Source organism: Abrus precatorius, unplaced genomic scaffold (genome assembly GCF_003935025.1).
Source record: "Abrus precatorius isolate BTA unplaced genomic scaffold, Abrus_2018 Scaffold3, whole genome shotgun sequence".
NCBI classification, from domain to species: Eukaryota; Viridiplantae; Streptophyta; class Magnoliopsida; order Fabales; family Fabaceae; genus Abrus; species Abrus precatorius.
The window spans coordinates 24,969,475-25,041,563 of record NW_020874373.1 but is presented as its reverse complement, the minus strand read 5'-3'; the positions used below and the strand labels follow the sequence as shown (position 1 = coordinate 25,041,563).

The 72,089-nt window shown below is 30.5% G+C and overlaps 5 protein-coding genes and 1 non-coding gene across 6 annotated transcripts in view; 4 read left to right on the top strand and 2 right to left on the bottom strand.

The window, feature by feature from the left end:
* Positions 1-2,017, bottom strand: part of LOC113862375 — a 5,733-nt gene extending 3,716 nt beyond the window's left edge. The window contains exons 1-2 of the mRNA XM_027495463.1: positions 1,949-2,017; positions 1,677-1,866 (exon numbers count right to left, since the gene is read on the bottom strand). Of these exons, the coding sequence (XP_027351264.1) occupies positions 1,677-1,866; positions 1,949-2,017 (259 nt within the window). The remainder of the gene's footprint in view (positions 1-1,676; positions 1,867-1,948) is intronic.
* Positions 2,018-7,755: 5,738 nt separating this feature from the next.
* LOC113863392 (protein PYRICULARIA ORYZAE RESISTANCE 21-like) lies at positions 7,756-9,065 on the bottom strand. The gene is made up of 3 exons (XM_027496958.1): positions 8,907-9,065; positions 8,614-8,695; positions 7,756-8,366 (listed from the first exon to the last, which is right to left on the bottom strand). The coding sequence occupies exons 1-3, from the start codon at positions 8,916-8,918 to the stop codon at positions 7,906-7,908; spliced, it is 555 nt and encodes a 184-aa protein (XP_027352759.1). The 5' UTR covers positions 8,919-9,065; the 3' UTR covers positions 7,756-7,905.
* Positions 9,066-27,601: 18,536 nt separating this feature from the next.
* On the top strand, positions 27,602-29,875 carry LOC113861838 (1-aminocyclopropane-1-carboxylate oxidase homolog 1-like). The gene is made up of 3 exons (XM_027494900.1): positions 27,602-28,142; positions 28,704-29,025; positions 29,557-29,875. Exons 1-3 carry the CDS (start codon positions 27,607-27,609, stop codon positions 29,809-29,811), a joined length of 1,113 nt encoding a protein of 370 aa, XP_027350701.1. The 5' UTR covers positions 27,602-27,606; the 3' UTR covers positions 29,812-29,875.
* Positions 29,876-37,267: 7,392 nt separating this feature from the next.
* On the top strand, positions 37,268-37,374 carry LOC113864034. The gene has a single exon (XR_003504642.1). It is a non-coding gene; the product is annotated as a small nucleolar RNA R71 (small nucleolar RNA).
* A 5,972-nt stretch (positions 37,375-43,346) lies between these two features.
* Positions 43,347-45,964, top strand: LOC113861837 (1-aminocyclopropane-1-carboxylate oxidase homolog 1-like). Its single transcript, XM_027494899.1, has 3 exons — positions 43,347-44,048; positions 44,626-44,947; positions 45,475-45,964. The coding sequence occupies exons 1-3, from the start codon at positions 43,513-43,515 to the stop codon at positions 45,727-45,729; spliced, it is 1,113 nt and encodes a 370-aa protein (XP_027350700.1). The 5' UTR covers positions 43,347-43,512; the 3' UTR covers positions 45,730-45,964.
* A 1,318-nt stretch (positions 45,965-47,282) lies between these two features.
* On the top strand, positions 47,283-50,096 carry LOC113862739 (1-aminocyclopropane-1-carboxylate oxidase homolog 1-like). Its single transcript, XM_027495899.1, has 3 exons — positions 47,283-47,985; positions 48,237-48,558; positions 49,735-50,096. Exons 1-3 carry the CDS (start codon positions 47,447-47,449, stop codon positions 49,993-49,995), a joined length of 1,122 nt encoding a protein of 373 aa, XP_027351700.1. The 5' UTR covers positions 47,283-47,446; the 3' UTR covers positions 49,996-50,096.
* The last annotated feature ends 21,993 nt before the right edge of the window (positions 50,097-72,089 follow it).

The window sequence follows — 72,089 nt, the reverse complement described above, 5'->3', positions numbered from 1 at the left end:
AAACAACAACCACAATAATAAAGAAGAAGAAGAAAAAAGAGGGAGTTTGCATACAAGAGTTCAAAAACCTTCAAATTTGTATATAATGCATGACAACTAAGACCATTATTATCTTAAGCTTTAAACTCTGTTTGTTTGATAAATTAATTTGTTATAAATAACTATTTAAATAATGAATGATTGTTACTTAATATTAATTTTTTTTTTTTTTATGAATAAAGATGTTATATCATAATGTAACACATTATTATTATTTAATACTTTTTATATTCATCTATTTTTATAAAGATGTTTATCCTAAAAAAATTTATATTTTTCATTTAATTTAATATTTTAATAAAATAAAAAATAAGTAAAAAACATCTAAATTAAAAGATAGGTATATGTGAAACAATACTTGGTAGTGACGATAGAGTTGAAGTGTCAAAATTATTTGATTTGTTGATATGTTAATTGTTTTCTTTCTTTATTCTTTATTTTATTGTCACTTCTCATAATTTTTGTCTTTTTTCTTTTTCAATAATCAAACTTAAAATTTTGTTATAAAAGAGATATTTTTCTCTTAAAAAAAAAAAAAAAAAAAAAACATGTTAAAGCTCATCTATCATTAGTCATTTAATGTCAAAATTTTGATATTTTTAAAACTTGGAAAAGATATATTTAATGTTTTAGTAAAAATAATTAATAACATTGAAATACCCCATTTTATTAAATTGGAGGAAAAAATAATTAAAAAGCAAAAGTAAAAAAGAAAAAGTAGAATATTTTACTAAAATTGGGAAAACAACAACAACATCATCGATACTAATAATAATAATAATAAAGAAGAAAAAAAAAAGAGGTTTGCCAAAAAGAAGTGAAATACCTTTAAATTTGTATATGATGCATGACAAATATGACTATCATTGTTATAGGCTTCAAACTGTGTTTATTTTATAATTTAATTTGTTATAAATGACTATTTGAATAATAAAAAATCGTTACTTAATAGTAATTATTGTTTTATGAATAAAGATGTTATAAATTCAATCATAGTGTTAAACATTATTGTTATTATTATTTAATACTTTTTATGTTTAATTATTTTTATAAAAAAAATTATCTTACAAAATTTTTATATTTTTCCTTTAATTTAATATTTTAATAAAATAGAAAAAAGTAAAACGCAACTAAATTAAAAGATAGGTATATGTGAAACAATATTTGGTGGTAAAGAGGAGTTAAAGTGTCAAAATTATTTGATTTGTTGGTATCATCTTTCTGACACCCTTACTACTTATTATGTCATCAATATAAATATAATATTAAAATAATCCAAACAGTAAGAAAGCCACATGTATGAGTTTACATCTGTTCACATTAATAGAAACTAAATACACCATCTGCACCAGTTACCCAAATACATATATACATATCATCTGTCAAAATATACAGTCATCCAATCATATAAACATATGCACATAACTGAATTACATACAAAATTAAGTGGGGTCACGATATCAGAGACAACAAAAAAAATGACCTCACAGGCTTTTCCCCTAGACCCATGATCATCAAAAATACCATTTCTTCAAAAGTTAACAACGGTTATGAATTTCCATTTACCTATTCTCTCAATCACTAGAAATTATACCTACATATATGTACAAGTTATACTTTACTCGGCCCTAGCCTACCTCCTTCCCCACTAGGTTTCTGCTCAGAGAAGTCAAAACTAGGAGGAAGTTTGGTATGAGAAGCAGTCATCTTCCTTCCAGTAGCAGAAAGGGTGTTTGAGTAGTGAAAGGAATCTGCAGAGTCAGAAGAACTAGAGGAAATCGAATGAGAAGTAGATGAGATGGATGTGTCTGGGTAGAGATATGTTCGCTATATTGGGTCGTACAACATGTGGTACATAAGATCCTAAAGATCTAAGAAAATTCGAGGGGAATATTGGGGGCGATAATACAGGGACAAGGGGTGGGACATGGGGTCTCATAAACTGTACTCCAGGAGGAAATGGAAAAGCAAGTCTCATGGGTACCCTGATGGGGATGGGCTATGCTCGTGGGCCTAGCCTGTTTCTATCTAACAAAAAGGTAATAGTACTAGTATGGATGAACTATTGTTGCTCCTAATCGTGTGTCCATCTTCCTTCAGGATCATATCTGACTGTGACGTTGAACTGGTACGATGGTCGAGTCATTTGTGTCCTCACCTACTAAACATATTCACATATAACACATATAGCAACTAAAAGGGTAAGACAAACTCATTTCAACCAAAGTATAGTAGAAAATACGTCAAGATATTTACAATTGTCATAGCAAATAGCAAACAACTCAACACACAATGTACATGTCATGTATGATTCTGTGCATCACCTAGTTAATTGCTATACTAACATATGCATGTGGGCCCAAACCATTTTTCTTTCTTTCTTTCTTTCTGGGAAGGATTAGGAGTTCACTACCACCAACCATTCTTGGTCATAACCATCTCATCAGATATTTTCAAAGGTATAGCTCAACTGATTCTGAGAATCCATAAAGTTTTGTCAGGATAGTTTGATTTTACAGTGATAACCGACAGCACAGGGTTGCGAGCCCTGACCTTTGCCCAGCTCAATCACACCCGACTATCCCCAAGACTAACATGGAATCTCCCCTAGATTTTGAATACTTCCCATCCAACACCACCATCATCACATGCTTATGATGCATGAACCTAATTCCAGTCTTTTAAGTAGGTATAAAACATTTCATTTCAATCATCAACAATATATGTTTCAAAATTCCACTGACAATCCAGCAGAGTTTTTTCTACAATTCAGATATTTCCAAATTTTTTTTCTCTCTGCAAAATAGCTAAAAAATTCCAATACACTTCTAATTTTAAGCAGAAAGTCACTACCACCACATTTTACAACTTTCCAGCCATTTCAATGGCTCTCAAATACATTTTTCCTATTATCACCACATTTCAAAATACTCATTTAAAATAATACTTTAAAATGAATTAAAATCCTTTAAATCATTTAAATATGTATATAGGTATACTTTAAATATATAAAAACTATTAAATAAATTTTGATTAAATCACTTGAAATTAAAAAAGATTTTTAAAAAATAATTTTCTTAAGAAGAAAATTAACCATAATTCCATTTCTCAATTTCTAAAACACTTTTAAAAACCCATCAAATTTTATCTCAAATCTTCCCATTTTTTTTTAAACATATTTATTTCACAAGTCTCCAATTCTTTTCAACTTTCTACATACCTTCTATACGCTCACTCCACATGAATGATAGTTCATTCCTCAAGTATTTTAGGCAATCAATTATTTATACTGAATTCAACAAAACAATTATCATAGAAGCATCATCACACATAAAATCAATCTCAAAAAGGATTATCAAAGAATTGTACACTAAGTATGGAAAAAATTATAAATTTTTTCAAATAATTTATATATATATAGCAAGGAATAAAACACCCTATCTCCCAACATTTTTCTACTATACCCTTGAAAATAAATATGTCTCCCCTTACCTTGAAGTGTATACCGATTTTTTCCACCAACGTCTTCTTTCCACCACTTCTCAAATCACAATCCTAACCAAATAATCACACATAATCATGATCAATCTTAAGAGGCATTAATCATCCAACCTTCTGCTAGTGAGTTGAAACTATCATTTTCTAATCTTCGCAAAGATGACTTACGGGTCTTACAATTGTTTTCTATAATGTAAATGAAATACTATAAGCCTAAAGGTGATTAAAAATAATTATTTTCTCCTCATAACACTCTTGAAACAGCACCTCTAGACCAAGGGTTTTGAACCTCGAAATGCATTTTTAACAAAACAAAAAGTACCAAAATTATTTATTATAAAACATAGAAGAATTAAACTAACTAAAACATAATTTAGAAACAAAAATTTTGGACAAAATCTCAGCCTCATGCCACTGTTCCAACATCCAAAAAGAGGAAGAAAATAAAAAGTTTAATCAGTTCAAAGTGTTCATAATGATGAAAATAGGCAGAATATTAAAAAAAATTAATGAACTTACTTGGAAATTTAAGGGATTAAGACCAAAGATTATCAAAGTTCCTTGGAAGAAAGAAAATGGGGCTTACGGAAGTGAAGGGAGGAAGTGGGAAGCTTAAGAGACTAATTCTTATCTTAAATAGTAAAAATAATAATATAATATTAGAATTTTCACTAATTTTTTGTAATTAATTGAAATAATTAGATAAAAATCCCAAAATTTAAAAATAATCATGAAATATATTAAACATAATTATAAAATAATTTTTGACACTATTGATTCTTTAGTTGGTGTCTAAAATTTTTACACGCAATTTCTGCTTAAGCATATAACTAATTTACTTAAAATTAACCAGAAAATCTAAAAATGCTCAATAATTACAAAAAAAAATATTTTTATATTCCAAATAATAGTTATAAGTAAAATATAAATTTTTTATATTTTTTATTATTTTTTTAAAATAAAATGTTATTTTTAGCTTTATATAGCAATTTTAACCAATATAAATGGACACTTTTTGAAATTTAAAAATTTAAAAATTAAAAATTAACAAATTTTTTTGAAAAATATACTTAACAATTTTATCTAAAACATCTCATATTAATTCTATTCTAATTTTAAAAAAAAATCAAGAACTATACTTTAACTTAGAACTATATTAATAAATTAATTGTTTAGAAAAAACAATGATGTTATAATCTTTATCATTTTTTTCTTCATTTTTTATTTTACTATCACTTGTCGTGATCTCTGTCATTTTTCTGTGTCAATAATTAAGCTTAAAACTTTGTTATAAAGATGACATATTTTTCCTTAAAAAATATACAAAAAACGCGTCAAAACTCATACATCATAAGTCACTTAATGTCAAAATTTTGATATTTCTAAAACTTAGAAAGGATAAATTTAATGTTTTAGTAAAAGTAATAATAACATTGAAATACCCCATTTTATTAAATTGGAGGACAAAATAATAAAAAAAAAGAGAAAAGAAAAAATGGAATATTTTACTAAAATTGGCAAAAAAAAAATAACAACAACATCAACAACAACAAAAAAATAATATTTATAATAAAGAAGAAAAAGAAAAAAGAAAAAGGTTTGCAAGGAAGAAGTGAAAAGTCTCTAAGTTTGTATATAATGCATGACAACTAAAATTATTATTGTCTTAGGTTTCAAACTATGTTTATTTTATAAATTAATTTATTATAAATGACTATTTAAATAATAAAAGATTCAGTTTTACAACTGCATCTAGTTGTTTTCAAATGAGATTACAGATAAAATAAAATAAAATAAAAACTCTAATTTGATCGAAATGGCTAGTTTAACAACACTTTTAATTAAAGAACTAAATTAATTTTTTAAAACTTAAATTGGTAAAGCTTGTACTTTTGATGGAAGAGAAGGGATTTATTCAAATTCTAAATAAATATTTAGTTAGTTCAATAATTTTAATTCAAGCCCTTACTAATTTCTTTATCTAAGAAAAAATCAATTTAAGATACAACGTGGACCTTGAAAATTTATATTTTCAAATTAATAAGTAAATTAATTTTCTCTAACTCAAACCAAGTAAAAGATGAAAACGTAGAATATTTGAAATATCTAAAAAGAAAAAAGAAAGGGTAAGTATTACAATAAAGATAAAGTTACTATCTTTAAATCTATCAATCATAGTTTTAGTTACAAAAATGACCTCATACTCCTACACTAGTATACATGACAATATTTTTTATCAAATGAAAAAAATCTCAAGATTCATAATGAAATAAAATATCATGCTTAGGGATGAACAAGCTTTATTTTTTATTTTTTTTATAAATAACAACATAAAAAGAAATTAAACTAAAAAATAAGTGTATGTGAAACAATACTGGGTGGTGATGATAGAATTGAAGTGTCAAAACAATTTAATTTTTTTTTTTGTTATCTTTATTCTTTATTTTATTGTCACTTGCTGTAATTTTTACATTTTTTTCTGTTTTAATAATTGAGCTTAAAACTTTGTCATAAAAAAGACATATTTTTGCTCTTAAAAAATAAAATAAAAACACGTCAAAACTTATCTATCATTAGTCACATAATGTCAAAATACTAATATTTTCAAAACTTGTAAAAAAATTATATTTGATGTTTTAATAAAAGCAATTAATGATACTGAAACACCCTATTTTATTAAATTGGAGGATAAAATAATAATAAAAACAAAGTAAAAAGGAAAAAGAAGAATATTTTACTAAAATTAGGAGGAAACAACAATAACAACAACAATAATAATAATAAAGAAGAAAAAAAAAGGAGAGAGCTTACCTAAAAGATGTCAAAGACCTCCAAGTTTGTATATAATGTATGATAATTAAGACTATTATTATTTTAAGCTTCAAATTTTGTTTATTTTTTAAATTAGTTTGTTATAAATGACTATTGAAATAATGAATAATCGTTACTTAATATTAATTATTATTTTTTATGAATATAAATATTATATCATAATGTTACACATTATTATTATTTAATACCTTTTATGTTTAGTTATTTTTATAAAATTGTTTATCCTATAAAATTTTTATATTTTTCCTTTAATTTAATGTTTTAATAAAATAGAAAATAAGTAAAAAGTAATTAAGTTTAAAGATGGATATATGTGAAACAATACTTAGTAGTGATAATGGATTTGAAATATTAAAACTATTTGATTTATTAATATCATATTCATCGTTTTCTTTTTCATTATTTATTTTGTTGTTACTTCTCATAATTTTTGTCTTTTTTTCTACTCAACAATCAAGCTTAAAACTTTGTTATAAAGAAAACATATTTTTTTTTCTTAAAAAAATTCAAAAAAAAGAATGTATCAAAACTCATTCATCATTAGTCATTTAATATGAAAATTTTGTTTTTAAAACTTAAAAATGATATATTTAATGTCTTAGAAAAAAGTAATTAATGACATTAAAATACTCTATTTTATTAAATTGAAAGATAAAATAAAAAAAAGTGAAATATTTTATTAAAATTGAAAAAACAACAATTATAATAATAAAGAAAAAAAAATTTGCAAAGAAAAAGTGAAAGACTTCTAAATTTGTATATAATGCTTGACAACTAAAACTATTATTGTCGTAAACTTTAAATTATGTTTATTTTATAATTTAATTCATTATAAATAATTATTTAAATAATAAATTATCATTATTTAATATTAATTATTTTTTATGAATGAAGGTCTTTTAAATACAATGATAATGTTACACATTACTATTATTTGATTATTTTTATATTTATCTATTTTTATAAAATTGTTTATCTTATAAAAATTTTATATCTGTTAATGCAATATTTTAATAAAATAGAAAATAAGTTGAAAAAAAAGAAGAAAAATAATAATAAATAAATTAAAAAATGATAAAAAAGAGAGTTAAAAAATATAGTTAATGTGAAAATAAAAAGTTTACTTTACTTATTTGGATAAATGATAAAAAAGAAAAATATGCGTTGTGTGAATGGATAAAAATAAAAATAAAATAAGAAAAGTTTACTTTACTTATTTGGATAAATAAAAATGAGAGTTAAAAAATATAGTTAATGTGAAAATAAAAATATTTTTTTTATAATAACAATAAAAATATATATGCCGTAATAATTTGTCTTCTGCATTAATCCTTTTGCGTTTGTCCTCTTTTACCTTCAATGCATACTAAGGAAGTAAATATGCGAAAAAATAGTAAGTTAAGAAAAGAAGCTTCATCAAATTCATACACAATGAAAGAGCTTTTACGATTATTTCATCAAATTTATTAAATAAAATTACAGTATTTTAGTCAGTCCTGATGACCTTTACAATTATTCTTGTCTGCCTTGTGCTCCTCAATTTATAGTGCACACTGAAGCCTCTTCTTCAAAGCAGCATTCATGGTGAGGGCCCACGTAACAAGGGCCACTCCAACCATAGCTATCGTATATGGGCCTAGCATAAAAGCCCGGGGGCCCACCAGGACCACCCCCATAGAAGGGCCCAACCGGAGCAGACGGTGGTGGGAATGCAAGAACGGAGAACGGCGGTGGCTCAGAAAACTTTGCGGCCGATGGGGGAGGAGGAGGAGGAACACGATCTTGTTTTGGTGGCTCAGGAGGCCCAGGTGGCGGTGGTTTGGGCTCTTCGGGCTTCTTGGGCGGTGGTTTGGGCTTGGGTGGTTCAACAATTTCAATACTCTTAATGGAGCCACCACCTTCGCAACAAATACTATTCCTCAGCCTCTCTGGGTTGCAACATATCACTCTGATGGTCACTACGCCGTTCTTCTCGTCATAAACCTGATCTCGAATTTCTTTGTTCACAAAAATTGGAAAACACCCACTCGCAAATTATTAATTAAATTTCTGGAACATAAACCACTTTAATTTTTGAATTGGAATAAAAAGATGGGATTAGTAAAAATGGGTAGCGGTTAACAAACAATTTTCTTTATCAAATTATATTTTATTTTGGGCCTTAGACCAAAATTAACTAAAAGCATGCTCAATTAAGCGTAAGTTAAAAAGGTATGAGAAAACGAGCTAACGTAAAAGACTCACGAGGGAATTTGCTTAGGACTTTCTTGAGTTTCATAATGCACTTTCTACACTGAAGGTCAACCTTCAGCTTCATTATCGCAACCTACACGATTTCAAGAAAGTTGGTGGTTAAAATGTAAGCACTTAATAGCCATCAATTGAACTAAATTAAGAAGGATAAGAAGAACATTATTAGGGTGTCGATGTGTATGATAATTCATCGTAAGAACGAAATTAACGTTATTCAAACTAGGACAGAAAGTTGAATGTTTGTGATGGTTAAATTAAAGATTTAAGGAAATATTGTTGGGTACCTTTTCCTCCATGACTGGGGCAAGAGAGCTCAGATCTGAGATGCTCGGATAAGAATGAAAGAAATATTACGCGGACAAAATGGTGACGTTAATGGGAAATGTTATGCACGAGAGAAAAACTGATGGTTTAGGATGGATATTGTTGCCTTGCCACACAGAAATCCCTGTCACCAATCATATGCAATCTCGTAATGTGAGGATGATGAATTTCATCAAAAGTTGCCAAATTGATTAAATTAATTGTCTATTTTTTAAAATATTTTTATTTATTTTTTAAATATTTTTACATGATAGTTATAACTGGAAATGAATAGTGAATATCATAATATAATTTTAATATAAATGAAGATATTAATTATATATTTTAATTTCTAAAAAAAATAGTTAAATCTAACGGGTTATAAGAATTTTTAGACTTATACTGGTATAAGAAAATTCTTTCCCTTATTTAATATATTATTATTATTATTTTCTTGAATATGAACTTAATTAAGAAATGATGGCAACAATGTAAGATACTGCAACAAAGAATGAGAAAAGATAGTGTGTTATTGATAAGGAAGTTAAGGTCGAGAAGAATGGAAATTGTGAACAAGTTACAGAGACAATGGTAAACGTCTAAGTTTCAAACAATAGTAATATAGAAGGATGATGAGATGTTATTAGTTTTTGTTAGTATAAATATGCAAGCTAACAGACTTAATTTAGGAGTGAATCAAGCTAATAAATCCCTATTGATTCTCCTTTAATCAACTAGACTTTTGCATAAAAAATGGGTCAACAACAAATTTACAAATCTGAATAATTAAAAATAATTTGAAAACTAATTATTATTATTATTGATATCCTCCCGCAAGTTGTATAATCTGGAAGAGAGATGCAACTTGGACAGTAAGGACTCAAACCGGGGGTGAAGCAAAAGCTTTGTGAGAATATCAGCAAGCTGATCGATCATCTATAGACACAAAAGACACTCGAAATTTGTCATGTTGAACATTTTCTCGGACAGGATTAGCACTTAGATTTGTGGCATGGAGATTGTCACAATATATAACCGAATTGGCTGTTGGTGTGTGACCAAGTTCTGTGAACAAGGAAAGGACCCATAGTAGCTCACTAGCCGTGTCAGCCAAGGCTTTATACTCTGCCTCTGTTGATGATCGAGCAACAAAACGTTGTTTTCGGGAGCTCCAAGAGATAGGAGTGTTGCCGAGATACAAGTAACCAGTGGTGGAAACGTAATCATCCCTGTCACCTACCCAATCTGCATCCGAGTAGGCATGAAAGGTCAGAGGGGCAGTCGCCGAGATGAAGACTCCTTTATCACAAGAGCCTGCCAAATATCGGAGCACTCTTTTGAGGGCAGACCAATGTGTCGTTCTTGGGTGCTGCATGACCTGTGAAATTTTATTGGTGCTGAAGGCGATGTCTGGGCGTGTAAGACTCAAGTATTGAAAGCTTCCAATGAGTGGATACTGGTTTCGTATCTGCCATGCCTAATTTATGTAGAAGATTAGTGATATATTTCCTTTGTGAAAGAAACAGACCTGCAGCGGAAGGAATCACCTCGACACCTAAGAAATAGTTGAGATAGCCAAGATCTTTCAACGAAAAATAAGCAGCAAGTGTGGCAATGAGTTTGGACAACTTTGCAGAAGAACTTTCTGTGACGATGATATCATCAACATATACTAACAAGTACAGTGTAACGCCCGATTTTTGGTATATGAATAGAGATGCATCTGCAGTTGAGTTAACGAAGCCAAGGGAGAGCAGGAATACTCAAAGCTCCGTGTACTAGGCACGAGGTGCCTGTTTTAGCCCATAGAGTGCCTTTTTGAGGCGACAGACATGATCAGGGAAGTTTTTGTTGACAAAACTAGGTGGCTGTATCATGAAGACCTCCTCCTTAAGCGTCCCCTAAAGGAACGCATTGTTGACATTAAGTTGACGTATGGACCAACCTTGACGAACTGCAAGTGTTAGGACAATACGAATGGTCATCGGTTTAACGACTGGGCTGAATGTTTCTGTATAGTCCCAACCAAGGCGTTGGTGAAACCCTTTGGCAACTAATCAGGCCTTGTAACGATCAATCGATCCATCTGGATTCTGTTTGATTCGAAATACCCCTTTACAGCCAACCAAATTTTGAGCAGAGGACCGACTAACAAGATCCCAAGTGTTGTTGTGGTGTAAGGCATCAAATTCGGCTTGCATGGCGAAGCGCTAATCAGGGTCACAAAGAGCTTGGGTGATGGTGCTGGGTTCAATGGAAAAGGACGATCAGGCATGAAGGTTGAGCCTTTTGAGGGGCTTGACGATGTTGTTTTTAGACCGGGTGATGATCCTGCCGCCATTGGGATTGGCAACAGGATGGGATGGTGGGACAAAAAGTTGTGGTGATGGTTGTGGGGTTGGAAGGGAAGATTGAGTGGTGTTGGTGGGTTCATTTGAGGGTAAGGATTGGGGCGGATCCAGTGATTGAGGGATGGATGGAGAGGAAGGGGTAGAGGAGAAATCTTCCGATGGGTTTAGAGTTGGACTTTCCGCAGGTTGGTTTATGGGCTGTAAAATGGAGATTTAAAGTGGGCTTGTTTGTTGCTCTGCACCTAGACTGGATTGAGTTACGAGGGAGCTAAACAAAAACTCTGATTCAACGAACTTCACATGGCAAGAGGTGTAAATCTTGCCTATTTTGGGATCGAGACACAAGTATGCATGTTGATCAGCTGAGTAACCTATAAAAACACACATAGTAGACTTTGGCGCAAGTTTATGGTTAGTATATGGTTTAATCCAGGAAAAACACAAACATCCAAAACATTTTAACTTATGATAATCCGAGCTAATGTGGAACAGTTTGGAATAGGGTGAATTGTACCCAAGAATTGGAGTTGGGAGGTGATTTATGAGGTAGGCTGTGGTGGTCATGGCGTGAGGCCAATAGGTGAGGGGCAATCCCGAGTGATGGAGAAGAGAGAGACCGATTTCGGCGTTCTGAGATTCCATTGTGTTCAGGTGTATGAGGTGGGGGTGGTGTGATGACTTATACCATGATTGCTTAAAAAAGGACAAAAACCAATATATTTGCCACCATTATCTGTGTATAAGATTTTTATTGTGTGGTGGTAGAAATTTTCAATGAGGGATTTAAATTTGGGAAATATAGTTTGCACATTATATTTGCGTTTCATTGGATAGAGCCAGATATAGCGAGTAAAATGATCAACAAACATGCAATAGTAACGAAAATCATCAATTGATAAAATAGGTGAAGTCTATACATCTGAAAAAATTATTTCCAATGGATAAGAAGATTTAAGAGTGGATTCATGAAAAGGAAGCTTGTGACTTTTGCTAATCTGGCATGAGTTGCAATCTGATTGTTAGAATTTATTTGAGCCCAAAGAAAAATGTTGTTGAATAAATTTGAAGATAGAAGATGAAGGATGCTTAAGCCTATGGTGCCATTATGCAGAGGAATGTGTGCGGACGGATGGTGAGGAGGCGGGCCAGAGATAAAGTCCATCCACACATGAGCCTTTATGGGTTGTTTGGCCTGTTTGTAAACCCTTCACATAGAAAGAGTGTGGCAGGAAAACAATAGTAGAGTTAGTTTGTTGGGCAAGTTTAGAGACAGAAATGATTTTTTGTTTCATGGAAGGAACACAAAACATTAGACAGGGATAAATCATTAAGTGAAAGTGTTCTAGAGTAAGAGATGTTTAAACCTGAACAGTTACCCATAAACAGGGAGTCAGGACCAGTGTATGGATGATGGAGTGCCAAATTTTCAAGATCATTGGTTACGTGATGCATGACTTCGCTGTCAACCAAAAAATCAGTCTGAGATGAGCCAGCAGCTGCAGCATTGATATGAGGCTATCTAGTGTAAAGCGGAGAGTCCCGAGGGGGCAGCGGGACACTGAGAGGTTACTGCTTGAAGGTGTGGCACTGAGATAGAACATGTCCTTTGACGTTGCACCACTGATATCGGCCTAGAAACGGTTTGCGATTGCCAGTGCGTTGATGTGACTGTGCAAAGAATTGCCCAGATCAATACTTGTTGTTTGAGTTGGGCAGAGCCTGAGCATTCAAGGCTGTAAGAGGAGCAGGAGTTTGTCTCTGAGCAACAACAATGGACAGTTCCTGGATAAGAAGCTTTTCCAGGAGGTCATCAAAGGAAATAGGGGTGTCCCTTGCATTCACGCCGTCAATAATCAGCCATGTCTTCAACAGAGACAAGAGATCCAAGTGATGCAAGGAGATCTGTTGTTTGCTTCAGAGAATGCATATAGGTTGTGGTGGATTAGGTACCTTTGGAAGCCGTACGGAAACGCTCCTTTAGTTGCTTGAGATGACTGCGGATGCATTGGCATAGGTGCTCTTGAGGAGGGTCCAAAGATCATGCGAGGTCTTTGTCTGAGACACTAGGAAGGCCACTTCGTTGGAGAGAGTGGTGAGAAGGGCACCATAGATGAGGCGGTCCTGTCGACGCCATGTTTGATAAGCAAGATTTGGAGACATCGTTAGAGGTGTTGTAGTGATGGAGATGGATTACGGCGGCGCGGGAAAAGATCCATTTGGATATTTGAAAAGATCATAGCCATCAAAGAATGCTTCAACTTGGAGTTTTCAATTAAAATAAGTGGTGGGAAGAAGCTTGGTGACACTGATAAGAGTGATACAGGCAAAGGGTTTGGATGGCTCATGAGGGTTGGAGATGAAGGAGGTGTTGTCGCTGGCCATTGGAGACAGAGGTGGTAACTAGGGTGAGGAACGACGGCCTTAGAGAGAGGGGGTTGGATCGTTTCTGACTGATACCATATAGAAGGATGATGAGATGTTATTAGTTTTTGTCAGTATAAATATACAAGCTAACAAACTTAATTTAGGAGTGAATCAAGCTAACAAATCCCTATTAATTTTCCTTTAATTAAGCGCTAGACTTTTGCCTAAAGAATGGGTCAACAACAAATTTACAAATCTGAATAATTAAAAATAATTTGAAAACTAATTATTATTATTGACAGGTGATTTATGATATTACCACACAAACGGTGATTTTTGATTGATTTTTGAGAAAGGTAGTGTACCACATAAGACACTACTCGGTCTTACTGATAGAAAAAGAAAACTGAGTATCCCTTCAGCCTGAGAAGTACGAGTACCTTTCAGGACATATCAATTATAAATTAAAGAATAATTAAGCTTATTTGGATAAATAATTAAAAATATTATCAGATTAATTAGAAGGCTAAAAACAGGGCTGACTCACAAAGCCCATTAGCTCATAATAATGTCTGTAAAAAGAAAGTAGAAGATATAGGTAAAAGGTTGACTTTTGAATATTGAATAACATTTATTATCTAAACCGATACTTGACTTCATCATCGGAGTGCCTTTTGTAAGTATACTCCCCTACGTCAAATGGAGTTAGCAGTAGAAGGAAGGACGTCATCTTGAATCAGAGGAAACAAGACTAGTGGTTCCCTAACAGGAACAAGTAGTATTAAGAAAGAAGGAAAATTAAGTAAAATAAATAGATAATGATTAAAATGTTTAACATTAATAATAAAAATAAAATAAAAATATATATGCATCACATTATCCACAATGATAATTATCGTCACACAATTATTTATATGTTACTCAATATAACGTATCAACATTTTATTATTATATTTTAACAGTATATAACTTTAAATATTAAATTAATTAAAAGAGAAAAATATTAAAAATTATGAAAAATATTTTAAAATTTCATACACTAAAATATTTTATCTATATACTAAATTAGAAGTTTAAACGTAGAGTAGGTTTGAGAAAGAAGTTTTAAAATGAAAAAAGAATAGAAATATTTTTAAAAATTTAAAATTATATATAATTTACAATAATAAATAATGATTAATATATTAAATTTATGTTAATATATTAATTTATATTTTTTATAATAAAAATATTAATTTTAAATAAATTTATTTAATATATATATATATATATATTTAATTTTTCTTCTCAAACAATACTTTAAAAAAATGTAATATTGAAAAGTTAAACATAATTTAAATATAAACAGAGTTATTAAATCTATTTTAAATTTTTCAAAATAAACAAATAAATAATCGTTGTATATGATATTGTTAATGGCACTCTAACGAGGATTCTTACAGTGATGTCAAGTCACTTCAAATTTCAAAAAGGAAATGATAGTGACAAAGTTTCCTCTGCAGTTATATGCTGTTCAGTCTTGTGAGTGATTCTTCTGTTACATCTGACATGGAACGAAAGAAGCCTCTAATACTTGAAATCTTTGCATCTGAATGTGCGATTGCAGTCTTGAGTTTGATTTTGAAGGTTCAGTTCAAAACTTGCTCTCCCATTCGTTACCTGTTCCTCAATCTTCTAGGTTAGTTTTGTGGCTTTTTTATTTAAATAATTTTTTAAAACAATTTATCAAAATAATTTTTTTTTATGATAGTAATTTTTTATTATTATTTTAATAAATTATCATTTTTAAAATAATTTAACTAAATATATAACAGATAGTATATTTTTATTATTATTTAAATAGCCGATATTGCTACCCTCTAACTTTTCTGATACTCGTTCCATCTTTTTCGACAGCCTGTGACGTAAAAAACTGGAATACACTAATATTACACCATGTAAATATCATGTTAATTTCTGATGTCTATTGCTCACAAACGGAATTGGTGAGCAATAGACATTTAATTTAATCATTTACTTGTTGAATTTAAGCTATCACCAACACAGTAGAGTTACAGGGTTTTAAATCTCGGTTCAATTTTTGACTTGGAGGAGGATATGATATTTTTCTTGCTGATTAAATTGCAAACAATGGTTTTTATGTCTTTTTTCTAGGGACCATATATTATTTACTTGGAGGAGGACAAGCTTTCTGTCCAGGTGGGCTTCTTATGCACCGTCATCTAATGCGCTTAATCCCAATAGGACGCAGATTATCCGAACCAAATGCTTAGTAACCTGCAAACCATTCGTATTCCGATTTTCTAAATTACAGGCTATTAGAAACTATGGAATGATAGGGAATTTTTAAACAAACTAATATATAAAAAAAATAAAAATACTGAAATAGATCTGTCTCAAAAATATTTACCAAAGTAGACCGAATTACTGTTTACGTACAGAATTCGACTCCCCGAAAGCTAAATTCTGATCTTCAAAATCGTGGCGAGAAAAGCGACTTCTGAGAGCAGTTAAATACGAACCGCTCTCCAAATTCGACTTCTGAGAGCGGTTAAATAAGAACCGCTCTCCAAAAATGACTTCTAAGAGCGGTTATATATGAACCGCTCTCCAAAATCATTTTAATATGATTTATGAATATTAATATGATAATATTATTTTGAATAATTTTTTTTATTTATCTCAATCACCCATTTTAATATTTATTTATCTAACTAATAATATTTATCTCAACATGTTTTTATTTATTTTAATAATATTTATTTAATTAATATATATTAATATAAAAGTTATTAATAAATTAAATAATAAAATTATATTTAATGAAAATAAAATATTAAATTTTTTAAAAATTAATAAATTAGTTTGTAAAATGATATTAATAAAAATAAAATAATTTGATTTATGATAATATCTTTGTTTTTTAATTTATTGTATGCAAAATTAATTAAATGAAATCATTAAGATTATTTTTGTTAGATAATATGAAATGAATTTATAGATAAAAAATTAAATAAAAGAAGATAAACAACAACTAAATGAAACTTTCATAATTAAAATAAAATGAAACAGACATGGAAATAGAAAAGAAAATACAAAATACACATTTAATTGGTTAAAAATTAAAAAAGATCTTCTATTGCATATTTTTTCTCTCCATGATGGTCAATATACTTACTGTCATGCCAATCACGAAGTCTTTCTTCAAGTGTTGGGGGTCGTAGGTCTTTTGTTTCTACAAACAATTCAATCTTTGACCAGTTATGTGTACGTTGAATGCTTGAATGAAGTTCAAATATTTTTTTTCATCGTGCGATCATCTGTTGCACATCAGAATCATTTTTTATTTCTATGCAATCATAGACGAGTTTTTGGTTGATGACCCGGATCGGTCGTCTATAATTGATTATTGTAATTTGTTTCCTGTCTCCATAATCCAGTACCTCACTTACCTCTTGAAACAATTGATTGAAAGTCCAGCTGTGTTGGATGATCATTCTTATTGGGTGAAGACATTTAAACATAAGGCCATAACCATGTGGACAGTTCATGATGGTGGCATGCTGGATAGGTCCCCCAAAATATATTATAGCTTTGCTAGAAGTGATGAATTGAGGGTTTGATGAAGAGCTTGGGGCTGGAGGGTTTAGAAGCGTCATAATTTGTTCTGTTGATCTTTTATAGATGACATAAATTTCAATGATCAAAGAGACTGGAAAATTGGATTTCCAGGAAAGCATCTGCGCCACATGAACATCAGTTAAAATAGAAAAAGCTTCAAATATAACTAAACCATCACCACTGTGATTTGGTTTCCGATAGTACAAGTTAGTGAACTGGGTGTTATGATCAATGCCTAAAGCATTACAAATTCTTTGTTTCAGCTCCACGAATGTGCACTCATGTGGGATCGTAAATAATTTTGGAGATGAACACTGAAAGCTCACACCTTCATGATTATGGGTAATCTGGCCATTTGCAAACGTAACAGCTAGATGAGAATTTGTGAAATTGTCGATGTTTGTTGTACCGAAGTCCTCCATCTAAAGTTTTGGATGTTAATGTTATATTTTGTAATGAATGTGTGGTGTTTGTTAACTACATGATATGTCTTTTATAGACAATTTGTAAAGTAGGTGCTTGAAAAAAAAAGGATGGTCAGGATCGTTTATAATGTGTTCAATGGTTGAGATTAACTTTGGTAACGTAAAGTCAATGACAATTTGACACACTGACGCGGTGTCATTGATTCCTGAAGTAAAGTTAATGACACTCTGACGCACTGACATAAAGCAATTGATTCCTAACACCCTGACGTAAAGTTAATGACAATTTGACGCACTGACGCGATGTCATAGATTCCTGATGTAAAGTTAATGACACTTTGACGCATGGTCCATCATAATAAACAGTATCCCGAACAGTATCCCGAATGAAGAACATGAACACGAATATGACTATTTATAATGGCACATTGGATTCCTCGTCATTTAATGCCATATCACATCTTACGAGTGATTTTGACCTCTCTATGACACAATTCTCTCCTCCCAACCAATAGATAGTGACTAGTCAGTCACGCTCAACATTAGATTCTCTTCTCATTCAAGCCATCTCACATACTTCCAAACGAGCTTTGTCTCCTCCCAACCAATAAAGATGCCTTCTGACATTCACGTAAATTAAATTAGTTTTTTTTAAAAATGACATTATTTAATATTATAATTTTTAATATCCTAAACTCTAAAACTTTATGATTATAATTTTAAATAAATTTTATTTGAGAAAAAAAATTTATTTTTAAAAAGTAAATAAAATATTAAATTATAAGTTAATTATTTATACTTGAGACAAATATTTTAATATTAACAGTTTCACTATCTCTTGGTCTGCGTGACATAAGAAGTCACTATCTCTTGGTCTGCGTGACTCAGAAGTCACTATCTATTGATCTGTGTGACCTGAGAAGTCACTATCTCTTGGTCTGCGTGACCTGAGAAGTCACTATCTCTTGGTCTGCGTGACTCAGAAGTCACTATCTATTGGTCTGCGTGACCTGAGAAGTCACTATCTATTGATCTGCGTGACCTGAGAAGTCACTATCTCTTAGTCTGCGTGACCTGAGAAGTCACTATCTCTTGGTTTGCGTGACTCAGAAGTCACTATCTATTGGTCTGCGTGACCTGAGAAGTCACTATCCCTTGGTCTGCGTGACCTGAGAAGTCACTATCCCTTGGTCTGCGTGACTCAGAAGTTACTATCTATTAGTCTGCGTGACCTGAGAAGTCACTATCTCTTGGTCTGCGTGACTGAGAAGTCACTATGTCTTGGTCTGCGTGACCTGATAAGTCACTCTCACTCGTAAAACGTGGTGAAGCATTGAATGACTGAGAATCCAATGTTACCATTATAAATAGATATATTCATGTTCATTTTATTCATTCAACCTTCTCAGCTTGTTCCTTGTTCTTGTGAACCTTCTCCTTCTAAAAATGTCTTCAATATATGTCATTGTTCACTCTGATTGGTGCCATTAACCAATGTCCTGGCAACATACATCCGTTGCAATAAGTTCTTCATTGACAGAGGCAGAGAAGTAAATGCAATGATTAATGCTGGACATATGTACTCGGAGGTTGCAACTAAAGCAATTCAAGATGCACAGTCAAACGCAAACACTCATAGAGTCATCACCTTTGACAGAACAAGCACTAGATTTTTAGTCGAAGAAATGCAACATCCGACAGAAATTCGACCCGTAGGAAGATTTACAGTACGGTTAGATGAAATGTGGTGTGATTGTGGCAAGTTTCAAAAAGTTCACATCCCATGCTCGCATGTACTTGCTTCATGCTTATACGCACACCACAACTTTGACATACACATATCTCCCGTGTATACCTTACAACAAGTTTCTAAGGTATACGAAGGTCAGTTTGGAGAACTCAGACATGAAGACTATTGGCCAACTTACACGGGCCCAACTTTGTGTCTAAATCCAGAACTGAAAAGAACTTCAAAAGGTTGACCCAAGTCTAGTAGGATAAGGACAGAGATGGACATTAGAAAACAACAAAGTCGGCAAAAAAATTGTTCTTATTGTCACACCCCTGGTCACACAAGGAAGACATGTCCAAACATTACTCAAGCTTCTACTTCCCGTCATTGATTTATGTTGTTGTTATTACTTTAAAATTTTCTTCATGTAATTTTTAATTTTATGAATGTCATTGCAACTTCTAAATTTTAGTATTAGTAATTTATATTAAATATATTATTATTATATATATATATCTACATAATATTATTTAATAATGTTTATTAATATTAATAAAATATTTTTTAAATAAATAATTATGTATAAATTTTAATAAAGATTAATATCTCAAATTAAATAAATAATCTTATTATTATTTAATACTTTTATTTATTTTATAAAAATATAAAATTAAATAAATTATTATTGTAATTTTTATCAAATACAAATTTAAAATTATTCAATTATTATTATAATTTTTATTTTTTTAATATTATTTATGTAAAAATCTCACCAAATTCTATACATAATTTGCATTTTTGTTTTTATATATAATAAAAAAATATTATCTAATATTTATGTTTATATAATAATTATATATTGTCAAATTTAATAATAAAAATAGTTTTAAATAATAAAATAAATTTTATTATTTGAATTATATTTTTATTTTTATATTGTGTGAAAATAAATATTTATATTATGTTAATTAATACTTGAGTTCACTTCTGAGAGCGGTTCAAAACGAACCGCTCTCGAAATTCGAATACTGAGAGCGGTTAGTTTTGAACCGCTCTCCAAATCCTCCACATCAGCTTAGCGCGTACGACTTTATAGAGCGGTTCAAATTGAACCGCTCTTAGAATTCGACTTAAGAGAGCGGTTCAAAATTGACCGCTCTTAGATTACGACTTTGGAGAGCGGTTCAAAATTGACCGCTCTTAGATGTAGACTTTGAAGAACGGTTCAAAATTGACCGCTCTTAGAAGTAGACTTTGGAAAGCGGTTCGTATTTAACCGCTCTTAGAAGTATACTTTGGAGAGCGGTTCGTTTCTAACTGCTCTCAGAAGTCGATTTTCTCAAGGAATTTACAAAATCTGTCACACAGATTAACATAATATAAATATATAAACATAAATATTAGATTATTGTAATTTTTTTAAATAATATTAAATAAACAAAAATATAATTTCAGAATATAATATTAATACCGTTTTACAAAAATTAAAATTATATTAAATAATATGATAACAAAAATAAAAATATTATTTATTATCATAATTATGTAAAAAAAAATTAATAAACATGTAAAATAAATATTATTTTTATTTTTATTTATTTTCACATAATAGAATATAAATATATAAATATAATTTAAATAATTAAATTTATTTATTTATATAAAAATATTTAAAAAATTGAAAAAAAATCAAAATTCAACTTCCAGAATTCGGTGGCCCAGGGACAGAACTCTGGCTACCCAATTACTGCTATAGTAATTGGGTCTAATTCTGTAAATTTTGTAAGCACCGGTCCATTCAGGTAATTTTATTTTATTTTTATATTATATTAGTAAAAACTTCAATGATAGGAGTATTGGAAAAGCTGAGATATATTTTATTAAAATAATAATAAAAATATACTATTATTTTATATCATCTAATGCATGTTTGGTTATGACATATGTTAAATTTTGAAATAGTATTAATTATTTTAAGAAGATAGTTTATTAAAATAATAAATAAATATTTACTATCGTTCAATTGATATGATAAAAAAAGCACCCGACAAAATAATAACTAAAAAAAAAAAATACTATTTTAAGAAATTATTTTTTAAAAAGATATTATTTAAATAAAAAAGCCTAATTTTGTCCTCTTTTCTTTTCTATTCTTAATATTGATCCAAATCCTATTACATCTAGTAGATGTTTGGACAGCATTATTCAAAGGAGTCAGAATTTTTATGTTAGCTGCCAAAATTAAAATAAATTTAATTTATAAATTAAGAAATATTTATTATTGCAAAATAGAGATCAAATTATTCAAGTTAATCTTTTAATAATTTTTTATAAATATTGCATTTTATTAATTTAATCATTAAATTAAAATTTCTTTTGAAATAAATTATATACATTTAAAGTAATTAATAATTTATTAGACAATGTATGTTAATGTCTAACATATTTTTAAATGTAAATAAATATTACTTATAAAATTATATAATTACAAATGTCTAATTAATTTAAAATCTGATATTCATAATTAATATAAATATATTACCTTTTTCAAAAATTTAATTAATAAATTTCAACTTAATGAAAAATTATTAAATAAAATAATTTTTATTAGAATTATTAGTAAAGTAATTAATTGCTGCTCATGTGTATAATATATAATAAATTTAATATACAGTTAAAAATATAAATAAAGTCAAATTACTTAAATTTATATTAAATATTTATAAAAAAAGGTATCAAATTATTTTAAATAGAAAAGAATTTTCTCACACTATTATAAGTTTAAAAACTCTTACGACTTGAACATTTTATTTAACTTACATTTAATAGTAAATTATAATTCATTAGATATAAATTAAATAAAAGACTCAAATTGAGTGTAAGAGTTTTCAAGCTTATAAAAAATTATGTCTTAATTTAGATATTATAAAATTGTTAAAATTTTAAATAAATAAATTTTTAAAAAATAACGTGGGTACATAATTTTTTTTAGATGATAATATCAATAAAATAAAAATTTCAAAGGTGACCACTGAAAGGCAGACCGCTCTGTCCGCTACATATTTTTTTAAAAAATTGTGACTGTTATTTTTGTAATCCGTTTTATTTAGATCCAGCGAATCCTCTCTGCACCGTTTCAAAATAATATTTATTTAAAATTTTATTTCATAATTTTTATAAGATGAATTATTTAATAAATTTAATCGTAAATTTTTTTATATAATTTTAAAATATATAAAAGTTATAATTTCTTTATAAACTCTTCTAATTATATTACTTATTTATTTTACAATAGTGTATTTTCGGAACCCGTCACAAAATATTTTAATAAAAAAGATTTTTTTTTAAAAATAAAATAAAATATAATTGACATATTCTCTAGGACATAATTTTGATTGTTACATTATCTAAACATAAAAGATTAACACTAAATAGTATATAATTAATTTTATTTTTTAGACTAAATCTTTATTTTAATCCTTAAAATAGTTTGAATTTAACATTTTAGTCTTAAAAAAATTTAAAATGTTACGTTAGTCTCTAACTTCCTTCTCTATCATTTATTTTAGTTCCTAATTTCAAACTTCATTAAGAAACAGTAACAAAAAACTGACTTGTAATATTAAGTATCATGTCAGAAGTCTAATTAGTAGAAACGATATTTTTGAAAGGCTAAGTATATTGCAAAATCTCATCCAAATTTATCTTTGAAGTTGTGTTTGGTGGTAAAATATTTATATATTGAAGTTTGTTATAGTAGAAAAGTAAAATCAGATGAAAAATTTGGTAATTTTTTTTAATCATCTTGTGAGTCATTTTCTATTTTGGAGACAACAAACTCTAACTGTACACTTTTTGAAGACAACAAACAACTTATAATATATTCATTTCTAGCATATTAGCCTTTAGCTTAGGAATACTTTTCAAGTAATTGGACAATTTTTTTATTTTATTCTTGTATTCAGAAACTGCAGAATCTTGCTTTTACAAATCAATTTTCAATTATTCAATCTCTGAGTTCTTTTCATTTAGAAGACCTTTTACATTGTCTTTATCTTGAACAATCCCTTTTTTTTTTTTTAACTCATGGACAATTTAGCCCTAACCATGACTGTCTTCTCCCCTGATCATTCAAGATCCTGCAGCAGAGAATTTCTTTTTTCATTCAGTGCTACAATTTTTTCAAATATCATTTTCAATTTAGTTGATAGCCAAGAATCCTAATAATGGAAAATTAGAGGCGCATAACCCTAACACCACCCAAACAACATCGTTTCTGCCAAATAGACTTTCAAAACAATGTCGTTTCTATCAAATAAGCTCTTGACATAGTACTTAACGTGATAACTCAATTTTCTGTTATTGTTTTTTAATGGAGTATGAGACCAAAGATTAAAATGAATAATGGAAAAAAAAGTTAGAAACATTTTAAATTTTTTAAGGACTAAAATGTTAGACTCAAATTCTCTCAAAAACTAAATTGAGGGTTTAGTATATTTTTTACTCATTACATTTTATCATTTTGACATCTATACATATTAAAAATATTATATTATCTTATTTAATGTTCAAAAAAACATTTTCTTGCTTTTGCACTTTATCATTTTAATTCTTACAATAAATTTACATATATTATTTATTAAAAAGAATTTACTATCACTTTCACATGTTGATGACTATTTTTTATATAATTTTTTTTAATTTAAATTTAATTAATAAAACATTAGATTAATTCTCACTTTAATATTTAAAATATGCAATTTCATTAAAGTTAGTCTTCAAAATTTTAAATTTTAATTCATAAAATTAACAATTATCAATCATATTAGTTATTATCGTTAAAAATGTTAAATTAATAAAGTGATAATTTATCACGTTAAATAACATTTGAGATACAAAATAACATTATTTTACAGTAAAGTTGGGCAAAAAATCTAGTTATGTAAGTTCAATTTATAACTAATATTAAAATGATTTTATAAAACTAGATTTATATTAAACTGATTTTTTAATTCACCATTTTTTTGTAACCAATTTAATATTTTCAATCCACTTTTTAAATTTACTTTATATCCTAACTTATTAGACTTTTGGTGTATATGTTATGACTAATATTTTTTTACATTTTACAAAAATTTACAACTAATATTTTACAAAATTTATTCATAACTACATTTTATAATTAATATTTTTTCTTAACTTTAATTCTTATAATTAAGACTAAATATTTAAAATAATAATTTTTAATAATCTTCTTTCTTTTTTTTGGTAGTTGCTACAATGACATTCTTTTTTTCTGGTTTGCCCTCTGCGATAGCTTTATTCTCCTTTTTTCTTTTCTTGCAATTCTTCATTTTGTTCAATCCAATTTGTTATTTTTTTATATTTGAAACACAACTCTAACAAGCTCAAATTCCAATCAACTTAAGTCTTATTCTTCAACTTTCTCTCTCCACTGTCACACTCGTCAAAATCATCTTTAAATCTAACATCTCTGCTAACTCAATATTTCATACTCCTTCATACTCCATCACCCCGTTGACCCGTCCAATGCTGTTGGGCTAAAATCTTCTCAAGCTTTGAGAAAACCAGTCTCCATTGTACCTATTTCCTCTTCTAATATGTGTTGTAGACCTCCACAGAAATTTCAAGGCTTTGAGGTGTGAAAGTTAGGTGGACAAATTTTGGTCTGTTTGGGATAAGGAAAATTTTCCAAGTTAAAATCATCTTGAAGGAAACTACATTTCAAAAAGTTTCGAGAGTCAAGAAGGAGCCAAAGATAAGCTGAACATAAGAGAATATTGGAAGATTATCTAAGATCTTTAGTTTTAATTAAAAGGGACACATTTCGAGCTATTTTAGGAGATTTTTGTCACATTGTTGATTTTTCTCTAAACTGCTTGAAAGACAAGAAAATATTCTAAGACCACAAAACTAAAGACTTTTTTTTTATAGAAGTTTTGAGGAGTTTTTAAGTCACTGACACCTAAAACTACTCGAAAAACAGGACTAACAGGAAAATATTCTAAGTCCACAAAAACTGATGGCTTTTCGAGGAGTTTTTTAGGAGTTTCCAAGTACCTGATACCCAAAACTGCTCAAAAAACACGAAGTGACAAGAAAATATTCTAAGTCCACAAACCTGGTCGAGCTCCAGAGTCCCTCCAGAATTGCTCAAAAAATAGAAATGAGCAAAGAAAATGTTCTGAGTCCACAAGACCAAGACAGACTCTCAAAACTCCAGAATGGCTCGAAAAGAGAAGTCAAGAAGAAACTATTATAAGGCCATAACATTAAAGGAGCATCTTAGGGTTCTCCCAGAAATACTCGAAAAATAGAAAAAACACGAGTCTTGATAGGTCAAGTCATTGAAAAAAATCCAAAAGCAGTTACGAGTAGTTATCAACATTCACCACTACGCAAAGGAGATCGTGGGCGATAGCAGTTACGAAAAAAGCCCTAACCAACAACACGATCACAAGCAATCGTGGATAATGGGCATCAACAGTTGAAGGTAGTTACTAAGAAGTGCCCGCAAAAGGAGGAGAACGGTGGTGGTTTTCATGACTATAAATACTCCAAAACACCATTGTACAGGGGACGACTTTTTGCACCCAGACACCGCACCTAAACACTCTGAGACGCTGAAACCCTGCACCGCGCCAGACACCAGCTACTAGGAGACCCACAGTGGCCGTTGTTCGCCGTTGTGAGGAGTCGTACGTTTACATTCCAGCACCTTTACATTCCCGCATTTACCTTTCTACATTTTAATTTCAGTGCTTGTTGCTTGTATCTTTGTACACTATTTGTTTCCTGTTTACTACATTTTTGTAAAAGTATCTACGTTTGATTCAATTCTGCCTATTTATTATTCATTATGCTTGCTTAATACTCTTTTATGCCGTTAATTTGAGCATCACGTTAACAACACACTTAAAAGAACCTAAAGAGGACCTAAATCCAGTCCCTAGATTGATCTTTGGATTATTTGTTTACAATTGTCATTTTTCACCGTAAACATATGAGTTTTGCTGTATAAAAGTCTTTGTAAAGTTGAAAGATGGGAAGAAGACATCGTAAGAGAAGATAAAATAATAATCTTTTGTTGTTCAAAAGTTTGGAAAGTTAAAAGATGAAAATGACTTATTTTTAAAATATTTTAAAATAATAATATTTTTTATTTAAAATAAAATATCACGTTAATTAATTTAATAAATTGTTATTTTATTACTTAATTTTAATATCTTTTAAAGATAAAAATTAATGTAATTAATAATTATTAATTTTAAAGATTAAAATTTTTAATTTTAAATTTAATAAATTAATTTTGAAAACAGTATATTATTTCTGCATAAATGTTTATGCAAAAGTAAAATTAAACCTGCCATATTTATTGTGGTGTATGATGAATGCGTATTCAGTCCTATAATTAGACGGTTCAGTCAATTTATTTTGTATTCTTGTTTAATTAAAAATATAAAATTTTGTTTTACCGAACTATCCACTTTCCATAAAAATGGCATTGTATCCGGATTTGTGTATAATTTTTGCTTAAGCAAGATTGTAAAATAAATTATCTGAATTTCTTGAAAAACGAAATCATAGGCACGTAGGTTCGGGGCGAGACCGATTACTTAAGGAGCACTGCACTCCCACAAAAACGGCACTGTATCCGGATCCGTGTACGATCTTTCACGCTTCTAAATTTTAAAGATTATTTTAAATTTAATAAATTAATTTAAAAACACAGTATATTATTTCTGCGTAAATGTTTCTTAAATATGCAAAAGTAAAAATAAACCTGCCATATTTATTGTGGTGTATTATGATCTTTCACGCTTCTTATCTCATCGCATTATTCATTGTACCGTCAAACACAAGCTGCGGACACAAGCCAGAAAATATCACGTTTTATTATTTCTTTTGAGACACGTGATATTAATTTTATATTAAGTATTAACTTTCTCATTCATCGTACACTGAGATGCCTTTTTATATAAAAATAATGCCTTTTGAGTTGACTGAACGTGCAGCCACGATAAAAGCAGTAAGTCAAAGGGTTCTTATCCTTTCTATCCGTTGAGCTTATGGGTTGATCTTAAAATAAAAACAAAATAACTGGTTCTTTCGTTTTAAGCTTAATACTCAGTGCTTTATTTGTACATTTTGCGTTATAGGCACAACCATGGAGGTCAAAAGTGCAAACCAACCAGAGGCAAGCACTGATTCCAATTATGACAGAAAAGCAGAAATAAAAGCCTTTGATGAGTCAAAAACTGGTGTTAAGGGTCTTGTAGATTCTGGGGTGAAAAGGATCCCACGCATGTTTCATTCTGGCATTTCCATAACTGAAAACTCAGCCAGTGACTCTAAGTTCAGTGTTCCCGTCGTAGACCTCAAAGACATATATAACAATTATGTTAGGCATGAAGAAGTTGTCAACACAATCAGAAGTGCATGCCACAACTGGGGATTTTTCCAAGTGATCAATCATGGAATTTCAATCAGTGTTATGGATGAGATGATTGATGGAATCCGTAGGTTTCATGAACAAGATGCTGATGTAAGGAAACAATTTTACACAAGGGATTTGAAAAATAGAGTTCTGTATCATTCCAACACTAGCCTTTACCGAGACAAATTTGCTAACTGGAGAGATACAGTTGGGTGCCCTATGGCTCTTGATCCACCCAAAGCAGAGGAATTGCCTGCAGTATTCCGGTAATGCATTAAGTAACACAATTTTTAGATTTTACACTTATAGAAAGTTTTGATAAATTAGCAAAAAAAATAGTTCTTTTTTAGAATACACTTCCTCCATGATTTCAATGTAATCCATTATGATTTTTAAGAATTTCTATTTATTTATTTCATAATTAGTATTTAAAGAATTGTTTGAAAATGAATATTGAAGAGGAAAAGCAGAGAAAACAAAATCTCTATTTTAATTTGATAATAATACAAAATAAGAGATTAACAAATTTAAAAATAAAAATTTATCATCTCCTCCTATTTTATATTATTATTATTATTATTATTTTGTGAAAAATCTCCTCTCAAACACTCTATCTAGGTTCACAAAAATGTAGTTTATTTTTGCATATCTAGGTGCTTGCCTATTATATGTTACAAGGAGAAAATTTATTCAAGTTAACTTAAGATATATAATTATAAATTTCATATTTCATATAAGGTTTTTCAAGTATTGGTCACTTGTGCATGCTAGTTTCAAAATTAATTTAAACTATTTGAATTATAAATGAATTCTTTATTCTCTTACAGAGACATTATTGTTGAATATTCGGAGAAAATAATGGGTCTGGGTTGTACAATTTTTGAGTTAATGTCAGAGGCTCTTGGCCTTATTCCATCTTGCCTCAAAGAATTGAGCTGCGCTGAAGGGCTTTTCATTCAGGGTCATTACTATCCACCATGCCCTGAACCCAAATTAACTATGGGCACATCGAAGCACACTGATGCCAGCATCATGACAATACTTCTACAAGACCAATTGGGTGGTCTTCAGGTTCTTCATCAGAATCAATGGTATAATGTTCCTCCTGTGCACGGAGCTCTTGTAGTAAATGTTGGAGATCTTCTACAAGTAAGTGTTATAATGGTTATTTTAAGTGTTTTCAATAGTTTATACTGTTAGCCAAAGTGTTTTAAGATTGCTTTAATGATTGGATTATAAAAGTCAAATCTGGTGAGATGATTTTATGGTTTGGGTTAGGCCTTCAATTATGTTTGTTGAAAGATGTAAACACTGGTTTGAATTTGGTTAAACTATAATTTATGATTTGTACAAAGGAAAATATAATTTTTGTTTCTATTCTCAACTTGTTTTTCTCAAGTCTCTGTAAAAAAAAAAAAATACATTTTGATTCATTATAAATTGCCCAAAAAACTATCATTTGCATCCTTGCGTTCCTTGAATTATCATAGTAAATTGCAAAGACATAATCTAAGGTGGCCCAAAACATCAAATTATGTAAACCTAACTTTTATATTGATGCTTTTATAGGATCGATGTTGACTAGGGATTAACATGTGATAGCCAAAATAAAGTTACACAGTTCTTCTTTGATACGGTTTGTGAGGAGTATATTTCTTAATTTCCTTGCTATTGTTGCAGCTTATGACAAATGACATTTTTGTGAGTGTTTATCACCGGGTCTTAACAAGTCATAAAGGGCCAAGAGTTTCAGTAGCTAGCTTCTTTAATGGTCAAGCTAAAGAAGGTTTATCAAAGGTTTATGGTCCAATAAAAGAATTGTTATCAGATGAAAACCCACCACTGTATAGGGACACTACCGGAGCAGATTTTATGGCACACCATTTGGCTAAGGGGCTTGATGGGAACTCTGCCTTGCAGCCTTTCAGGTTGTGAAATGAACAACTTTCGAATTAAAATGGAACTTGAAAAAATTGATGCACTCTTGATTCTCATGAAGCTGGTTGTAATGCATTCTAACTTTGTGCCTTTTACTTGTATTAATTTTCCAACGAGTTATGTTTGTAAGGCAGCAGCATCAAGTCCTGCAGACAGAATAAGATAAATTAATTTAGTAGTTCACATTCAGTGTGCATATGTAAATTTAGTTTAAATGAATTTCATTTTATAGAATTAATTTTAATTAGAAGCTAGTTTTGATTTATGTTTGGAAACTTTTATTATAAAAATAAGTTTATAATAAAATTTATGCAAATATATATATATTTTTAAATATATTTATATGATGTCAAAAATATAAAAAAATAATTTTTTAAGTGAAATTATTATAATAAAAATATTTTTAAAAAATTAATTTAAATTTTTATAATTATCTTTAAAATAATATAGTTATTTTTTATTTTTTTTATTTACCTCAATATATTAATTTTTTTTCTTATTTCAATTCATCTAAGTATCAAGTATTTTTATTTTTATTTTTATTTCTACTTTATTGTTTTTACTTTGAGGAGAATTCTACGGTACCCTTTCCTTGTTAAGAGGGTTCAATACCCTCTTTAAATCTATTAAATTTAAATTTACATTTAAAGGATTTAAAAACATATATTTACTAATTAATTCTAAATTTTTTATAATTATTATTGCTAAATAATCCTTTAGTTTTTAATTTAAGGTTTCACAAAGAACTTCTCCACTTGACTATCAAGTTTCGAATAAGGAGTTTTCACTAGAATAAAAGGGAGAAAAGCAAAGCCTATGAAGAAACGAATCTGAGGTCATCTGATCTTTAGAGATTAGACAAACTCATTTCTTATGAATTCTTTTCATTTTATTTACATTGAGCACATTGTATTATTCACTGGCTTCTCATAGAATTTGAAGATTCATGAAGAAGATTCTTGTTAGCCCATTTCTTATGCTTCTTCTCATCCCATATACATTTGAAGACATTGTATCATTTACTGGCTTCTCACAAAATTAATTGAAGATTCTAAACCCTATCTTTACCCTCACTTGCAATTTTGAATCATTGTTTATTTTCAGGCTTCTTGCATTTTTCTGGAATGAAGAACCCTAAATCATATGATGCAGAATTGTGATTTTTGTTATAAATTGAAGAAATCTTTGTGTCTTGTTTGTGAATATCTCTTGTTCAAGTAATTTGTAAATATGGGATTTCCATGCACATTTGTAATTTTTCCATGCACATTTGTATTATTACTGGATTTTATACATTAGTTAAATTTCAAATATAATTTTTCCTTAGCATCAATGTATCATCACTATTAGAAAACAGAACTTCATTTTTCTTTAATTTTTTCACAACAGCCACACATATGTATATCAATTCTTTTCTCTATTTTTTCCATTTGGTTATTAATATGAAGCGATCGTCCCCTTCTTGCTTGATTTTAAATTTCTTGCAATTATTTCTTTGAGATTTTGAATTTTCCTCCTGAACAAAATGATATAGAGAAATAAAATAAAATAAAACAATAAAATAAATAAAAGAGTCAATGATATAGATGAGAAATTTGAATATAATTGTGATGTATTCTTATAGTTAAAGGACTTGAGAGATTGTTAAAAGACATGTTAAAGAATGACAGAATGGTGAAATGAGTTAATTGTCAAGGAATCTTCCCTTATAAATTGTTGAAAGAAATGTCCAATGATTCAAGATTTGAAAGCTTTCCTAAGGAAGAGAGAATGTTACTTATAAGCATGTTACTTGAATATCCATCACCTAGTTGGACTTAGATGATAGTGTATTGTATTCTCTTAAGAAGTCAAGTGAAAAACTGTGTTGTTTTAAACTTTATGTATAGAGAAATTTTTAAGAAGTTTCAAGTTTCTCACTTGTTATTACTAATAAATAAGTAAAATGTATCCACGTGGATATCCAACATGTTGAACCTGGATAATTTTGAGTTACCCTTCTCTTCTTTTTCATCTCACTCTTTTTTCAACTCCAAGAAATTAGAAGAATTGATGCTGAAGATGGGATTGTTGTGATATTAGAGACCCTGCCTCCTTTGTCCATTTTGGACACCTAAAACTCCTACAGTTTGTGTGGAATTGTATTTACAGTTAACTCTTTTGTGGCTCAGAATATCTGACCTTTTGTTTACCAATTACACTCGGTTTAAGTGTAAAAGTTAGTGTTTTAAAAGTGCCTCTATTTGAAAGTGTTGTCATTAAGTAAGACAAAATTCAGTTTTAGTGGTTATGGTTATATATCCAATTAGGTAATTAAGCACCTTTAAACCTTTTTTGTAACACTAAATATGCTGATGTCAAGCTTGTTATACTGTACAACAAGACTAAATCATACTGTTAATTTGCATCAATATAGAACCTATTTTGAATTTATATTTTTCTACATAAATCTGTAATCAATTTTAGCATATAAAATATATTTTTTTATTTTAAAAGTTGATTACATTACTAAAATAAAATGTTGGATTGATGTTGTGGCATGCAAATTCATATAGCCAGATCTATATCTACACTTGTATACATAAGCTAGGGGAAATATGTTGAATGTAATAATATAAATTAGTTTCTTTATTTGCCAGCCAAGTACTGGCACAAGCAAAAGTGGCTAATCTAGTTTTCAAGGTTCGTAGGTAATAAATGAAACTAGCAACTCTACTCTGGTTGCATTATATTGGTAGAAGCTGCATATCATATCATTTACCAAGTCTTGGATAGTCTTAATTGTGAGAAGTCTAATTTTCTCTAACCTTTTTTACATTATATTATAACCAACACAATCATAATACCTAGTATTTTTTGCTCGTTACTAAAAGGTTTTCTTTTTATAGTGGTTGCAAGAAGAAACAAGTTGTTTATTGATATTGGTACATCACATTGAGTACTTATGTAATTAGGTTAAATTACTTTAAGTGACAAAGTTAACCCTAATTAAGTTAGAACAGCCCTCCACTATTGATTGTACTTTGAAAGAACAACTAATTATCTTCCATGATATATGATTGATAACAGACAAGATGTTTTCCTATAGAAAAATAAACAGTTGAGAAAAAAAGGAGGATTTAAGAAATTACAAACATTCAAGTCTTTAAGCTAATGACAGTCAATTACGGCCAGTAAACAAAGTTTGATTTCATTTTTGAGAGAAACTGAACTTTTCAGGCTTGTCAATAGCAAAATATTAACTCTTGTTTTGCAACTAATATATAAAGACTAAAACAGTTTCTTTTTTAAGGCACGTACAAGTATATATTTTCAGAAATTAATAAATAATAAAATTTTATTGAATATTATAATACTTAATATTATCAATATATTTTTAATAAAGAAACATTATATATAAATTTTTGTATATGTATTTAATTACACTTTAAAAAATTTAAATTTAAAATCAAAATCAAAAGATGATAGTAAAAAGGTAAAGAAAAGGAGAGTAAATAAAAACAACGAACAAAGGACACATTGAACAACAGCTCAAGAAGAATAAAACAACATAAAATGGTAGATAGAAAAACAAGAAAAGGGCATAGATGAAAGAAGTGGTGTGAGGGAGACAGGCAAATTTATGTTACATGCTCTTACCCATTCGTGTAGTCTGATTCAATTGAGCACATTTTGAGGACCTATACATAATCATGTTATCATGATATTTTCAAATAATTTAACCAATAATTTAAAAATTTTGCTAACATGTTGAACACTTTTGAACTAATTAGATGCAAGTTGACATTATTTTATGATTACTGGTAGATCCTTAGGGTATTACGAACAACATATTGTTATAGACATTATTTGTGTTTTGCTATATATATATAAAATATATGCATTTTTAAGTTCTCATTTGTAAATATTGTTCTCTTTCTTTATGTGTTGGTCTAATTCAATTTATTTGTTTTGATTTTGAATCATAATATGTTGTACTATTGTAACCAATATCTTTGCAGATTATTAAAAATAACAAATAATGATGAAGATTGTATTAATTTGTATGATGAACTAAATTTGAATTTGACAGGGTTTACTAACAATAATGGTCGTCAGAATAGTGAAGGAAAATATGTTGTTGAAATTGATAATAGTGTGAAGAACATTAAAGTTAGCAATGAAATTGAAGATGAGATTTATAAAAAAACTAAACGAGTTGACAGCTAAAGATATATTTGGTCTTGAATTTTCATCTGAGTTTGAAGCATGTGAATTTTATCAAAATTATGCAAAATGTCATGGATTTGTGGTTAGAAAGGATGATATTGATCGTGATGCTATAGGAAATATTATCATGCGATAGTTGGTTTGCAATAAAGAGGACTTACGGGGTAAAAAACACATCGAGAGAGTGGATCGAGTTAGAAAATACAAACCTGTGACTCGAACCAATTGTAAAGCTAAGTTTCGAGTTCACCTAGATTATAAGACTTAAATGTGAAAGGTTGTGGATTTTGAGGAATCTCATAACCATCAGTTAATTATTGTATATTATGCTCACTTACTGCCTGGAAATCATATGTTGAGTGATGCAGATAAGGCACAAGTTGATAGTTTGTATTTATATAGAGTAAGAACAAGTCATATTATGGGTCTAATGTTAGGTCAAAAAGGTGGATACTCTGAGCTTGGTTTTACCAAGAAAGATTTATATAACCACTTAGATAACTAAAAACGTGCTAAAATAGAAGATGGAGATGCTTTTGCTTTATTGTGTTACTTGCAAGCAAAGGCAAATAATGACCTATGTTATTTTCCAAATTCACTACCACAGGTGATAGGAGGTTTCAACATTTGTAGTGGTCAGATGGCCCAAGTCGACTTGACTATAAATGTTTTGGAGATGTTATTGCATTTGATACGACTTATAAGAAAAACAAGTACAAAAGGCTATTAGTTATTTTTTGTGGGTATAACCATCATGGAGAAACTGTAATATTTGGTTGTACGTTGGTTGCTGATGAGAAAACAGAAACATACAAGTGGATTTTAGAAGCTTTTGTTGAAGCTATGTTTGATAAGCATCCTAAAGGAGTGGTTATTGATGGTGATAGTACAATGAGAGAGGCTATGATGAATCCATATTTTTACTGATATTTTAGCATAATTCTAACTCATTTGATAAGGAAAATATATGAAGAAAGCAGAAAAACTCAGAAAAAGAGAATGATTTGAAGTTTTCTTTCAATTTGTAGTTATTTTAGCAATTGTGAAATTTTTGCTTAGAAATTAAGTCTTTAATCTTGTTTTTAAAGGAACAATTCGAGCAAGGGTCATGTAAATGGAGGCTTGATGAAAAGGAAGAGGAAAGTAGCAAGTCTGGACTCCAAAACACAAGAACAAGAAAATGCCGGCTGGGCGTGATCACTATTGTCAGTGAAAGTGATCACTCCAGAGCTCAAAGAAGAAGTGAACCTTAGGCGTTACCACTTTTGCTAAGAAAAGTGAGAGTTCCAGAGAAGCCTCAGACTCAGCATGCTCAGCGTTATCACTTTTATCATTAAAAGTGAGCGTTCTAGATAGACAAAATATCAGCAAAGCTCCGCGTAACCACTATTGTCATCGAAAGTGATCGTTCCATAGAGCCTTCAACTTGGCGAGTTGCACGTAGTCACTTTTATTCATAAGAGTGATCACGCGCAACTACTTGAGCTTTGCGGTGACACTTTTATCAGTAAGAGTGATAGTTCGAGAGAGCTCTCAATTCAGCAAAGTTGCGCGTGGCCACTTTTTCTCATAAAAGTGTTAACGCGCAACCAACCAACCTTCTGCGTAGCTACTATTTTTGAGAAAAGTGATAACGCTCAAATCTAGAAATCTCTATAAATACCAGAAGCGCTCAGATTTTCGGGGATTCGGTTTTATTTTTCTGTTTTTTTTGTTAGATTGTCATTGAGAGAGATTGAGAGAGAAGATTAGGGTCAAGTCTCGAAGCTTCCATAAAGAGAAATCGGATTGGAGCTCTCGGCCATGACTTCTTGGAGTTTTTCTTCTTCTTCTTCTTTCTCTTTCTCTTCTCCCATGTTTGAGCAGTTTCCTGTAGTTAGGAGTTTATGGAACTCGAATTGATGTATTAATTTGATTTTTGTTTCTGAAATTCGAGTATTTGGATTAATTGAGTTGTTAATTCTGCACTTTTACATAATCTTTGAATGGGAATTCATTTGATTAACCTTAGAGGAACATTTGCCAATAAGAATTGGATTTGATTCTCTGATCTGAATGAACAACCAGAATTAGGGGTTTCTTAGGGATAAGTACACTTAATTCTGCAATCCTAATGTTCCAAGTCTTAATGCAACATGAAATTGAACTTCACCTAAGGGATTAGGGTGGTTTAGTTACTTGTTAGGGTCAATGAGTTAAGGGATTAACCTTTGGCTATTAAAATACGAAACTAATTGTTAATTAACCAAGTTCTTGAATATTTAAATTTGGCATACTTGGGCATCTGTGCCAAGGCATCAACAAACGGTAAATTAATATGAAGTTGACGAAATAAAGATAGAAATTTACCAAATTGTTCATCATCCTTGTAGGGAAGTGGGGGTATGAATTCTTTCACTACAGGGGACTTTTTCACAGTCTCCTCTTGACATTTATCCTCCTCTTCAACTACATCTTTTTCTGTTTCTTGTTTCTCCTTCTCTTGTAATGTTCTGTCACTCCTTAATGTTACTGCATTGACCTGCTCCTTAGGATTAGTCTCAGTATTGCCAGGCAAGCTTCCTTGGGGTCTTTCTGAGAGGAGTCTAGAAATTGACCCAACTAAATTTCTAGATTATGAATAGAGGCTTGTTGATTTCTTAGTGTTGTCTCGGTGGATTGAAATTGAGATTCTGAAGTTTGAATGAATTTGGCCATCAATTCCTCAAGGTTTGACTTCTTTTCAGCTGGGAGTGGTGGTGGATGTGAAGCTTGTTGAAATCCTGGGAGTGTGTTGTTCCGCATTGGCTGTTGGTTGTTGTTCCATGGTGGGTTTGCATAATTTCTCCAGTCCGGATTATTCATGTCATTATAATTTTGGTACGGCGGTCTATTTCCTATCACATTGGCATGCTCTTCTTGAGTAACTTGGCACTCATGATTAGGGTGGCCTCCTCCACAAATATCACATCTCATCATCGGAGTAACTGGATGGTTAATAGATAAACCATCAATCTTCTTCCCTAAGGCTTCAACTTGCATTGCCAAGGATGTTATTGCATCAAGACTATAAATCCCAGCAGATTTTGCAAGTTTGGATCGAGTGTCGCTCTATTGATAGCTATTCATTGCCATTTCTTCAAACAGTTCTTGTGCAGCCCTTGGTGTCTTGCAATTCAAAGTGCCCCCAGCTGCAACATCTATCATCTGTCTTGTGGCTGGGTTCAACCCATTGTAAAAGGTTTGCACTTGAAGCCAGTCCGGAATCCCATGATGTGGGCACTTCCGTAGCAATTCCTTAAACCTCTCCCACGTATCGTATAAAGTCTCTGACTCCAACTGGTAGAAGGAAGAGATATCATTCCTCATCTTGGTAGTTTTCGCGGGGAGGAAAATATTTCGCTAAGAATTTTTCTACCATAGCCTCCCATGAAGTGATAGATCCTCGCGGGAGAGAGTTCAACCATTGCTTTGCTCTACTCCTGAGAGAAAATGGGAATAGCCTCAAGCGGATTGCATCATCAGTAGTTTCATTAATCTTGAAAGTATCACAAATCTCTAGAAAATTTGCAATGTGAGCATTGGGGTCTTCATCTTGTAACCCATCAAATTAGACAAACTGCTAAACCATCTGAATAACATTGGGTTTTATTTCAAAATTCCCCTGCACATCCGGACGAACAATGCTAGATTCTGTACCAATTAATGATGGACGAGCATAATCGGACATGGTCCTTGGTTGATCTTCATTGTTCGCTATTCCTTCCATGTGATTTTGTGTGTTTTCCTTCTGAACTAGTAGTCGTCTTTCTTTCCGAATTTTTCGCAAAGTTCTCTTTATCTCTGGGTCAAGTTCGAATAATGTAGCAGAACGGGTTTTGGTCATGCACCAGAAAAATCAGCTCCTAAAAAATAATAAAAGCAAAATAATAATAATAATAATAATAATAATAATAATAATAATAATAATAAATAGAAAAATTAATTTAAGATTAAAGAAATAAAGAAAATTAGTAAAGACATAATCAAAGAAATCTTAAATAACTAGTCCCCAGCAACGGCGCCTAAAACTTGGTGTGTAAAAATCGATTACTGGACAAGAGTACCCGTTGTCAGAGTAATATTATGAAAAATAGAGTACCAAGTGTCGTATTCACAGGAACTGTTATTAAGAATTACTTCCTTAATTGCGTAATTGTTAATGAATATGAAAAATAAATTTTGTTGATAAAATTGCTAAAAATAAAAGAATAATAAATTGAAAGGAACAGATTTCTTATAATAATAAATTATAGAAATGTATGACTAAAGATATTCAAGGGAAATAGACAAGTATCTAGACTGTAAATCCTTCTAAGTGTCCAAATAACTAAAATTCTTCTTCAACTACTTAGTTCCAAACCCTTATCGCTGCAAGAAATTTTAAATTAAATCAATACCTTTCTCAAGGATAATGATTCCTAACTCTCAGTTGATTAATCAGAATCTCTTTTTTAATTAATACCCCTAGGTTGCATTAAGTTCATTATGAAATCCATAATTAGGGTTAATCCTAATACAGAAAACTTACGTCTTTCTATCTCTAGAAATACATTCAAGACTTTTTAATTGAGCAATGTTAATTTCATGTAGGAATTTTACTCAAATTCAAACAAGAAAACAAGATGGAAGAAAATTTATACTACTCAATTAAACCTAAGAGAAAAGAACATGAAATAACATTAGAAGAATTCCAGAAAATTTGGTCAATTAGGATTCATTACGTCTAGATACTCAAAGGAAAATTAGAACCTACACATCTTGAAACTAAAATTACAAAAGTGATGAATTAAAACGCTTGATCCCATCCTCCAGCCGTCTCTGAGTCTTTCTTCCCTTCAAAAACCATCCTACATAGGTTTCTGTGCCAAGTTTCCTTTTATATGAGTGGCCCAAGGGCTCATCTTCTCGCAGAAATTTAAATTCTGACACATGTTAAAAGTACATGCCTAAGTACACAGCCATGTACTTTGGCAGTGTACATCTCTGGTTTCTAAAAGACGCCCGACAAAGCTTTCCATAAAAGTACACGCTCATGTACACGGCCATGTACTTTGGGTGTGTACATCTCTGGTCTCTAATAATTGCACTTCACAGCTTTCTTGAAAAGTACATGCCTATATACACGGCCATGTACTTTGGCTATGTACATCTTTTGTTTTGATGATACACTTCAATTGATGCGACCAGTGAGATACACGCTCATATACACGGGCATGTACTTGCCCGTGTATATCTCTGGCTTCATTGTATTCTTGATTCATGCAACCAGTGAGATACACACTCATATACACGGGCGTGTACTTTCCCGTGTATATCTCTGGTTCTTTGTGTGTTTTAATTTCCAATATTTTTTAAAGCTTTTACTTCTTGATCCTTTTTCCTGAAATATAAATAAAATGAAATTAATAATAGTAAATTTTCTCAATGAATAGCTTAAAACTCTCAATTATCATTCATGAATTACAATGTAGGATCAAGTATAGAAAACATTTATCAATGCAAAATCCATAGAAGCTTTATTTGTTCAAAACCAGTTGCAGAATCAGCAATTTTCTGAACAGATTGCTGCATTAACTCAACAAATTAGCAATATGCAGACTGGTAGTATGCCAAATGCACAACTAATTTGTGATTTCTGTGGTGGCAACCATGCAAATGGAGATTGTAACCCTACAACTGTGGAACAAGCTGACCAAATCAGTTGTATGAAAAATTACCAAAGGCCACAACAACCATATCCACCTGGTTTTCAGTCTAATAACAATAGAGGGCAGCAACAGTTTTACAAATGGAATCCATAGAATTTAAATGCAAGAGGAAATACAAGTTCTGCACCTTTTCCAAGTGCAGCACCTCAACTGCAACAGCAATACTTCCAAGGGAATTCCTCTGCATAGTTTCAGAAAAATCAAGGGTACTCAAATGCAAGACCCTTGAGTGAGAAGGTGAATGGGATAGAAGAAACATTATTGCAATTCATGAAGGTGACCTAAACAAATTTCAAGAACCAAGAAGCTTCTATGAAGAAGCTGGAAACACAAATTGGATAGTTGGCTGAGCAATTGTCCAGCAGAGAAGAGGGAAGGTTTCCCAACAGTACAATGATCAATCCTAAGGAACAATGTTAAGCAATTACTACTAGAAGTGGTGCTGTAGTGGCAAGCCCAAAAGCTGCAGAAAAGAAAGACAATGATGAAATAGTAGAAAAGAGAATTGAGCAAGACCTGCAGCAGGAAAATTTCAAATTATTAAAGAGAGATAATGCAGAGAAAAAGGTAGAAACTCCTACACATTTTGAGAGGAAGACAAAGAAACAACTTTTTGAAGAGTCTTACAAGCCTATAGACCCAGAAAAATATAAGAGGCTACCATATCCTCAAAGGGTTCAAAATCCAAAGCAAGAAGAACAATTTGAGAGGTTTCTTAGTGTCTTTAAGAAACTGCAGATTAATATACCTTTTGCAGAGGCATTAGAGCAGATGCCTTCATATGCAAAGTTCATGAAAGAGCTACTTTCTAGAAAAAGGAAGTTGGAACATGATAAGGCTCTACCTTTGACAGAAGAATGCAGTGCAATCCTCAAGAGGAAGCTTCCTCAAAAGCTAAAAGATCTTGGATCATTCAGCATTCCTTATGAAATAGGAAACTGCACAGTTGGAAGAGCACTATGTGATTTAGGGGCAAGCATCAACTTGATGCCATTGGCTGTTCTGAAGAAACTTGGCATAGAGGAAGTGAAGCCCACTAATATAATACTGCAGTTGGCTGATAGATCATACACTTATCCTTATGGTGTAGTTGAAGATTTGTTAGTTAAAATTGACAAGTTTATTTTCCCTGCAGATTTCGTAATCCTAGACATGGAGGTAGATGTTAATATTCCCTTGATATTAGGAAGACCATTCCTTGCAACAGGGAGAGCTTTGATAGATGCACAAAAAGGTGAACTTATGCTTCGAGTCCAGGATGAGAAGGTGGTATTTAATGTATTTGAAGCTTTAAAATATCCTGTGGAAGATAATACATGCATGAAGATAGACATTTTAGATTCTATTATTCCACATTATTCTATTAATTAGCTTGATGAAAAATATTGTGTTAGAAGAAATAATATCTGCAGGAAATGTCAAGTCTGAAATTCTGAATGAGGAATACATCATGGAAGTGGAGCAGCAATTAGAAGTCCTGCCAATTCAAAAACCTGCAGAAAATTCAGTAAAGGAGGAGCTAAAAAAGGATGTTAAAGAAGAGGAAAAGCAGAGGATAGAGTTGAAACAGCTTCCCTCCCACCTGAGGTATGCCTTTTTGGATAAGAAGCATGAGAATCCAGTCATTATTAACAATGAGTTGAAGGAGGAGGAAAAGGAAAAACTGTTAAGAATTATGAGGAAACATAAATCTGCCATTGGTTGGAGTATTGCATATCTGAAAGGTATAAATCCTTCATTTTTGTAAGCACATAATTTTATTTGAAGAACATTTTAAGCCTGTTAGGTTGAATCCAGCCATGAAAGAGGTAGTTAAGAAATAAGTCATGAAGCTACTAGATGCAGGAATAATCTACCCAATTTTTGACAGCAATTGGGTGAGTCCAGTCCAAGTTGTCCCTAAGAAGGGAGGGATGACAGTTGTACTTAATGAGATGAATGAACTCATCCCTACTAGGACTGTTACTGGCTAGCGCATGTATATTGACTATAGGAAATTAAATGAAGCAAATAGAAATGACCATTTTCCACTACCATTTGCAGATAAAATGCTAGAGAGACTTGTTGGACATTCATTTTATTGTTTCCTTGATGGGTATTCAGGATACAACCAAATAGCAATGGATCCTTTGGATCAAGAGAAGACTGCATTTACATGTCCATTTGGGATCTTTGCATATATAAGAATGCCCTTTGGTTTATGTAATGCCCCTGCGACTTTCCAAAGGTGCATGCTTTCTATTTTTTCTGACTTGGTAGAAAACATTATAAAGGTGTTCATGGATGACTTCTCTATTTTTGGTGATTCTTTTGATGATTGCTTAGCTAATCTATCTATTATCTTGCAGAAATGTCAAGATACCAATCTGGTCTTGAACTGGGAAAAGTGCCGTATATTAATTTATATCCTAACTTATTAGATTAATTTATATATTAATTTATATTAATTTATATCCTAACTTATTAGATTTTCATAGTATATGTTACGACTGATTTTATTTTTTATATTTTACAAAAATTTACAACTAATATTTCACAAAATTTATTCATAACTACATTTTATAACTAATTTTTTTTTAACCTTAATCTTTATAATTAAGATTAAATATTTAAAATAATAACTTTTAATAATCTTTTTTTTAGGCTATCATAGCGTTATTCTCCTTTTCACTCTCCTTACAATTCTTCATTTTGTTCAATCTAAAATCTCTTTTTTTTTTTTTTTTTTTCTCTAGAACACAACTCTAACAAATTTAAATTTCTATCAACTTAATCTTATTTTTTAACTTTATCTCTCTAATGTCACACTCATCAAAATCATCTTTAAATCTAACATTTCTGCTAACTGACTTAATATTTCACACTCCTTCATACTTCATCACCCCTTGAACCCTCTAATGCTGCTGGGCTAAAATCTTCTCAAGCTTTGAGAAAACCAGTCTCCATTGTACCTATTTCCTCTTTTAATATGTGTTTTAGACCTTCACAAATTTCAAGGCTTGAGGTGTGAAAGTTATGTAAACAAATTTGGATGAGTTTTGCAGTATAAACGTCTTTAAATGGGATGAAGACATCGTAAAAGAAGATAAAATAATAATCTTATTATTCAAAATTTTTGCAAGGTAAAGGATGAAAATAACTTATTTTTGAAATATTTTAAAATGATTTTATTTTTTATTTAAAATAAAATATCACGTTAATTAAGATAATAAATTATTATTTTATTACTTAATTTTAATTTTTTTAAAGATAAAAATTAATGTGATTGACAATTATTAATTTTAAAGATTAAAATTTTAAATTTAATAAATTAATTTAAAAACACAGTATATTATTTCTGCGTAAATGTTTCTTAAATATGCAAAAGTGAGAATAAACCTGCCATATTTATTGTGGTGTATGATCTTTCACGCTTCTTATCTCATTCGCATTATTCATTGTATCGTCAAACTCAAGCTGCGGGCACAAGCCAGAAAATATCACGTTTTATTATTTCTTTTGAGACACGTGATATTAATTTTATATTAAGTATTAACTTTCTCATTAATCGTACCCTGAGATGCCTTTTTATATAAAAATAATGCCTTTTGAGTTGACTGAATGTGGAGCCACGCTAAAAGTAGTAAGTCACAGGGTTCTTATCCTTTCTATCCGCTGAGCTCATGGGTTGATCTTAAAACGAAAACAAAATAACTGGTTCTTTCGTTTTAAGCTTAATACTCGGTGCTTTATTTGTACATTTTGCGTTATAGGCACAACCATGGAGGTCAAAAGCGCAAACCAACCAGAGGCAAGCACTGATTCCAATTATGACAGAAAAGCAGAAATAAAAGCCTTTGATGAGTCAAAAACTGGTGTTAAGGGTCTTGTAGATTCTGGGGTGAAAAGGATTCCACGCATGTTTCATTCTGGCATTTCCATAACTGAAAACTCAGCCAGTGACTCTAAGTTCAGTGTTCCCGTTGTAGACCTCAAAGACATATACAACAATTATGTTAGGCATGAAGAAGTTGTCAACACAATCAGAAGTGCATGCCACAACTGGGGATTTTTCCAAGTGATCAATCATGGAATTCCAATCAGTGTTATGGATGAGATGATTGATGGAATCCGTAGGTTTCATGAACAAGATGCTGATGTAAGGAAACAATTTTACACAAGGGATTTGAAAAATAGAGTTCTGTATCATTCCAACGCTAGCCTTTACCGAGACAAATTTGCTAACTGGAGAGATACAGTGGGGTGCCATATAGCTTTTGATCCACCCAAACCAGAGGAATTGCCTGCAGTATTCCGGTAATGCATTAAGCAACACCATTTTTAGATTTTACACTTTTTATTTTACTTTATAGAAAGTTTTGATAAATCAGCAAAAAAAATAGTTCTTTTTTAAGAATACACTTCCTCCACGATTTCAATGTAATCCAGTATGATTTTTAAGAATTTCTATTTATTTATTTCTTAATTAGTATTTAAAGAGTTGTTTGAAAATGAATTTTGTAAGAGGAAAAGCAGAGGAAACAAAATCTCTTTTAATTTGATAATATTTTTAGAATAAAAAATATAAAATAAGAGATTAACAAATTTAAAAATAAAAATTTATCATCTTCTCCTTTTTCTTTTTTTTTTGTGAAAAATCTCCTCTCAAACACTCTATCTAGGTTCACAAAAATATATATTTGTTTTACATATCTAGGTGCTTGCCTATTATATGTTACAAGGAGAACATTTATTGAAGTTAACCTAAGATATATAATTATAAATTTCATATTTCATAAAAGGTTTTTCAAGTCTTGGTCACTTGTGCATGTTAGTTTCTAATTTGTTAATTTAAACTATTTGAATTATAGATGAATTGTTTATTCTCTTGCAGAGACATTATTGTTGAATATTCGGAGAAAATAATGGGTCTGGGTTGTACAATTTTTGAGTTATTGTCAGAGGCTCTTGGCCTTATTCCATCTTACCTCAAAGAATTGAGCTGCGCTGAAGGGCTTTTCATTCAGGGTCATTACTATCCACCATGCCCTGAACCCAAATTTACTATGGGCACATCGAAGCACACTGATGCCAGCATCATGACAATACTTCTACAAGACCAATTGGGTGGTCTTCAGGTTCTTCATCAGAATCAATGGTATAATGTTCCTCCTGTGCACGGAGCTCTTGTAGTAAATGTTGGAGATCTTCTACAAGTAAGTGTTATAATGGTTATTTTAAGTGTTTTCAATAGTTTATACTGTTAGCCAAAGTGTTTTAAGATTGCTTTAATGATTGGATTATAAAAGTCAAATCTGGTGAGATGATTTTATGGTTTGGGTTAGGCCTTCAATTATGTTTGTTGAAAGATGTAAACGCTGGTTTTAATTTGGTTAAATTATAATTTATGATTTGTACAAAGGAAAATATAATTTTTGTTTCTATTCTCAACTTGTTTTTCTCAAGTCCCTGTAAAAAAATATACATTTTGGTTCATTATAAATTGCCCAAAAAACTATCATTTGCATCCTTTCGTTCCTTGAATTATCATATTAAATTGCAAAGACATAATACAAGGAGGCCCAAAACATCAAATTAAGTGAACCTAACTTTTACATTGATGCTTTTATAGGATTGATGTTGACTAGGGATTAACATGTGATAGCCAAAAAGAAGTTACACAATTCTTCTTTGATACGGTTTGTGAGGAGTATATTTCTTAATTTCCTTGCTATTGTTGCAGCTTATGACAAATGACATTTTTGTGAGTGTTTATCACCGGGTCTTATCAAGTCATAAAGGGCCAAGAGTTTCAGTAGCTAGCTTCTTTAATGGTCAAGCTAAAGGAGGTTTATCAAAGGTTTATGGTCCAATAAAAGAATTGTTATCAGATGAAAACCCACCAATGTATAGGGAGACCGCCGTAGCAGATTTAATGGCACACCATTTGGCTAAGGGGCTTGATGGGAACTCTGCCTTGCAGCCTTTCAGGTTGTGAAATGAACAACTTTCGAATTAAAATGGAACTTGAAAAAATTGATGCACTCTTGATTCTCATGAAGCTGGTTGTAATGCATTCTAACTTTGTGCCTTCTACTTGTATTAATTTTCCGTAACGAGTTATGTTTGTAAGGCAGCAGCATCAAGTCCTGCTGACACAGAATAAGATAAATTAATTTAGTAGTTCACATTCAGTGTGCATATGTAAATTTAGTTTAAATGAATTTCATTTTATAGAATTAATTTTAATTAGAAGTTAGTTTTGATTTATGTTTGGAAACTTTTGTTATAAAAATAAGTTTATAATAAAATTTATGTATATATTTTTTATTTTTTAAATATTTATATGATGTAAAAATATAAATAATTAATTTTTTAAGTGATATTATTATAATCAAAATATTTTAAAAAATTTAATTTAAATTTTTGTAATTATCTCTAATATAATATAGTTATTTTTTATTTTCTTTTTTATTTACCTCAATAACATATATTTTTTATTTATTTCAATTCATCTGAGTATCAAGCATTTTTATTTTTATTTTCCTCCTCTATTGTTTTTACTTTAATTCACTTTATTGGGAGAGAGGATTACATGGGCAGAAGAGGAAAAAGTAAAGAATGAAAAAGGGGTAACGCGTATAACATGGATTTGTAGTTGTCCACTAATAATTCATATTTTGTAAGTTAATGAAAAGTAATTTTATGTACGATTAAGTAGAACAACTTTTATTGTGAAATAATAAAAAAAATGAAAAAAATAATTATATGATACTAATTATTTGATGTTTAAATAATAGAGTTGTAATTTCATAAGAGACTATAAGGCCAAATAGTTTAACAAATTGATTATTTATTTATTTGTTTATTTATCATTAATCTTTCAACAAAAATGAGAACAACATGAAAACTTGACACACCATTTTGATTCATAGCCATGTAAGTTTTTGTTAAGATAATTTAATTTTAGAAAATTTATTAAAGGACATATTTAGTAAATAAAAATAAAACAAAATGAGAACGACATTATTTTTATGTCATTAGCTTTATTTTATTGTGTAGAACAAAAATGCATTATTATTTACTAATGAAATTAATTTAAATAATAAGCAGTTCGATATTACTTAAATAAAATTTTAAATTTGAGTACTTATATATGAATAATGCTATTCAAACACTCCATTTAGGTGTCTATACCCAACACCGTATGCAGGAGAGTGAGATTTTAATTTAAATTTTTTGAAAATAGACACTATTGGTATATGATGTACGATGTAAACACCTAAACGGGATGTTTGAATAGCATTATTCTTTATATATGTGAAAAATAAATTTTTAATGATAAATTGTACAATCTGTTGTATCTAAATTAAACTAAATAAAAAAAATACATTATTATTTTTGTTTGACTTTTAAACCATACATGTCAAGGAAACAGTCACGTTTTTATTTTCTTTGAGAAAATGGGGCACTCACCATTCTTTGAATCTGCCTCATTCATCCAAAAGATGTATGTATGTATGGACGTGGATTTCATGACCATGGTTGCGTGTCTGTGGACCATGGAAAGCAGTCACATAGATTAAATAATAATTTTTCTTTTCTACCATTGACTAGTATTTGGATTGGTTTAAATATATAATCCCACAATATTCTTCAGTAGTAGAATTTCTGTTAGAAACAGCGTACGGTATTCCTCTAGTTGTGTCTCAAATATGGTTGTCAAAAACACAAACCAGTTAGAGGAATACGATGATTCCACCTATGATAGGAAAGCTGAAGTGAAAGGCTTTGATGATTCAAAAGCTGGTGTTAAGGGTCTTGTCGAGTCTGGAGTAACCAAGATCCCACGCATGTTCCATTCTGGCAAGTTGGACATGGTTGAAACCTTAGCCAATGACTCCAAGTTAAGTATCCCCATCATAGACCTCAAAGACATTCACAAGAATACAAATATGCATGCAGAAGTAATAGGCAAAATTCAAAGTGCATGTCATGAGTGGGGATTTTTCCAGGTGATTAATCATGGAATTCCAACCAGTGTCTTAGATGAGATGATTGATGGAATTCGTAGGTTTCATGAACAAGATACTGAGTTAAGAAAAGAGTTATATTCCCGGGATTTGAAGAAAAAAGTGTTGTATTATTCCAACATTGGCTTGTATAGCGACCAAGCTGCTAATTGGAGAGACACATTTGGTTTTGCTGTTGCTCCAGATCCACCCAAACCAGAAGAAATACCAGCAATATGCAGGTAGAAGGATTGATAACATTTTTCTTTGTTTTATTTAGTTTTGTTAAACTCAACCTTAAGTGGATGTAAGCTTTTATTAAAAAAATATTTTATTATATTTTTATATCTTTAATTTAATAAATATTTACTAATTTTTTTAAACTCGGCTTTATTAACAAAATCGTATTTTATTGTATGACATTTATGCTGTGAATAACACTTGTTACATTACATAGATGATGCTTAATCATTATGACACTACGTATTTGCAGGGATATTGTGATTGAATATTCAAAGAAAATAAGGGATTTGGGTTTTATAATCTTTGAGTTATTGTCAGAGGCTTTAGGACTAAATCCATCTTACCTTAAAGAATTGAATTGCTCTGAAGGACAACTTATTTTGGGTCACTACTATCCTCCTTGCCCTGAACCTGAATTAACTATGGGCACTACCAAGCACACTGATAGTAACTTCATCACTTTACTTCTACAAGACCAACTTGGTGGCCTTCAAGTTCTTCATGAGAATCAATGGGTCAATGTTCCTCCGGTACATGGAGCTCTTGTTGTAAACATAGGAGATCTTTTACAGGTAAAATATTCTAAGTCAGATTGTCAAATTTTAGAAGTTCATTTGTATTTTACAGGTTACTCATCGTAAGAATTAATTAAGAATTAGGATACAATCGAAAAGCATGAAATAAAATTGAATAAATGATTGTAGTATTTTTATTGAGCTCTTAATTATATTAGTTTTGAATAATGCCTCCAAAAAACCCTGGTGGGGAAAGTTTGACTACAATTATCAAACGTGTAAAATATGGCATTATTTAATTGCCCAACTTAGACTAGTATGGGTTCAAAGAATCTCAATCAACCAGCCTTTCCTGACTTTTCAAGTTTAATATGAACCCTTGAATAGTTAGGTTCATGTCACTCCAATGAATCCTTTTCGTTTGGATAGCTACAGCGGAATATTGATCACCAACTTGCTTTTACTTGCTTGTTACGAAAACAGTGGCGGACTTTCTATGAAGTTTCTTGTCATGGACTTTACTATTTCAAAGAGTTTGCCTAGCTGTGATCTTTGTCATTTCCCCACAATGATTTTTATTTTCTTTGTATGATTAATATAATATATATTCTTAGACAAGAAAAGTCAGAAATAGTTGTCTTTCTATTTATGTAAAAGCTTGTTTATGTATTATCCAAATAAATTTATTACTGAACATATATTTATTTAATTATATGCAATTCTGTCTGGTCATAATGGTTTTCTTGTTAACAAAGCATATTGAGAAGAGAATTACAAACTATAAAAATGAAGAAAAAAGAAGGTTATCAATCCAAAAACTGCAAAATTCATTTGTTTCAAATAAAATGACAAACCAGGAAACCATATAAGAATGGGTAGAAGCTTCTTCATATTAATCACACCTCATTCTCTATACATTATTTCCCCGTCTGCGCCTAAATTTGTGCATACCAGAATGTTTCTAGTGAACTGCAATCATAGGTTTGAAATGTCATGAATGATAACTTGAAGCTTTGATATTTCTTCCATCTATCCTTGCCAAAATTTAGTATTACTATAGTTAACCCTTATTATAATTGATAAACCACTCTCTATTTGCATGTTTTCCTCCATATATATACGTCTTTGATTAAACACCTGAATTCTGTTAATTAAAACGAAATCAATAGATTGCTTCTTTATTGACACAATTTGTGAGGATAGCATTAATCAATTTATTTCATAATGGTGCAGCTTATCACAAATGACAGGTTTGTCAGTGTTTATCACCGGGTCTTATCAAGCAGCACAGGCCCAAGAATTTCTGTAGCAAGCTTCTTTATAAATTCATATGACCCAGTTGAGGGTGCATCAAAGGTGTATGGGCCAATTAAAGAACTACTTTCAGAAGAAAATCCACCACTCTACAGGGACACTACCTTAAAAGATTTCTTGTTACATTATTATGCAAAGGGCCTTGATGGAAACTCTTCCTTGGATCCCTTCAGGTTGTGAACTGACCATGCGAATGCCCTCTTAATTCTCATGGATCTGGCACTAATTTATCTAAATAACCAGCCAGTTTCTTGTTTTCCATGTTTAGCAACCTTTATATAACAGCACTAATTTGTTGTTGTTATTATTTTAAAACTAATTTGTAACTAAATGTAAGCGGTAATAATATCATTCCTAGTGAAATTTACATATTTTATAACTACGTATATTTGTAATAATTCTTCATTCAGTTCATGATCTTAAATTTGGTTTATATACAGTATTTAAGAACACTTAAGAAAAGTTTATTTACATAATCTTGTAGATTTGATTAACTGAATCAAGTTGGGGAGCCAAAAAGCACCCATATGGAAAAGAAAAAACAAAAAACAAAACGGAAAAATACAGACTTTAACGTGGTTTAACATTTTTTTATCTCCATTTATGTATTCTTAATACAATTTTATTATTTAGTAATTTTTTAAAATCTCAACATAACTTTATTATTTTTAAATTTTTGATCAAATAAAATTACAAATCCTATGACGTATAATTTTTCAATGGACAAAATTGCAAATTTTCTACTTGGCATACAACTACTCAAGCTCCAAACACATACTACTAGAAACATGCAAATTTTTTGTTTGTATTACAAACAGATTTACAGATAATTTTTTTTATTTAAATTTTTTGTTGGAGAAATCTATATGTAATACAGACAGAAAAAATCTGTTTGTAATCAACCAACCATTTAGCGTGTAACATCATAGACAAAAATTCTGTAATTTAAAATTGAAGTGAAAATTTTTTAGTATCAATTACAGATGAAAAAAATTTGTCTGTAGTCTTAATTTTTTTTAAACTTTTTATGTAACTTGTTACAGATAATTTTTTCTTTCTATAACTACATTTGGTAGATTTACAAATGGATAAATTTGTTTGTAACTGAATTGCAAAATGCTCTATTTCATTAAACTATTTATAGACAGAAAAAATACACCTGTAATGTGTGAAACATATCAAAATCGTGCCTCTTCCTTCTTTTTCTTCAGTTTCCATAATTTATCTTGACTTGAAGGCACGACACTTACTTGCTAGTAGAAGAAAAATGTTAACAAGAAATAACTTTTATAAATGTCTCTTTATGGTTGAGGTGTCTATCTCTCTTATCTCCCTCTCTCTAGCATCTTCAGTTTTTTTACCATTGCGAGTGGTTAGAGCATCCATTTGGAAAATAATTTACATCATTGTGTTATTAATAAGATACTCTAACTTTTAATTAATTTAGTTTTTAAATTTTTTATGTAGATCAAAGACTTATAATTTCTAAGATAGAGTTGTAGGATTGGAGATTGTATGACTGATGGATGGGCATACAAGTTCTTCCCGGAACCTAATTATTATTTGCTATGGGATTGTTTGTGTTTGCGAAGATTATAGAATATGTATGTTGTGTATTTACAATGGCATAAGCTCTAGAACGGTTTAGGATTGTGATATGTGTGTTTATGATTTATTTATTAATATATTTTTATATAATATATAGATTACGTAAATTGAAAATGTATATTTTTGTATTAGTCATTAACATACGTAAGGAAATGTTCATAAATTAGGAGAAATTTTGCCAAAATTAGAATTTTATGTAATGTAAAATAAAAGGTTGATACAATATTGTGTACTTATATTAGGTTTATAGAGTTCTTGATCGAGATGTTTCTTGGAAATTGTTGATGGATGTATAATAGGTTGCACTGAGGCTGAGGGGAATAGAACTTGAACTCTATGAGGGTGTTAAGGAATTCATATGTATTTGTTGTAATTCACAGTAATTCATTACTGACCAAAAAGTTAGGTATCCATGTTCTAAGTATAAGTGTAGAAAGTTTTTGCATATTGATTCAATTAGGTATGATTTGTACAAATTTAGATTTAAACTTGATTATTAGATATGAACTGAACATGGAAAAGTAGTTAATGTAGAAAATAAGTTTAGAGTGAGCTATGTTGGAGGCAATTCAAGTATATCGCAATAAGGTGAGAATGTAGGTAATGTGGGTTAGGAAGAAAGCAATGGTCGTTATCAAGAAGTGATTTATAATGTTGTTGGTCCCAAATTTAGAACTTTTCATGATTTTAAAGTTGAATAAGAACCTAATGGAGAGAATGAGTACGTACATTCAGAGTTATCATTAGCAGTAAGAATGTTAAGCATTAAGTTAGAAGGCAATCAAAGTCAAAGCTTATTTGATTAATAGGCTACATTAATCAGTGAGTTTAGTCCCTAACCTAACTTAATCCCAAAAGACTTTTACTAAACAAAAAAATTAGTTTCCAAACTTGGTTTAAAAGAAGTCAAAATTTATTATTGTTTGAAAGGTTGCATGCTCTATTACAAAGACGATGTTATTTTGACCAATTGCAAATTTTGTGAAGAGCATATATTTAAACAAAGAAAAGGTGGTAGAAGTGGTAAACATAAAGATATACTGCAAACTAGAATGCATTATTTATCTTTAATCTCTAGGATAAAAAGATTGTATATGTCTATGAGCTCAGATCCTTATATGACATGGAATAGTGAGAATAAGAGGAGTGATGGGGGGTAATGACTCAGACATCTCATGGTGATGCTTAGCAATATTTTGATCAATTGTATCCCGAGTTTATGCCTAATCCTAGGAATATAAGATTAGGGTTGTGTGCTGATAGGATTACTTTAAACAATCAGTTTAGTAAATCATATTCTTGTTAGCTCAAATAATCAGTTTAATAAACCATATTCTCGTTGGCCTATTGTGGTTACACTTTTTAATCTTTCTCTTGAAATGTACATGAAAAATTCATATTTGTTCTTGAATTGTATAGTTCCTACTCCAGAAAATCTAAAGGCTAAAATTGATGTATACCTTCAATCTTTGATCAATGAGTTAAGAGAGTTATGGTGTGAGGGTATAGTAACTTATGACCTATCAAGAAAGTAAAATTTTAATATGAAGACAACATTGATATGGACAATTAATGATTTTTTTACCTATGGAATGTTGTCTAGATGGATTACTCAAGGAAATTTGGCATGCCCAATTTGTATGAAGAATACAAAGGCATTTACCTTGAAATATGGAGAAAAAAATTCGTGGTTTAATTATCATAGGATATTTTTAGATATGGAACATCCTTATAGGTGTCAAACCAACAAATTTAGAAAAGTAACTATTGAGAATGAGGAGCCTTCGATCCATCTATATGGTCATCAAGTATGAGATAGAGTTAGACAAATTTCCAAAACTACTAGAAGTAAGAAAATCTATCAGGTTTCCTGGTTATAGGGTGACATATAAATAGACTAAACAAAGTATATTTTAGGAGTTGTCATATTAGAAGGATAACTTAGTTTGCTATTGTTTAGATGTTATGCATGTGAAAAAAATGTGTTTGACAATATCATGAATATTGTGATGGATACCAATCAAACTAAAGAGAATATAAAGGCAAAGTAGGATTTAGAAAAGTATTGTAGGCATCTTGATATGAGGTTACAACAACTTGTAGATGGTTAATGATTAAAGTCAAAGGCAAATTACACCCTGAGTTTACCACAAAGGCAAGATATATGTAATTAGGTGAAGGAATTGAAAATGCTTGATAGTCATGCTTCAAACTTAGGCCAATATATGAATGTTGAACAAGGAAAGTTTTTTGGGATGAAAAGTCATTATTGTCACATATTCAAGGAATGTCTTCTAACTGTTGCATTTAGGAAGCTACCTGACCATGTTTGGAAGACATTGACTAAGCTAAGTTTGTACTTTAGGATCTGTGTTCACCTACTCTTAGTGTTGATGATCTGTTAGTGATGAAAAAAAAACACTATGTGATTTTGTGCAAATTAGAGTGTTATAATAAATGTCTAAAATAAAGCAAAAGTGTAATGACGAACGTGATTTAGCATATAGCTTATAGCCATAAGTAACGACAACTAACGTATATATATTCAAAGCGTAATATGGAGAATAAAATTGGTCACACAAAACACTTAAATCTCAAAGCTTAAATACATCCAAAATATCTCACAGTATTTCCTCACTGGAGTATACACTCGATACTCTCTGAATACAAAGAGAAGATATGAAGTAAATAACTCCTCTATGTGAGAGACTACGCTTTGAATTGGGATAACAAACATTGTGATATTATTTAAATCAAGAAACTCTCCAATTTATACAATTCTAGTTTCCTATCTTTGTCGTTGATTGTTGTAAAAAAAAAAAATCTTGCAATTCTAAGAAACAATACTTACTTAGAATTTAGAAACTAAACTAAAGGAGAGATTTACTTTGCTTTGATAAACTAAAATAGAATCAAGAAAGAGTAAAGGCCACACGTTAACAAATCTCCACCCTGGCTTAAACTTTATTCATTCTCTGAAAATCTTGTGTTGTCTTTAGTAGCTATGAACACCAATTAAGTTCAAACAATGTTTGAACTTAGATACTATAAGTGGCTTAATCATTATGTCGACTAGCATGAAATGATATATGACGTCAAATGTTTGGTTCTTTCATGATACATTTGATTTTTGGTCAAATGTATAGTACTTTGACTATCTTAGTAAACTATTGTTTTATTTTGTTCTGAACCCAAATTGCCAACCAAACCTCTAAGTCAAATGCCTTCCTTCACTGCTTCTATTACATCTATATATTTTGCTTTTGAAGTAGACAATGCAATAGTAGACTATAAAGAGGTTTTCTAACTAATTGCACTGCCCAAAAGTGTGAAGACATAACCCTTCAAAGATCTCCTTTTGTCAATATCTCCAGCGTAATCAAAGTCAATATAACTAATAATACCACTACTAGTATTATAACTCTTATGATAAATCAAGCTAACATCTAAAGTACCTTGAAGATATCAAAGTATCAATTTCACAGCTTGCCAATGCATCTTGCCAGGATTCCCTATGTACTTACTAGCAACACTAAGAACATGTGATATATCTGGACGTGTGTAAACCATAGCATACATGATGTTTCCAACTACACTCGTATAAGGCTCATGTGACATTTGTTCCTTTTCTATAGCAAATTGTGGTGGCATTGCAGCCAATAGTTTGAAATGGGCTGCTGATAGAGTACTAACTGGCTTAGCATTTTGTATTCCAAAAGGCTCCAATATTTACTCAATGTGCTTTTCTAAGACAGGTATAATTTTCTAGCACGTTTATCTCTATAAATTTCCATGCCTAATATCTTCTTAGCTATGCCCAAATCTTTCATTTCAAATTCACCACGAAGTTAAGTCTTCAACTTCTTGACCTCTAACATACTCTTAGTAACAATGAGCATCTCATCAACGTAGAGCAACAAAAATAAATGAGCGAACCATCTTGGAACTTTCTGTGATACACACAACTGTCATAGTCACTTCTAGAATAACCATAACTCAACATAAAAGTATCAAACCTTTTATTCTACCAATGAGGAGATTGCTTTAAGCCATATAATGACTTCTTCAAGAGACAAACATGATCCTCCTGGCCTTTAACTACGAAATCTTGTGGTTGTTGCATGTAAATGTATTCTTCAAGCTCTCCATGAAGAAAAGTTAATTTTACATCAAGTTGTTCAAGCTCTAGATCAAATAAAGCAACCATGGCTAGTAACACCTAGATGGAACTATGTTTCTCAACAAGAGAGAAAATTTCATTGCGGTCAATTCCTTCCATTTGTGTAACACCCTCTTTTTCTTAATTTCTTTATTTTTAATATTAATTATTGGATTTTGTTTTAAATTAGAAAACTATGAATGTTAATAGCTGCAGAGGGTTTCACTCAGGCGAGGTATATCTCGCTTAAGCAAGACTGAATTTTCTATACCAGGAGTTCCAAAGTGGTCTCGCTTAGGCAAGCTGGGTCTCGCCAAGCGAGACGGGATAATATTGCCCCGACTATCCTCTTGCTCAAGCGAAAAGGCACAGGGGAAGATAGGAGCTCATTGGACCAATTCTCACTCAGGTAAGAATATCATAAGCTTGTGTAAAAAAATTTGTCTAATATTTTCACCTAGGAGAGAAAAATCTCACCCAGGGGAGAGAGGATCTCACTCAAGTGGGAAAGTGAGAGGAGTATTTAAGGAACTTCATTCTAAACCTTACATTAGAAGCCAAACAATCTTTTCTCTCACCTTTCTTTCTTAGTATCTTCCTTAACGTTCGACTCTTTTGAATTTGGACTTGAACATTCATTCTGATTGACTCCAAGTAAGTTTCTTAGAGTTTAACTTTCCAATTTATTTTTTATTTTCTCTATTTTCTTTTTTCTCAAAAGAGCTCCGCTTTGAAATATATATAAAGAACTTAGTCACTTAGACAATATCTGCTTCAAATCTTATTTCAAATTTTCTTTTTAAGATAAGGAGAGCTTTATCCCATCATTAGAACATAGTGAATTTTTTGTGTTCATGAGTACTATTGTGTATTTCTTGCATGTAAATATTGGTATGAATTGTTACAGAGATACATTGGGAGTATAAAATTCGGTGACGATTTTAGAAATCTGAGGAAAATGTAGGGTAATGAATAACATTCGCGGTGTATACACAATCTATTTCTTGACTAGACTTCTGACTATACCTTTACTGAAGGACCTGCTATTAAATACGTTGTATTTGTATCTGTGTGCATGAGCTAACCAATGATTATTTACCTATCTTTGTAAGACCTTATACAGTGTTGAAGGCATCAAATATCTATGATCCTAGTGCATGAATAAGTGCGTACTTAAGAGAAAAGTTTAATGATTTTGTTACTAGACATGTATAAATTAGTGGAAATTACTAATGTATTGACTGGTGTTCAATGTTGTGATACATGAATTGATGGTAAATAAAGTTTTATGTAATGATATTTATTGACATGTTTATCACTGTTTTGATGTTATGAAAATATGTAACTGTTTATGATTTTTGTGATGAGGAGAGAACTCATCCTTACTAATATTTTTAGGAAACCAAGATCATCAACCTACAAAGACCCATTAGGTTGTCTGAATGGTTTGTAAATAGTATACTTAATTATGTATTTAGAAAGTGACAGTGGATCTGTCATTGTAAATTTGTAATAGATAGTATTAGTAGGTCTGGAGATGTTTTTACTTTGAAAATGACAATAGGGTATAGTGTTCCTTTTGATTACCTTATTAGTGGTAGAATGCATCAAACCTTTAGCTTGTGTGTATATATATATAGGACGATCTGAATGTCAGACACTATGAACTATGTGTATACTTTTCATGATCACAACTACATGGAAAGACTAGTCACGTTCACCTGAAACCAGATGACTAGTATAGAGGTTGTTATCGACACGGGGAATTGTTACAATGAGGACCTAACACCAGAAGAACAAGCAACGACTGATGGCTGGTTTGAGGAGGACGACTAGGATTGTATCCTCAGTATTTTGACATAAGGATTGATAAAAATCAAGAAAGGCCCATTGAAGACAAAGACTTGAAGACACTAGAAGGACTTCAAGGACTAATGACAAAGACAAGGGCAAAGAGAATAAATGGAGACTTAGAAAAGATTGTTGCTGTTCTAACTGAAAGAGAACTTAATTTAGAGTTAGAAAAGCCCAATATAATCAATTACATATGCTTAAAGAATTTGGACTCTAATGAGTTTTGTTAGAATTTAATTATTATATTTAGTTTATTTATTTTAATATTAGTCATTACTTATTTTGAGTTTTTATTTAGGATAAAATATTGTTATTTTATTTAGTTTATTTGAATTTAGGCTTGTTAGTACAAAAGGCCTATTAGGGTTTGTGTTAGTATTGGTTATAATCATTAGGCATATATAAGCTCTTGTAAACACACTTTTAATTAGTTTTGAATATAATTTGAGATTGAACACTCTTGTGAGAGCGTGTGACTCTAGGTTCTTGAGTGAGCCAATTTTCTTTGATCTTATCAAGAGGCCAAGACTCTTGTGACAATCGTTCCTTGGCTTATCAATCTTGTGATTGTGGTTCCATTTTCCATCTCTATTCTATTTTCACTTTATATTAATTTTCTTCTTATTTCAATTCCTATTTGTGCCCCAATAATTTTATTTTTATTGTATGAAATTCAATTCAAGATTGTTTAATTCGGCGACATGTTTTATGGTTGTTATCAATTGGTATCAAGAGCTTTGGTTAGAATTGGATTGAAAGCTACTGTTCATCGCACACTGTTAACGTAGTGCTCATTGAAAAAAAAAAAGAGAAAAAAATATACTATAAAAAAAATTGCAACATACAAAAGTGTATTTTTTATATATTTCTTCAAATCTTCCGTTTATTTTACTTGATTGCATACAAAAAAAAATAGTTATTTAACGTTACATAATCTTCGTTAAATTCTCTAATTTTATCTTATTTGCAATCTATATTTGAGTGTACTTATTTCTTATTTAATCCTTTTTTTTTCTATTATCTTGTTGGCTTCCTTAGTTTTGTCTTAGAGTTTTCTTTTGTTGGCTTCACTTGTTTGTCGTTGATTGATCATCTCTTGGTTTTGCTTGATTGTGTGGATTGGAGGTTGATTTCCTTAAGAACTCTTGAGAGCACTTAAGGGGAAAAAGGAAAGAGAGAAATCCTTACACAAGAGTCAATTTAGAGTGAAATACGAGTGAATATCTACTGAGTGAAAACACTTAGCGAGTGGAGAGAACCTTTTCTTTTTGCATTAACTTTTATTGTTTTGTAGAATGTATCAAGAAGGAGGGTCAAGTAGAGAGAGCACTCCTGCCTCGCAAATTGAAAGACTTGCTCAAAGATTTGAAAGAATGTTTGAGAGGCAAAATGAAGCAATAAGGAATGTTCAAGAGGCGTTGGCAAATAATGCAAGAAGGCGATCACGTGATCATTCCCCACATGCCCATGGAGACTCTAGTAATTCTTTAAGAGAAAGAATAAGAAATAGGAGAGATGATGAAGAAAGGAGTTATGATAAAAGGAGAGATAATAGAGAGAGGGGCAGTGAAAGGAGGAGGAGAGAAGAGGATGTAAGAGTAAGAGAAAATGAGAGAATTGGTGGAGTTAAAATAAAGATTCCTAGTTTTCATGGAAGGAATGATGTTGAAGCATACTTAGAGTGGGAATTGAAGATAGAGCAAGTATTCTCATGCCATGATTATAGTGAAGAAAAGAAAGTAAAGGTGGCTTCCCTAGAGTTTCATGACTACGCTTTGGTGTGGTGGGATTAAATTCAAAGGGACCAAAGGAGATATAATGAGGAGCCTGTAGATACATGGATTGAAGTGAAGAACCTAATGCGTAGGAGATTTGTTCCTACATACTACAACAGAGAGCTTCATACAAAGCTTCAAGGTTTGAGGCAAGGTGACAAAAGTGTTGATGACTATTATAAAGAAATGAAAGTTGTCATGATAAGAGCTAATGTATTTGAAGAAAGAGAAGAGACAGTGGCCCGTTTCTTGAATGGATTGAACCATAATATTCGTGACATAGTGGAACTTCATCCCTATGTAGAACTTGAAGATTTGGTCCACCAAGCTATTAAAGTAGAAGCACAACTAAAAAAAAAAGGTACTTTGAAGAAGAGTGTCTCTTCCTACAACTTAAAAGGATGGAAGGTGGTAAACCTTCCTCTAAAACTTTTTTTTAATTCTACTAATACTTTTGCTTCTCCTACTTCTTAGCATAGAGCAATTCAAATGTCTTGAAAAGGGTCATATTGCATCCCAATGTCGAAACAAGAAAACTATGATTTTGAAGGAGAATGGTGAAATCTCAAGTGCAAGTTCATCTCAATTATCACATGCTTCAAGTGAAGAAGATAGTGAATTTGAAGCTTTATGCCACAAAGGAGAGTTGCTTATGGTAATGCGTCTCTTGGGTAGTATAGCTAAAGAGGATGACACTACACAAAGAGAAAATATTTTTCATTCAAGATGCTTGGTACGTGGAAAGATTTGTTCTTTTATTGTTGATAGTGGTAGTTATACCAATGTGGCTAATGGTAGACTCGTTGAAAAATTGAATCTTACTACTACTCCTCACCCTAAGCCCTATAAGTTACAATGATTTAGTGATGAAGGAGAGTTGGTTGTTAATAGACAGGTTTTGATTACTTTTTTATTGACAAGTATGAGGATAAAGTCTTATGTGATGTAGTGCCTATGGAAGCAAGTCATATCCTCTTGGGAAGCCCTTGGCAATTTGACAAGAAAGCTATTCATGATGGTCATTTCAACAAGTTTACTTTTGTACATAAAAGGTGCATAATCACTTTAGTGCCCATGACTCCTAGTCAAGTACATGAAGATAAAAAGTTATGAAGTTAAGAAGAGAGCAAAAAAAAAAAAAAAGATGAGAGAAGAAATGAAAAGAAAAAGAGTGAGTTTGAGGGCAAACTTAAAAAGAAAGAGGGAAAAGTGAAGACACTTACAAGTGAGAAATATGAGAGTGAAAAGAAAGGTGAAGAGAAAATTTGTTTGTGAGAGGAAGTGAAGAAAGTTTTGTTGGCCTCTTGGCCTATGTGCCTACCTTTATATAAAGAAAGTTCTCGTAATAAATTTATGGATTCCTTTACTAACAATATTTTTCCTAGTGGTGTTTCCTCTCTTTTGCAGGATTTTGAAGATGTCTTCCCTAAAAAAGTATCTTACTGCCTACCTCCAATTAGAAAGATAAAACATCAAATTGAAAAGAAGTGGAGCAACAAGCACAGTATATCAATAAGGGAAGGAAGAAAGTAGAATTTGAAGTATGTGTATTTTCTATCATTGAATTATAATTTTATCTAATAGATTGTAATGTATTGATAATATTCATCTTTTATTGTTTCGAATACTTGTGTATTTTTCATAAATTGAATCATGCAAAAGAAGGTTTTAATTTTATCACATTTTTGTACTACATGTATAATAAATTTATTTTACTTTCCATATCTTGTCATAAAATTTTTCTTTTTATCTAAAATTTAATACAAAGTTAAGGATGTCAAACTTTGGCTAAAACTTTTAGCAATTAAACGTGCCTTGTATCTAACTAATTTAACTCTAGGTGACCCTCCCTTTTTCTTGAAGACCTATTTGCAACGAACAATCTTCTATTTTTTCGTCTGTTTCACTAGCTCCTAAGTTTGATTCTCGTGAAGAGACTCCATTTCCTCACCTATAGTAGCAATTCACTCTACAGGCTCATCACATGAGATAGCTTCATTGTATGTTACAGGCTCTTGAGCTTCAATGTCCTCTACAACAGATAATGCAAACGAGATAATGCCTGCATGGCTATATCTTGTCGGTGGTTTTATCTGTCTTCTTTCTCTATTTCATGCAAGATTATAATTCTGTAGTGGAATCTCCTTTTACTCTTTAGCAACCTCTTGTTCTTCCTAAATAGGTTGATCAAAAGTGCCTTCCGCATGAACAACTTGATCTAAAGTACTCTTAGGTACTTCCTTCGGTGGTTCATAATTAAGCTCCACTTGCTTGCTAACACTATTCTCCTTATCAGCATCATTAAGCTTCTTTGTTGGATGAAGTATGAGTGATTCATTAAACTTTACATCTATACTAATTATGAATTTTGGTGGCTTTGTTTTAGTACACCATAACATGTAATCTTTCACCCTAGATACATAACCAAGAAATATGCATTTTTGTGCCCTTCGTTCAAGCTTGCCTATACTTGCATGAGCGCAGAACAACCAAAAATTCTTAGATCAAAATAATTAGCAGGAGAACCAAATCATACCTCAATAGGAGTTTTTAACTCAATTGGAGTTGAGATCAATTCACCAAATAACAAGCCATATTAATTGCTTCAGCCCAAAATTCTTTGACAATCCAGCATTAGAGAGCATGCAACAAGCTCTCTTTCAAAAGAGTTCTATTTATGCATTCTACAACACTGTTTTGCTGAGGTGTCATCTCCACAGTTCAATGTCGTACAATGCATTGTACCTAAGATGCATATGTCAAATAAGAGTAGTATTTGATTCTGAATCATAGGAAGATGATACAACTGTAGCTCGTACAACTGTACTACCTTGTAGCAACTAGAGACCATTGATCAATAAGAGCGCCTTTGGAGACTTTAACTCCACCTTTAATAGAAAACTTGCACCCTTGATAATCAATTAAGAGTACCCAAAGAAATGATATTTTTCTTCAAGTCTGGTATGTGATGAACATTAATCAAAGTTCTCACAATACCGCCATGCATCTTTATTTGAACTGTTCCAATGCCAATGACCTGACAGGACATATTATTTCCTATAAAGACAACACCACTGTCAATAGATTGGTGAGTAATAAACCAATCTCGATTAAGACACATGTGGTATGAGCATCAAGAATCAATAATCCATGCATCACCAACTAAATTAGTTGATACAGAGAACACTTTCAGCACCGAAGAGCTACACTTGCTGTATTACTTGAAATTGCCCTATTCTTTTCTTTGAGCCTTGGACATTTTGCTTTCTAATACCCTTCCTTCTTGCAATATTGACACCTTACCTTCCGCGTTCTATATTTGGATCTAGATTTCCCTCTTTTAGAACTACTCGAGCCAACCTTTCTAGATCTCCTTCTACCATACAAGCTAGTAGCGTGATCATCATGTCTACTACTATTGTGTTCCATCTTCCTATGACTCAAAAGAGAGGGATTTCACCTTATCAATTTCTAGACTATCACGTCTATATATTAGATTTTTCCTAAAATGCATGTACGAGGGAGGTAAAGAGCATAACAACATCATTACATCATTGCTTGTTGCCACTAAAGAATTTATCATCCATAATTTTGAACTCCATAACAAGTGAAATAAACTTAGAAATATATGATCTAATAGAAGTCTTGCATACAAAGAGTGTACAATCATTGCAATAAGCCAAGACGATTTTAAGGACTCTAATTTAGACTATAATGATGTTGTTTTCTGATAAGTCTGTAATTAGGCCCTCTTTTATAGCCCATTTATTCATATTTGACATTTATTTGAATTGGGTTTTACACTAATTTATTTGTTAATTACGCAGTTTGATATAAAGAGGCTGCAAGTATATTTTTAGCGCATTTTGGGCCCAAATTGATAGAAGATTAGAGCTTTACAGTAGTCAGCACACCCAGCCCCTTTAAACAAGCACGGGGGTGCTTCGAGCCCATGCACGATCGTGCTTAAGGCCTTGCACGACCGTACTCATCTACGGGAAGCCCAATTAATTAGAGTTTTTTTTAGGGTTTTCAAACCCTATTAAAAGGAAGACCGAAGGCATCGTAAGAGGCATATTGGATATACCATTTTAAACAATTTTTGACATCTTAGCTTTTGCTCTGGGATACATCTCTCATCTCGTCTCTCTTCCACGGGATCTTTGGCATAATCTTGGCGACACTTGGAGCTTCAAGCGACTGTACTTGAAGACTGGGAACTTATCACACTCTAGTTTTTTCTACTTCTTTTCTTTATGGCTTTATTCATGAATGTTTTAGTTCCTTTCTTTCTACATGAGTAACTAAGTCCATAGCCAGGGCTATGGGAACTATTGTTTATGAATTTATGGGATTTTGATGCTTGAATCTTAATTTGATTTCCGTTATGTGATTAGATTTTATCCTATTGCGCTTCTTTCTTAATCCTAATTAATTATATCATCAGGCGACCGTACCTCGATTAATTAATAGATCTATAGGGTAAAACGAGACAAAGGATTAGATGGACCAAACCAATCTTTCTCTTCTAATAATTATTAAATTAACAAGTTCATAGGTTCCTTAAGCTTTCTTAAATTGATGTCTTGCATGACCATTGGGGATGTTAATTTAGAAAAAAGAATATTAATATTGCATGACCATTGGGTATTAATAGTATTCGTATGAATGATTGGTAATCACAAGGAAATCGGATTTAGAGTTAAATAGAAAAATAACATAAAGGATTGAATGAGAAAACCCATATGCCCTAGGTTTCTCTCTGATAAGTTTAATCAAGACGTGAAGTGTATTCTTGCTTTTAGTTTTAAATTGATTTCATAAATTCTTGTTTTTAATTAATCTCGTATCTTTGAAGCTTAAACAATTGAATTAGGAAATTCTTAGTAATTGAAAATCAATCCTTGTGAGACGATATTTCAGGAACTTAATTTAAGAACCCTTTATTACTTCTCGATGGGTACACTTGCCCTCCGAACATTTTCTTGGACAAAACTTCTTGTAACACATCATCAGTTGCACATAACTGAATCACAAAAAGAGTCTTGTCATCAATCTCATCCTACTCAGAGTTTGTCATCATGACAACTTTTTATTTTTACTAGAAAGTGCTACTTTCAAGTTTTGATGAGTTAACACAGCCATGATACGGATCTTCCACATTCCGAAGTTGATGTACCCATCAAACTGCTGAATATCAAATTTTGTTGTTGGCATTCTTAATACAAAATTTCTCTAAAATGCTTTATGCACTCTTATACCAGTTTGTTATAATAAATGTGCAAAACAAAGCGGAAGTATAATGGTGAACATAGTTTAGTGTATAGCTTATACCTATAAGTTATGACAACTAACACGTATATATTCAAAGTGGTAATGTGGAGAATAAAATTGGTCACACACAATACTCAAATCCTAAAGCCCAAATACACCTCAAATACCTCATAGTATTTTCTCACTAATGTATACACTCAATACTCTCTGAATACAAAGAGAAGATATAAAGTAAATAATTCTCCTCTATGAGAGACTATGCTTTGATTGTGGTAAAAAGAAAAGGCTTGCAATTCTAAGAAACAATAATTACTTAGAATTTAGAAACTAAACTAAAGGAGAGATTTTAGCTTTGCTTTGATCAACCAAAATAGAATCAAGAAAGAGTAAAAGTCACACGTTAATAGAGAAAATACTTCTACCTAGTTTCTTTGACTCAATGAAGCACTTGCCTATACACTTAGTGTATGAGTTCGTGTATGTGGACCAGTACAATACATGAGGATATATCCGTTTGAATGGAAAATTGGAGGATTCAAAAGAATTGTGAAAAATAGAATTCAAGTTGAAGGATCCATATGTCAGACATACATATCAAAGAAAAAACTCATCTATAACGTACAAACAAAAAAATTCTCTGTAAAATTCAAAAATATGTCTATATTTATTTACTGATGAAGAAATTATAGATGACTCCAACCTATTTGTAAATCTGTCTATAATGCTAAAATTCGTCAATAAGGGTTTAAAACTTTGTCTGTAATTTTCATATTTTTAGTAGTGACACCTAAAGAACTACAGACGGTGAAAAAACATGAAATAAAGCTTTTTATTTATAATCTTTTTCTTTTTCTTTTTTAATATTTGTCAATGTGAGGCTTTAATAAATAACTTACTTTTGGTCCAATAAATCCACCTTCATCTAAAATTTCACATTTCTTCACTTTGTCAATAATTCTCCTCTTAATTATTTTGATTCTACTTCAATCTCCTTTTGCTATAGAATCTATAAACTAATAAAAAATTTCTTCAACGTGTAAAAGGAAAAAGTTTTTTCAATTAATGCCCTTTTATTCCTCTCATCCTTAACTAGAACCTTGTTCTAATACAATCGGTTGGACAAATAATTGACTCTTATACCATTGTAGGAGAGAAGAAAGAGTAGTCATATATGCATTATCTATCTCTAGAAACACTCACATGAAAAAACAAAAAATATCAAACACAAATTTAATGTGATTCGACACCTTTTACTTACATCTACAAACTCTCTCACTTATAATTTTTTTAACAAATAAAATTTCAAATTTTCTCCTAACACTAAGTATATCTAAAGGATACTATTTGTGGTAAGTAAACATAAAATAGATTTCTTATTTATAATATTTTTTTTTATTCTTCCTTTTTCAAATTTGTCAATGTAAAACTTAAATGAATAGCTCACTTTAACCTAATAAATCATTTGTACACACAAAAAGAAAAAATAATTAAAAAAATAAAAATAAATATCGATAGAAGTACTAAAAAAAAAATATCATATAACTTTGTTAATGAATTTTTAAATTTGTCATTAAAAATTCAGAGTTATATGAAATATTTTTTTACTACCTCTATCAATATTATTTTTATTTTTTTCAATTATTTTTTCCTTTTTATATGCGTGCTTCTAGAACAGAAAATACTGTGACAATAGTACTAGAGTTGAATGTTCATTTAGGTGATTATATCAAAATGAGGCTATGACTAAGAATGGAGAGAAACAATTAAAAAAAATATTTATTTAATAAGTTGAAAAAAAATACCATGTTAATTAATGGATTTTACATTAAAAAAGAATTGCAACAAAGTCAAGAAGGTCTAAGAGGAGGGTTAATAATAAAAGAAAAAAATGTTAGACTTTGGATGAAGAGAAAATTTGTTGGACCAAGATAAGTTATATATTCTTTCAAGTTCTACATCGACAAACTTAAAAAAAAATATTAAAAAATAATTATAAATATAATAATTTATTTAATGCTTTTTTACCATATCAACATATATATATATATAGTCCTTCCGTGTAATGGAGGCTTAGTAATTGTCAAGCAAATGTTTGCAATTTTGTTTATCTAAAAATTGTAGATGAAAAGAATTATAAATTTGTTCTCTCAAAAATTACATAATAATAAAATTATGTTACAAGTTCACGAACGTGTATATGTATGTGTTAAGTGCAGTTAAATTTGTATGATTTATTTTTCTCTATATTTCCTTCTTTTATGTAAATGCTTCCCAAAATAAAGAATGTAAATATCTCTTCTCTCCCGTCCAACAATTTTAATGATCATGATTATATACTTAGTCCCGTCATTATGTAAATGTTCTTACATAAATTAAAAATTTTATAAAAAATAAGAAAAAAACTATATTAAATATCAGTAACTTCAAGAAGAACGTTAACACATTCTTTTGATTATATATTTTGGTTCAGCTATTATGTTAATATTTTTAAAAGTTAACATAATTTCTTTTATAAATATATGTAATATTGTAAACGATAACAAAAATTATATATAATAAGTTTTTATTAAAATTATATAATTTAATGCAATTTAATATATCAACAGTATTAAATGTTACAATTTTATATGAAAATTTAATATATATAATTTTTATTATGTGCAATGTTTGTACAAGTTAAAAAATCATTTTGAAAAAAATTAATTTTTAAAATAAGTACTTTAATTTCTTAATTTGTAAAAATATATTTTTAAAAGAATTTAATTTTTAATATGCTACATAAATACATAATTAAGTAACTCATGATAATCTATGAATATGTAGAAATTGATTATATATGTGTATATATGTATGTATGTTGAATAATTTTATCTCAAAAATTTCATTTCATTCAATTAAAAATTTTTATCATTAAAATTATGTCAACAAAATTTTATATTAAATTAAAATCATTTTATTATTCATATACTATGTATTTTTAAATATATAATTATTAATGATATAATAATTAAGTATAATTTATATTAGCATAAGTTAATTCCTCCTTTTGTACATGTTGGTGGCAAGAAAGCCTCATTATTAAGCTTTTTTCTTTTTTTTCCCCTTATCACTTAATAATTTTCACCTAAAAAACAGAAAAATCAAAGTATTAAACCAAGACAGACTGAGGAACACTTGGATCTTCCAATAAATATTAAACTAAATAGGAAATGTTTCTAACATTAGTTGAACATAGATCCAATTAAGGATATCCTATATTACACCAGAGAAAGACACATTCAAACCCACTACTAAATAATCTCCATAACATAACCAAACGACAACATCAATACACAGAAAAGCTAAAATATTTTAAGACAAGCAGAAAGCAGCATAACATAGTTTGGTAGATATTGGTCCACTCATGCAAGAGACACAATGACACATATTGTTGAGTCTCATCTCTAGCTTGAACCCAAGTGCAGCTCCAAATCCAAATCATCTTCTTCACGAGCATTCCTGTTCTGCATCATCTGAAAACCATCATGGGTATTGTCCCTCCCCACATGTGCTGGTGCAACTGAAGCGAAAACAGGTTCCTCTGGAAAGAGAGGGAGTAACTGTGGTTTAGGATTGGAAAACAAGTTAAGGGTTTCATTTCCATTTGCAGCATTGGCTCTTGCATAAACTTGTTCCATGTTCTTGCAGCCGCATGAGCATGTGGGTAGTCCGCGTCCAAAGAAGCCTTCAACTAGTGTGGTCTGGTAGATTATCATCTCCCCCAACAACAGCCTGTTATAAAAACAAAAATTTACACGGTTTATGACAGGACCATAATTAATTAATGCTACTAAATTTGACAAAAAATAATGTTGAAAGAAACAAACTCATGTTGGGGATTGAAGTAGGATCCATGAAGGTGCAAGGTTGATGCTGAGCTTGGTTGATAGCGCTGAATCCGACTTAGAGCACAAGTCACAGGTGGATTCATGGGCAAGGCCCTATTAGCTCTCCTGGATCGAGTTCTCCTTAAAGAAAGAGAACGAAACCAGGAAACTCTTTGCAACCTAGTTGGTGTTGGTGGTGCATAGGAACTTGACACACGCATGAATCTGCAGCCCATTGCTTAAGGTATAGAATATAGAGATTTGGGTAGGGGCAAAAATGCATGGGATGTGTTACTTGAAGCACATTTGGTCATTTATAGAACTCGAAATGCTGAGTTGGAATAGCATACAGTACCCAACATGTGCTTCAGAAGCACAGTCATCATTAGCACTCAGGTTAACTTTCTCGCCTTGCTTACCAAATAAAACAGTAAAATACAAAAGTGCCTGTGTTTTTCAAGTTTTGTCGGGGAAGGTTCCAAAGTTTAACTGGAACTTAGTGACACAAGTGGTGGCCCACATCACTCGGGATTCATGTGACTACTCGGAACAAGTTTAATTCTTTTATAAGGGAATAATTTTTTTTACTAATAATGTAAATTTAAAAATTTTTATACTTAATTTAAATTTTTTATTTAATTTAAATTTAATAGATTATAATTTATTATTTCACTCACAGTTATATATATATATATTTTAATTATATTGATTGACTTAAAATTATTTTTATAAAAATTAGTTTTACTCAACTACTGCATGTGTAAATGATGGAATGAATAAAATACTTTAAATTAAAAAAAATAATTTTTTAAATCCTACTTTCTATAATTTTTTTTTATTTTTTATCCATTATTTTAATATTTTAACACAAATATTAAGAAATAAATTATAATATAATATTTTTATTAAATTATTTTTTTAACATGTACAATATTGTACGAGATAAGAAATATATAACAATTCTAAATTAAACTTTTTAAGTAGTTAAATATATAACAATTCTTCAAAAGATATTTTAAAAAAATATATTTGAACCATGAAGTGCAAGTATTATAAATCATTTATAAAAAAGATTAAGAAAGTTCCAATAATTTACTACTAAAAGTACAAACCTTTGCCCTCTAAAATACACTCTACAGTGTACAATCTTGCATGGGAAACAAGACTGCCAAGTGTGAGATACATTCCTTAGCCAGTGTCATAACAACGGTGCACCTCGCGATTGCCAAAAAAAACGCAAAAGCAAATGCATGCATTTGCATTTTTGCGTGATCATCCTCCCCGCCCCCAGTTTTTCTGCCTTTATTCTCACTGATGTAACCTATGCAAGTGGGTCATGTTGTAAGAACTTTGCTTTACTGGAGCTTAGTTTATACATGCACGTGTCCATTGATCCGCATCCTCGCAATAGAAACTGGTTTGAAGTGTTGATCCGCATCCTCGCAGTAGAAACTGATTTAAAGTGTGATAACTCTGTGACTTATTTGAACCGCTTCTCTTACATTCAGCAGTTACATGAGTCAGCAATTATGCTACCAAATGGAGTTCTGTTAGTTCTATTCTAGTTCACGTAAACACATGTACATTGAATATATTCCACGACAAATGTTGAAACACACTACCTTTTTTAAAAAATCTCTCTCCTCTCTCTGGTCTTTCTGTTACAGCGAACTATTGCAATTCACGTAAACCTCCTGTCTGAATTCACGTTTTTGTTCATGCAATTTTCTTTCATTATTTTTCTGTCTCCCACAAATAACAATCCCTCCACGTGGAGTTATTTACTTGGAAAATTAAGTTTTTAATTTAGTTTTTAATTATATGAAAGCATAATATGTATTTTATTATTCAATTACATGAATTTATTTGGAAAGTGTGAAAAAATAATTATTTTTTTTTATGATACTTAATTATCAAACATACGCATTAATGTTTTTATTATTAAAAATAATTTGATTTATGTACGAGAATAATTTTCTATGATGTAAATATTTTTTTGAGAAACTATATTAGAATCTTATAATTGTAAACAAAAATAATGATTTAGATGCACCTAGTTATACTTTGAGAACATAAAGTTACCTATTAGATAGAATTGCTAGTGCACGGAGAAGGCTATCAACAAAGTGGAGTTGCTCTTGTTATAATTAATTATAATATGATGTATGCAATAAGAGGGCTATCTAATGGATGAAGCTACCCTTGAGGGAGAAACCACCTTTGTGAGGAGAGGGAGGACTATCAACGAGGTGGAATTACTTTGGACTTTAGTTTTCTCATGAGTTACTCTTATAGTATTATATTAAAATTTACTTCTATGATATTTTAAGAAACTTTAATTATTTGATTTTTGTTTTTACATACTTTATTATAGTACTTGTGATTGAAATGGTATTTTTTATTTAAAGCTGTAAATTTGGAAGATTTTTTATCATGACCAAACTTTTAAAAAAGTAATAAGAATGAATTTACTTTAAAATGATATGTTTTAAGTAAGTTCTATGTTTGCAAACTACTTATGCATCATTTGTTTCTTTTTCTTATTCATTATGATTATTATATTCTCATTGAGTCCACTGACTTATCTCCTATTTATTTACTATTTACATATTATTAGATAGCAAAGTTGTAGCCTACTAAAAATATCAGTCGATCTCAATATGATCCATATTAGTAGGCCCTTAGTACTTCAGTGACTTTATTTCTTTTTACTTTTATTATGTTTTAAATTTTCTACAGCTATTAAAGAGTTAAACTTTTTATTTTGGATATGTAATAAATATTTTAGTTTTGATATTATAAGAACTTTGAATTTCATTAGTTGTAATTGATTTATAGATTAACTTTGATAGAGGAAACTCTGCCAAAACTTTTGGTAAGCTTGTCATTTAACTTGTTTGAAAAAAAGCATTCTATCTTATGTTGGTTTCTAAATAAACTTGTAGTAATATTTGAAGATAACTTAGCCTATGCGATGGTCACAAGCTCAATTCTAGATCGTGATAAATTCATGCCTTGGCTATACTACCAAGATTGAGTTAACAAACAGTAGTGGCTTGTTCATTGTTTTCATTTCAGTTTCAAATTTGTCACTAATAGAAAATTTCCAGTCAATTCAATATTGCTCTGTCTCGAAGGTATTACATAAACATCAAAAAATTCGTAAAAGATTTCAATTATAAAAAAAATATTACTTTCTATTAAATATTAATCAACCAAAAAGTTGGAACAATAGTAAAAAAAAAAAAAAAAAACCTTAATTTTTTAGTTTAATTATACTTTTTGTCCTTATAAAAGTAGCACTCCTTAAGATAAGTCATTAAATTATTATTATTTTTATTTTAGATTTAGTCTCTCACATTTTCAAAATAGAAAGATTTAGTTTTTATCGTCAATTGTATTCTATTAAGTGATTAGCTAGACAACAAAATTTTAGCTCATCATCACCATGTTATTATTTTTTTAAAATACTTTAAAAATTTATATTTACAAAAAAGTCCTTCTTCAACCTTTTTTCTCAATACACTCTCTAGTCTGTGCAGAAATTAGATGTCTAATTTTATTTTATTTTTTGTTTGAGTAAAAATTTGTCCACATAAACGAATTTTTGAACTTTTGCTTAAGCATGCAGAAGATTGGCCCAAGTGAATTTTCATGTGAATATTGAATGATAGTTGTTATACTCACTTAAGCGTCACATAAGCGAGACAAAAACACATAGATAAGCAGTGATAATGT

What these genes read in the sequence shown, in the direction of transcription:
- LOC113863392 (XM_027496958.1), bottom strand. An exon ending in AGTCCTAAGCAAATTCCCTC is followed by an intron (nt 8,367 to 8,613) that starts GTGAGTCTTTTA and finishes TTGTGAACAAAG; the next exon opens with AAATTCGAGATCAGGTTTAT.
- LOC113861838 (XM_027494900.1), top strand. Translation starts at nt 27,607, where the DNA reads ATGGAGGTCAAAAGTGCAAACCAACCAGAGGCAAGCACTGATTCCAAT. An exon ending in GAATTGCCTGCAGTATTCCG is followed by an intron (nt 28,143 to 28,703) that starts GTAATGCATTAA and finishes ATTCTCTTACAG; the next exon opens with AGACATTATTGTTGAATATT. An exon ending in ATGTTGGAGATCTTCTACAA is followed by an intron (nt 29,026 to 29,556) that starts GTAAGTGTTATA and finishes CTATTGTTGCAG; the next exon opens with CTTATGACAAATGACATTTT.
- LOC113861837 (XM_027494899.1), top strand. Translation starts at nt 43,513, where the DNA reads ATGGAGGTCAAAAGCGCAAACCAACCAGAGGCAAGCACTGATTCCAAT. An exon ending in GAATTGCCTGCAGTATTCCG is followed by an intron (nt 44,049 to 44,625) that starts GTAATGCATTAA and finishes ATTCTCTTGCAG; the next exon opens with AGACATTATTGTTGAATATT. An exon ending in ATGTTGGAGATCTTCTACAA is followed by an intron (nt 44,948 to 45,474) that starts GTAAGTGTTATA and finishes CTATTGTTGCAG; the next exon opens with CTTATGACAAATGACATTTT.
- LOC113862739 (XM_027495899.1), top strand. Translation starts at nt 47,447, where the DNA reads ATGGTTGTCAAAAACACAAACCAGTTAGAGGAATACGATGATTCCACC. An exon ending in GAAATACCAGCAATATGCAG is followed by an intron (nt 47,986 to 48,236) that starts GTAGAAGGATTG and finishes ACGTATTTGCAG; the next exon opens with GGATATTGTGATTGAATATT. An exon ending in ACATAGGAGATCTTTTACAG is followed by an intron (nt 48,559 to 49,734) that starts GTAAAATATTCT and finishes ATAATGGTGCAG; the next exon opens with CTTATCACAAATGACAGGTT.